This window comes from Portunus trituberculatus, chromosome 37 (genome assembly GCF_017591435.1).
Source record: "Portunus trituberculatus isolate SZX2019 chromosome 37, ASM1759143v1, whole genome shotgun sequence".
In the NCBI taxonomy this organism is placed as follows: Eukaryota; Metazoa; Arthropoda; class Malacostraca; order Decapoda; family Portunidae; genus Portunus; species Portunus trituberculatus.
Window position 1 is genome coordinate 85,345 of NC_059291.1, and position 72,089 is coordinate 157,433.

Below are 72,089 nucleotides of genomic sequence, written 5' to 3' on the forward strand. Positions count from 1 at the left end.
CACATAAATTGTTGATCCTTCCCATTAACATATGATATAAATAAACAACATAAGGATTAAATAATAAAACATTATTTAGATTACTTTCTTGTTACCCTAAATATTGCAGGAAAAAAATATATATTACACTGAAATTTTTAAATCAATTCAATTTTAAAATTACACTAATATTTTAAAATCTTAAAAAATATAAACTACACTAAATATTGCAAGGAAATATGAGTACATAGGTTATCAAAAGCATCCCGGAAGAAACGGTCACGCCACATAAATTCTTGAAGATAAGAATTCAAGAAGTCCCGCCTGCATCCTCGCATCATCTTGATATGTGCTTTATGTTTGTTCCAGTACGATTCTATGGCATGATTGTGGACACCAGTTTGCGGATCCTTAAAATTGAGTGAATGGTTCACTGTCCTGTGTGTGAAGCCCAATCCTTGTATATTATTGTAACCCCTCCACTCATCACTGTGGATTATTGATCCCCGTCGCACTACTGCTTGTATTATAGGGAGAAGTGTGACAGCATCCCTTTTGTCTACAATTTCCATGTATCCTGTAGCTGGTGAGGTGCTGGTATCGACCATTCCAAATACCCACATAGGAATGTGAGGTCCTCTGCCCCGATGATGCTTTGGTTTGTGAGAAAAAACACGATTCATCGATATGCACAACTGTTCCTGAACCACCAAGTTGTACTGGGTTAGCCTGAAGATATCTACTGCACACTTCCCGGATTCGGATTCGGAACCCAAAAAAAGGTTCGCGCGCCCACCTCTGATTATAGTAGTAGTAGTAGTAGTAGTAGTAGTAGTAGTAGTTCATCATATAAAGATCCTTCCCCCAAGTAGATTTGGGGGGGGAGGATCTTCATATGATCCATTCATTCGTATTGTATTTGGAACACAGTTATTTCCATCCTTATATTCGTACTGTGTGTGTGTGTGTGTGTGTGTGTGTGTGTGTGTGTGTGTGTGTGGTTGAGCGGGTGGATGGGTGGGTCAGTGGGATAGGTATCTATAATACCACCGTGACACGTGACCCACTTTGTCTCGTAGGCAGGCCGGGCCTTGGACAGTAATGAGTGTTGCTGCGTGAATGGAGTTAAAAATATTTTATTTTATACATGAAATACCTCATTTTTTTTTTAGATATTCATTCTTATTGAAATGCGGACACAGTTATTACACCATTTGTTTTACTAAAGACTATGGTGAACGTTGATAGAGATTGTAACGTTTTCACAGCAACACTGTTACACATGTCTGTCGGTATTTGGTATTGTGATATGGATTTTGCAAGCGTGGAACGTTAACTTTTGTTTTATTTATTTTCTTTTAATATTTAAAGATACTGGATTTTCGTTAAAGCATTGTATATGCCCCTTACTTATGTATACGGAGCTCTAATTCGATAGTTCACGTAGACTTGGCAGCGCTGGAATGCCTACTATTCCCAAAGGAGACCAGCCAGAAAACCGCGTTTAGATTTGGAGGACTATATCCATATTGCCAAATCAATCTTCTTATGTCTCTCTCTCTCTCTCTCTCTCTCTCTCTCTCTCTCTCTCTCTCTCTCTCTCTCTCTCTCTCTCATGTATGTGCTATTCAAACGTTATATATTATGTATGCTGTATATAGTAAAGGAGGCTTCATAGTATAGTGAGTGTCGATGTTTAGGATTATAACTGATTTATATAAATTTTATGACATGTGGCAGAAGTTTTTTCCAATGTTGCCACGATGTGGTGGTGGTGGTGGTCAGCGTGTCCCCTTGAGTCCCTCACTTGGTTGGAGTCAGGTCAAGTGTCACGGCTCACGCCTCACTTCCTCTCTGGCTACCAAGTAAGATGGAAATTACAACCCCGACTCTTATTTACCTCATGTCAATGGTGTGGGAAGAGTTGAAAATAAATAATAACTAAATAAAATCTGTTATATATGGTATATATATATATATATATATATATATATATATATATATATATATATATATATATATATATATATATATATATATATGAGAGAGAGAGAGAGAGAGAGAGAGAGAGAGAGAGAGAGAGAGAGGCTTGCGGAAAGGTAGGTATGGAGTCAATTTTAATTTGATAATTGGTGGTCGAAATGGCAACGCTGCACTGATGGGAATTCAGGAATCTGCTCCTCCTAGAACGGACTTCATAGATGGAACAGACTATAGAACATGAAAAAAATATAATAAAATAAAATAAACTACGTAGTACATACTATAATGACGATTCTGCAAATTTCGTATACTCCTCACCGTGCTGTATCGGCCGGTAGGAGAGGTGTGAGGCGGGTAAGGTGTGAGGAGCGCCGAGCGAGATGCAGGTGAGGGTCAAGGCCACAGGTGATATTCTATGAAAAAAAAGTAATGGCAATGGGCGAAGGTCGGGACAGGACGAGAAGTAAAGGACCACTGAAGATTTATAATTATGTTATTAGGTACGTTAGGTACGGTACATTACAATCATCAGACTGTGCAGATATTTACTGTGCGACGTGAAGTAATGCTATATCACCTTAAGATTTAAGTGAGGACTCCTTTTAACACTACTGCTGTACTGCCAACACTTTCATTCTGGAAATGGCTCTTGCTGTTAGCGATATACCGTCATGAGTCGTGGAGGTGGAGACTGATCATCCCATCTGACTATGGCGTGACTCACCGCGCAGTGTCCGGATAGCTCCACTTATAAGGATTCATGACAAGGCCAGCGATATTCTCTAGAATGTTTTCTTCCCTTACTAAAATAGAAACACAAAAACTGCGTATTATTTTTTTAGTTGCGACATACCAATTTTCTTTAATAAGAAGTTACTGTACTTTTACCAAGGTAGCGGGATGCGTAGAGGCATCTCTGGGTCACCTCTTCCCTCTTGCAGTACAACTCCTGCGACAACTCCAGCAAAGTGATGTCCAAACGCCACCATTCGTAATTATTCAAGACAAATAGCTACAATACACATGAATTCCGTACACTCAATCGCTTTTTTTAAATCCTAATTTTGACTTTTCTAAATTCATCCAAACAAATGATCTATTCATTCACTTAATCACGTAAAACAAACGTTTTAACTGCATGGCAACTCTGTACCGTCACGGCCACGAACACGACTTTAAGTAACGGGTGGGGCGCTCACACAGCAGTAACTTCGTCTCCATACCTACTAGAACATCATGGCCAAGGTGCTCTTCCTCCTGCTGTCAGCCGCTGCCCTGGCGCACGCCGCAAACATTAAGGACTGTGGTAAGTTGTCAGATTTTGTATTCCACTGAGTATTTTTTTCATAGACTAGTATAAAATAAGTAAATTGAATTACCTAATCAGGTTAATACAGTCTACAAGTAGTGCACAAGATAACGGTACTACGGTTACCCATACAAAGGTACACTACGATAATAACTCAGTAGGGTGCGCTAGTATTGTATGCGTATGGTATTGTAGATTCTAGGAAAAGTCTCTCTTCGAATAGGAGATAAAGCTTACTCTGTGATGTCCATGCGTACCAGAAATTAATTCATAATTCGATTGTTTGCGGAAGAATGGAAGTACATCGGAAGTGTGGTGGTGGTGATTGTGCATGCATGAGCTGAGAGGGGCGGATGGCATCTATAGTGTGATACCCACGCTGAAGGCTTTGAGGTTGTGTGGTCTATCAAGTAGGTGAAGGTCATACACAAACATTGCTTACCAAAATGAAAACAATAGTAAAAGAAAAGCTCTGTGATTTACTTCAGTGACTAAAGTGTTCTTTCAAAGGTTAACAGCAGATAAGGGAAGGGAAGTTATCAGTGTCAGTGGTGACAAATAACCAACACTACTGCTCTCCACTCATTGAAAACGTACAGTGCGATCTACTTCAATTACAAACAGAGACACTGTACTTAAAACCTTAACTGATTTGGAAAAGGAAGTTATTAGTAACTTCGGAGATATTTAGGAAGTGACTATTGCCCCTCCATTGTTAGACTTATATTTGCGGTTGAGGATGACCTTGAGGATATGGAGTTCCATTCGAGTACCATGACGTTTGCTCTGTAAACCCTGAGTGCTGCAACAGAGTAGATAGGCGGCACTGATTACTATTAACCTGCAGTAGTGATGATCATCTAGTCCTACAGCATACTGCATCTTAACACGGTAACTATAGGAGAGAGGCGATAGAGATAGCCACTTTTTCGCTGAAATGCGTGTTCGTCCTTCGCTTATAAATAACACTCAGAAATGCATGCTCTTTCAGTACAGTATAACAATGGTTATCACACGAGCAGCAGACTTTGCCTTATGACGCCTTCTGTGATGTGTGGTTTATGTACTGACACAAGTACAGTGACACGTAAATATAGCAGGGGCAATGTGAGCGTCACGTAGTGTTTGTTTTGGCAGGGGGTGGCTGGGGGCTAGAAAAGTTGTGGTGAGCGAAGTCAGCAGTGTGGGATGAACAGTGAATGATTTCCTGCTTTCACCGAACCGTTCGTTGCAGCTGACGGAGGTAATACACTGGCTGGCCACAACCATTCATCACTATTAATGTGTATTGCTACACACAGATGCATACGAGCAGCTACCTGTTGTAAGCTGCCAGCGCTGTGATGAGGTATACTGCCCGTCTGGACCACCATGGCGCTATTCAATATTTTGCATAATGCATGGGTGCAATATATATATATATATATATATATATATATATATATATATATATATATATATATATATATATATATATATATATATATATATATATATATATATATATATATATATATATATATATATATATATATATATATATATATATATATATATATATATATATATATATATATATATATATATATATATATATATATATATATATATATATATATATATATATATATATATATATATATATATATATATATATATATATATATATATATATATATATATATATATATATATATATATATATATATATATATATATATATATATATATATATATATATATATATATATATATATATATATATATATATATATATATATATATATATACATTGTCGTACGTTAAGATTCACACGTCAACACTTGCCATTCTCACAAAATTACTAAATTGAGTTTCCGTAATGTTCGTAAGTGGCCGAGAAAAATTGGGTTGAGAAATGAGAACATTATACTATTTTTTATTATTTTTTTCCTAGTTCTCATTTTCAACCCCTGTTCCTGTTGTCACCTTCCCACACTTCTTATCCAGTGTTTGAACACGACACACACAACACTTGGCGTGGACATAGCAGATTGGAAAGCAGGCACTAACAAATCTAGGGCGAGTCTTTCTTAACCATCTGCATGGCTGGCCTCACTCACTTGTCAGTCACGATGCCGGGCGGGGCGCGTGGATGCAGATGGGTAGGACGGGAAGTGTGTGGAGGTGAAGCAAAGTAGTATTGGGACAGGTTTCCGGGTGAACAGGGTGGATCCAGCATGCACCGCACACGGAATCTCTTGCTCCGTCATGGTGCGTAATTGGCCAGCAGCGACAAGTGGAGGTGTGTCCTAATGGGTTGTGTGGCTGGTGTAGTGATGGGCGGCGGAGTGACGTGTGAGACCTCCATGAAAATATTATCCGGATGTTTGAAGTTTTTGTGGTTGTTTTTATAAAATCTCGAATAAAGCGAAAGATTTTTTTCTATCATTGTGGTTTTGTTTACTACATTAAGCAATAATGTTATGAACGACACTAAAATTTCATTGTTGTTATCGTTTTACTTGAAATTTAGATCTGTTATGAAATTGAATCACAAACTAAATCATTTGCTCTGGTTATCTTGTTTGTGATGAACACCATAGAAAACGAATATCTTAAAATTTTTTTACTATTATTTTTTGTTTGTTTAGTTAAGAGAAGTCATGCAAAAAACAAATATTGTGTGAGTGTTGCCCTTGAGAGCGTCAGCGAGGCGAGGCGTGTGAATGTGGGGAGTTGCGACACTCCTATTGCCTAAATGTGAGCCTTGCTCTCACCAGGAACAAAGCCGGTAATTGAAAATCGTGTTTCCATCCGTGTTCCTGTGACAACATTACGTAAAGTTCCATATCTTGGAAAATTACGAAACAAACCTTGATGTAGATAAAAATGCATTAACTGTATAGGCAAGGAAGAAAAGTAAAGGAAAAATATAGAGTTCCCAGCCCTGCCGCATGACGCCAGAGAGAATAGGACGCTATGTGCTGCTTGCTGGCTTGTCAGTTTCCATGATAATTTGGACATGACCACACGATGAATGAAAATGGAGTATTATATGATACTCATTCTACTTCATTCATTTGTTATCCATCCTGTTTTACTGGCCTTTATTTTATGATTTTTTTTTTTATTTCACGGTGTTTTATTCTGTTTGTTTATTTTGCTTCCCACTTCTCTCGTTCACCTTGCCCCAGTCTGCTCTCCACATGCCTACCTCAGCCTGCAGTGTTGTGATTCACCGTCCAGAAAACATCAGGCGTGCGTGGAATGAACAAAAAAGGGACGTTTCTCATAATCAGTGATATGCAAGATTGCAGTGTGCTTTCTTGTGCAAACTTGACTTGCCTGCGACTTTACTGTAGTCAAATCGTATACTTGAAATAGCTTAATTGTAATAATGGCCCTTATGAAAACGATGACAGTTGTTGAAAATGAAAGGGTGAAAAGGTACAAGAAGAGGCGGGATGCGAGGGAACATAGGTGAGGTCTTGCAGTGGTGAAGAATGATGGTGATAGGTGAGGTACTATATAAGTCGGTATAAACTAAGAATGTTGTGTCACAGTTCAACTAAGAAAGAAGTTTCGTGTTACTACTTTCTAATAGTTCATATATTTGAATCCTTTTGCTAGCATAATTCTTTTACTAATATTCACGTCATTTGAAAGTTATTTGTATGGAGAGAGAAACAAAGGAAGATTTTAACTTTGTTTCTTTTAGGCTACACGACTGAATAAAAAAAATAAAAAACGGTAATAGCCGGGTTTTTTTTTTATTATTGCTAATTGGTCATGAGAAAATTGTCTTCTATTGAAAGGACAAAGAGGAAATTCAGGGATGAATGTAATGGTTGAAAGAGTCGCTGTCTCTGGTGGTGGCGGTGGTGGTGGCAGTGGTGGTGATGGTCAGAAATTTCATCTTTATGGCTACGTGTGCACACCACTCAGCTCTCCAACTCATGCTAAATCTCCCCCTAAGCAAACACGTAGCGACAGGCAAAGACGACGTAGCATGATTTCTTGTTTCATCATCGTTCTGTTTGCCACACACCCCACCACTGCCCCCTTCCTCTCTCTCTCTCTCTCTCTCTCTCTCTCTCTCTCTCTCTCTCTCTCTCTCTCTCTCTCTCTGACTATCCAAGGCTATATTCATCTCAAGGGCTTTTAGTACAAGCTTCTGTGACGCCATTTCATTGCAGGCGTCAATTCTCGTGGCCAATAGTGTGAACGTTTTCCTAACTCTATTTCCTTCACGATCCACTTTGGCATTTACTCAATGTCTCCTCATGTACGTAACCACAACCTCACCACAAAAAGAATGAGGATCAGTTAAGCTCTATTTAGTTTTTTTGGCTGCAGGGTTTTTTCAATTTTTTTTTGTTTGTTTTGTTTTTGTTGAAAAGACTTGTTTAACTTAACAATTGCGGTAAGTTTTACAGAGACTCCCGATGCAACCAATGAAGAAGTTGTCAGCGAGATATGTTGTCATCCCTTCTGAATTTCTGTAAAGTTTTGTTACCAGCTGGACTGCGTAAAGCTATAGCTGAACGTCTCTTTTTTTTTTGTGATATCCTCAGGAAATGTGTATAATATGCTTTCATTCCATTAACTTAAGGCTGGTGCCGCGTGTGCATAAGATAGATCCAGGCGAGGCCCCGAGTCAATATCACATCCACGACCAGTCAGTGCGCCGTGTCTGATTTTCTAAGCACCTCTACTCATATTTTTGTTTTCATTTGGCATTGACCTGGTTGTCAGCTATAAAAGAAATACCTTCATAGTTCCAGTCACGGCCAAGAAGTAAGACAAGGTCCAGCAAGCCACTCGCCCCGACCCCTCAACCTCTTCCCTGCATGAACGCTGGTGGCGCGGGTACCGCTTTGGGTATAATGTCCGCACGGTGGCCTTGACACTTGTGCTATAAAATTAGCATTGAATTTCATGTTAAAATCCAGAAACATATCATGTGTGTGTGTGTGGGAGGGGGGGACTGCAAGACTACTGCTCCTTCATCTGCTGATTCTAGACAGTAGGCACGCCTTGATATTAGCAATGCTATGGTCATACTCATAGTAACATAACTGCACGAGATGTATCACCGACTGCTTGCTGGTCTCTTTGTCGGGTGAACGCATCAAGCGGGGCGCTTGATGTTAACTAAATCCTCTCAAATGTTTATTCATCTCACGACCTGATCTGTCCAGCATTCTCACACGTGACTCGGGGAGATGATTAGGACGCTGATAGCACCAGATTATGGTGTGATGATATCGTTTTCTGATCTTAATGTACGAAATTATGTATGTGGTCAGATGCGAACAAAGCTTAGAAGATTGTGGAGGAATTCCTAACTTCGTCTCATTCCTCCAATCTTACAAAGCTTGGGGGATTGGAAAAGAATCCGCATCTGTCTCACCCTCATAGTCTTAAGACTCACCCCTTGATAGGTTTGAGTACTGCCCGATTGACTTTTGAGTTTGTTACATTTAGGCAAGCGTTTAGTGTCGGACATCCTAAGACGCTGCGCATAATTATGTAGAGGCCATCTGCACATTGCCTTTAGCGAGTGGCTGAGCGCGCCGGCAGCTGTGATCTCAAGTTGGATCTCTGGGAAAGGAAGTAAATCCGGACGAGACTAGCTTACGCCTTGATTCAGCCTCCTTGGGCAACAGAAGTGACTCGAGGCGTGTCCGTATGCGTGACGTAATGTTACGGGAAAAATGGGGAGGGGAGATGTGTGAGAGACCTATTAAAGAGAAACTGCCTCTACTTTCTCTCTCTCTCTCTCTCTCTCTCTCTCTCTCTCTCTCTCTCTCTCTCTCTCTCTCTCTCTCTCAAAATAAATAAATAACCATTTTTCTTAGTGGTCACATTCTTAGACGTACCTTTATGTTAGATTTTATATAAATCAAGATACTTTTTTATTTATTTTTATTATTTTTTCAGTCGTGAACAAATATACGTACCGTTAATTCATGGAGAGGACATCCTGTTTTAGGGTTCTGACAAACTTTACTTTTCTTTACCTACTCAATATAATTTTCTCTCCCTCATAATTCAGGAGTAACTATTTATGACGACTGCATGTCTTCGCTTTTACATTTTTCACTGGAAAATTTAACATTTCTGAATCTAGTTTACTATTTTCCTATAACGAACATCAACACTTCAAAGACAAAAGTGACAAACTCAGTTGATACTTTTCCTCTTCTTTTTCTTTATAGTAATTCAGTCTTTTTTCTTTATAGTAGTTAAAAGTCGCGCGCGCGCCGCGTGTATGTGTATTTACCTAGTTGTAGTTTTACAGTGCCTGGGCTTTATGCTCGTGTGGTCCCGTCTCCATATCTACACTTATCCTATTTTTCTTTAAAACTATGTACACTCTTTTTGACACCACTTCCTCACTCAAACTGTTCCAAGTCTCAACACATCTTTGCGGGAAACTAAATTTTTTAACATCTCTCAGACATCGTCCCTTCCACTATGCGATCTTGTGCTTCTAAAGTCATATTCTTCTCTCAGGATCAGTTTCTCATTATCCACTTCATCCATTCCGTTAATCAATTTATAAACTTGTATCAAATCCCCTCTCTCTCTTCTCTGCTCCAAGGTTGGGTGTGTGTGTGTGTAATTCACTGTTTGATCTGCTGCAGTCTCTGACGAGACAGCCAGACGTTACCCTACGGAACGAGCTCAGAGCTCATTATTTCCGATCTTGGGATAGGTCTGAGACCAGGCACACACCACACACCGGGACAACAAGGACACAACTCCTCGATTTACATCCCGTACCTACTCACTGCTAGGTGAACAGGGACTACACGTGAAAGGAGACACACCCAAATATCTCCACCCGGCTGGGGAATCGAACCCCGGTCATCTGGTTTGTGAAGCCAGCGCTCTAACCACTGAGCTACCGGGCCGTGTGTGTGTGTGTGTGTGTGTGTGTGTGTGTGTTTGGATAAAAAGACCGGATAAAGAAAAGAAAACTTACCGTTTACAAGTAGGGACTCCCTTAAGTGTCCCTGCCAGTGCCAGTGCCACTACTACTGCTATTACTGCTACTACTACTACTAATAATAATGATAATAATAATAATAATAATAATAAATGAAACCAAAATGTAATTTACTATAAATCAAGAATATACGTAATTAATGATTTTACATTTAGAGAATTGATGAGAGATAGTAAAGAAAAACTTTAATTCTTCTACTAGATATTATTTAATAATGCAAAATTCGGTGGAGCGAGTACCGTGCATCAGTCGGCAGGCTCCTTGCATCCCCGCCCGTGCCCGCTCAAGGGCAAGGGATGAGCCGGACACATGTGCACCTTCACACAGATACATAAATCTTCACCACTTAGCTGCTAATACTGGCTGACCTAATGTTATTGCAAGGACTGCCAGTTCTCTCTCTCTCTCTCTCTCTCTCTCTCTCTCTCTCTCTCTCTCTATCATTTCGCTAGATAGCGTATCTTTCATATTATACTACAGTGAGATTATCAACCTCGGTATGCCAACGCCGGCTCTTTATGTAATGTATTTACTGGAGGTGTTCATGTGTTTCCTGCTTCCGTATTTTTTTTTTTTTTTTCTTTCGTGAAAGGCGAACGTTACGCGTGCCGTTACTTATTATTATTATCATCATCATCATCATCAGTATTATTATTGTCAATATTATAATTAGTATTATTATTACTGTTACTATGATTTTATCTTTTATTATTATTATTATTATTATTATATCAATAGTAAGTAATTATTACTACTACTACTACTACTACTACTACCATCATTACTTATCATTACTTGTTTAATTCATTATTACTCTCCATACAAGCCGTCATCACCGAAAAAGAAGCACGGAGTTGATAAGCTTTCGATGATTTTAGTATTTGGCTCTGGAAGCAGGAGGTAAACTTTTAAGCCACGTTCTGTCTTCAGTGCGGTAAACCTTTCTGGCTTTACAGGGGAGAAGACTCGTGCACAGGATTCGATAGGAGGGTCGAGGGGATACTAGCGGGTCAGAGGCAAAAACAAACACGTTATTAAACACGAGTGGCCATACTGGATTTGGGTAGCAGGTTTCCTCTATGCTTACCTGTTACCTGCATCCAGTATGTCACTCATAGTAGATAACAAGTGTATATTCTTGCCTTTGACTCGCTAAGCATCCCCCTACCTTCTACCCTCTTAGCAAATCGCGTGCAGTGTATCTGTACCTTTCCAAAGTACACCTTATGTATTTTGTAGTGAGCTGTGTATTGGCATTAACAATGATAGATGTGTTTATGCCAGAAATACCAAATCATGGTTGTGTATTAATGATAGAAACAAAGAATGAAAGTCCATTGGCTTCCTTGGCAATAGATCAGCTGTGAACTAGCCTTCATTTATTGCCACTAAAATGAGTCAAGGTCTAACAAACACCATAGTGTCCAAGTTTTGAGAAGGACAAACAATAATCTTTCTGTGGCTTGGGCTGAAGTCATGACCCATACAAACAGAAAGAAACACACTTACACTCCTAATGAAGAGAGAACAATTTGAATGTAGGCAAGCTGTGTTGGAAATGGCATCAGTAAGAGAGTAGAATATGAAAGTCTATGGTGCAGAGAGAGAGAGAGAGAGAGAGAGAGAGAGAGAGAGAGAGAGTAGTGCTATGAATATTAAAAAAAGAATGATAATAACGATGAATGAAATAATTATGAGTTAATTTCATTACAGGAAGTAAAGATGCCACAGTGGATTTTGCTAATCTTGTTGTGACCGGATGCACCAGTTCTTCAGTGCCTTGTATTTTTGAGAAAGGAAAAGAGGCCAGCATCTCACTGCCTTTCACACCTAGTAAGTAATTGACAACTCTTTTGAATAGTGTGTGTGTGTGTGTGTGTGTGTGTGTGTGTGTGTGTGTGTGTGTGTGTGTGTGTGTGTATGCTTGTTATGCAAGTAATTTATTAATGAAAATATGAACATCAAATATAGATTTAACGCTTTTTGACCAATGAACTTCTTTTAGAATTCCAGGTGAGGCGTGTAAGAGCTCAGGTGCACGGAGTTATCCATGGCGTGGCAATTCCTTTCAAACTAAATAATGCGAATGGTTGTGTAGGGTCAGGCTTGCAGTGTCCCCTGAATGCTGGTCAGGAGTATACCTACACAGCTCGCCTGCCAGTTCGTTCCATATACCCATCGGTAAGTCTACAGAGAGAGAGAGAGAGAGAGAGAGAGAGAGAGAGAGAATGGGGGGGCACAGGCAAATAGCTTTTCAGTTTCATATTTTTTCTAAAAGTCTTTTCAACTTGTTTACAGATTTCATTGGATGTGAAGTGGGAGCTTTTAGATGAAAGGAGCAAACCACTGGTTTGCATCTTGATTCCAGTACAGCTGAAGGAGAACACAGCTTAAGGTGTTTTACACTAAGCAAGTATTCTATGACCTTATTTTTCTAATGAGTACTTGATTGATGATATCTTAGCTAGAATATCATATTCTATAAGTAGTTCATCCTGTGTATCTTATGTTTTGTTATGGACTCAGTACTGTAATGGATTTATTACCACAATGTTCAAACTATTATTTGAGAATATGTATTCTTAGTAATGAAATGAGCATTGTTAAACTAATTTATACTGTTTTTGAAGAAAAATGTAGGTGGACCCAAGTATGTAAATCCATTGCCTTGTTACTCTTATTGAAAAATTAAGTATCATGTAGGGATGCATTTTATAGATTATTAGACTTAACTTACTATTTATACATTTAGCTAATTGATGATACCAAATAATATCAATTTAGGTAAATACATGTATCCATTTTATCCAACTGACCATTTCATTTCATGCCCATGACCTAGGTTATGTCACTGTTGTGGTGTGACATCACCTTGAAACAAAACCCAGGTTTTATTGTCAGAAAAAAAAAAAAAATAAATAAAAAAATAAATAAAATAAATAAATAAATAAAAAAAAATAAAGAAAAAGTAAAGCAAGTTTGTTATGATACATTTTCCTTGGCATGCTAGTGAGAGAAAGCTTGTCAGTGTGGCAGTGACAGTGATATGTGGTGGCACAAATCTTTGCTCCCACATGCACATACTACTTGATGCCATCATAGGTATGCTGATTATGATATATTCTTTTCATTAATATGTACTCAACTTTTAATAATAGGATTGAATGTATGTACAATACTGATAATTTTTGTGCAATCAAGTGACTAGATTACCTCATGCTGCCATCAATTGTGTCCACCTGAAGAGTGCAACAATGTGATTGATTCTCCAGTACTCTGAGAAGCATGCCTATACAGTAATGACTGGCAAGCTGTGTACTATGACTATCACCAAAGCATGCTGTCTAAATTTCCTAGATAGGTATGCTTTTTTAAACTTATGCCTTTTAGTAGGCCTACAACCAGGGTTGATGTACCACGTGCGTCCAAAATGTATTTTTGATGCACCAGTAGGTAAGAAAGTTTGAGAACCACTGCTATCGACATGTATGCTAGGCATAAATGGATGAAGTACACTGAATTAATTTTATACAAAAATACACCATCCTAAAAGGTTGAAACATAGATGTACTCACATATAGTTAGATACACAGATTGCTTTATTTAAATGACACAGATTATTGGTTATACGTCAACTAATGGTCTTGTATCTTTTTTGGTCAAGACAAAATTACAAAAGAATTATGTAATTTGTCTAACACTGATTGAATATATTCCATATATGCTTCGCAAATATGTCTATAGCAATGGTTCTCAAACTCTTTTGTCTACTAGTAAGATATAAGAAATGGGACACAATTGGGGCACAGCCCTCATTTCCTGCTCTGTTGTATCGTTCCCACAACACTCCTTCAAACATTTTGTCTTATAAATTACCATAGTCCATAATTTGTCAAGATGAAAATACAAGTCAGTACATAAAGATGAAAGTCCAGTTCACATCTAGTATACATTTTCATGTATGTATTGCCTATTTGTATAGTGCAGATGAGTGGGGGAAGAAGATGGAGGAGCAAGGACGGTGGAGAAAATGTTTGCAATGTTAGCACATGTCACTGAACAGTAAAGAAAGTGGGAACTGTGGCATCTTCTGGCCCTGCATATATATTATACTATTGCTATCTCAGTTCTGTGTCACCTTGAGTGAACCTGGAACTTAGTCTATGTAGTAGTTCCTTCCACTTTGAATATATATATATATATATATATATATATATATATATATATATATATATATATATATATATATATATATATATATATATATATATATTCAAAGTGGAAGGAACTACTACATAGACTAAGTTCCAGGTTCACTCAAGGTGACACAGAACTGAGATAGCAATAGTATAAAAGACTTTATTCATTGCAGCAAATCTATGATAAAGATTAGATTAGAATCTTTTAGACCTCTTCATTTTGTAAGAATAGCAACATGTTCCCTAATTTTACAAATCAACCATTAGCAAATGGCAAATATCCACTACTTGTAAAATTTCTCCACTTCGAAGGAACCCCCCTTCCCCCCCCCAAATAAAATAAATAAAATAAATAAATAAATAATCTCAATTTGCTTCCCAGCTGTTCTGAAGCAGTCAGCTACTGTCTTTATAAAACCTTATCTTAGCCACTTTGTCAGGGATTGATGATGTTTGGGTACTGGTTACTGGTTCATGGATACATCATCATATGAGGCTCAATTGCATTACTGTTTTATGAAAGGTAAAGAAAAATGGTATCATCTAATACTAAAACTATAAATACATACATATGTGATATTCAACAAATACTGTATTTGAACGATGATAGTATGATACGTGACAATGAACAATATTTGTTCCAGTGTGGCATTCATTATAGCAAATGTACAGTATGGTGACTGAAGAACCTATGGGAAACAATTAATTGGTTCCAAATTAGAAACCAAAAAAAATGAAAAATCTATTATTTTAAAAATACATCAAAATGAGCACTTCTGCACTACTACATTCTGGGATAACACAACAAATACTTACAATACTCTACCAATCCTGAATTCTTATTATCCCAAGTTTTGCACTGCTTTGACAAGTTAAAGTTATGTATACATAGAGTAAACCCCTCATAAGTCAGAAATGCCCCCCCCCCTTCTCTCTCTCTCTCTCTCTGAACAATCCTAAAAATGCTAATCACAATGAGGCTGACTGAGAATAAAAATAGAATTGCATATGTAAGTGAGGGAGAATGAAAAGGAAGAAGTGAAAAGACATACAATAAGAGAGAGAGAGAGAGAGAGAGAGAGATTCTCTTGTCCCTATCTGGCAAGTGAGAAGAGCTGGAGTGGAGGTGATGGAGAGAAGTTTGAGATAAGACAAAAGAAGAGAAGGGAAAGGAAAATGGAAGAGGAACACGTAACAGATAAATGAGAAGTGGCTCACAGAGCTGGTATGTTAGTGCTGCAAGTTTTGCTTTGTTACTTTAATCAAATTTTCATAAAAATTTCAGTGCTTGCATGAATGGCAAGTTCATCTTGCCAATTATTGGCCAGTTATTCTGATTAAATTTTTATTAAAAATCCAAGGATTGCATGAGTGGTGAGTTCGTTATGGTAATTTTGGTTCATTAATCTCATTAAATATTTATTAAAATTTTAGTGCATTATTGCAGCGTACATTATAATGAGTGTGTATTGTCACATACCGTACTGTATGAAGACAGACAATTATTACCACAAAAATATCAATATAGGTAAATACTACCAGGCGGATGTCTCTCTTCAGTTGGGTACCTCAGGTAAGTCTTGCCTCACTGCAAAAATATAAATCCTACATAGAAGGCCATCATCAATTCTCTCAGTCTATCCCTTTTAGTGATCTTTTAAAAAACATCTAAAAAATTGAGTGGTAGAGTTCCACCAACCTGGCAGTGAAATGCACAGTGAATGCTTTATGGATTTACTACAATATGTAAAAATTAATAGTAATTACAAAAATAGTGAATGTGTTCCTGTATCTTTCAAGGCAGTGATTATCATATGGGCACATTTGAACACTTGTGTTCTGTAATCATTTCTACTTTGGTCAGACTTCATCAGTAATTAAATAGTATACAACTTTCAAAGACCAATATGAAGTGCAAACACAGCAAGTTTAATTTCTCTTTAATGCAGATCACTACCAACAAAAAATATGCAGTATAAACATTATCATGATAGCATACTTAAAGAACTGGGGGTATTTATCCTACTCTCCTTTCCCCTAACTTTAATAATCTTATGCACATAAATTTCCTTTTATAATTAACAAGCAATTTTTACATGTCATTTTGTAACTTTCCCTTGAAACCATGAAATGTAAGAAATAGGGGTGTAATTCATCCTTCACAACATGAAGTGATGTAATGTCCTTGGATAACTGCAGCAGAATCCAACAAATTTATCTAGACATGAACCAGGTCCTGATAAATATAAAAGTAACAGACTTGCTAATATTATGGAGGCATTGGACTGTAAGAGACTGGATAAGTGACAATGAATAAATGCATTTCTCTAATAGTGTTAAGAAAAAATGCTATTGCAAACTAGAAAAAAACATTAAAGAACTGTTGATCTGGATATGATTAAGGTATGTTTGATGGAGAAATTTGTATTTGGTTCAAGAACATGCAATGTACAAATGATGTCACCATTATCAGATTTATCTCTTTCAAATCACCCAAATTCATGTATCTCATAGAACACACTAATTCCCACCACATAAAAATACAATAATAGAAATAAATCCCTAAATAATAATAATAACAATCATAACAATAATAATAATAATAATAATAATAATAATAATAATAATAATAATAATAATAATAACAACAACAACAATAAAGAAAAAACTGTGCAAAAACCAAGTATCAAATCTTGGTCAGTGTGTCATCCAATAGAAGAAGTTTTACCACACAACTCCCTCCACTACGCCTCTGAAGCGTGTAGAAAAATTTTGATCCTGCGAACCAGATAACATACCACACTGTAAGTACTTTGTTACCCTCTCCTATGTGTTCTTGAATAACTTGAGATTACTTATGTAAGTACTTTGTTTTTATCGACCACATGCATTTTCCATAAAATCAATCTCAAATGCCTGTGTTCTCTTTGTGCTCTGTTCTACACTAACATTTGAAATATGTATTGCCATACACTGCCAAAAGAAAAGCTCTACAGCAAACACCAAGAAGCTCCCAAAGCAAAAGGAATGAAGTGAGCCTAACCCCTGAGAAAATGACTAATGGATACTGGTTCACTTTCTTTCAGGGTGTGTTTCCATGTCATGTGGATAAAGAGAGCTTTAGATGAAAATACAGTATTATAGAAAGGAGTGTTAAAAGGGAATACAAATGGATACAACAATAATAATGATGCAGGGAGAGCAAGTAAACGACAAATGTGAAACCGAGTGAGTAAACAATAGAGTAGAAGTTAATTCAGCATTTTGGCCTTGCAAGGGAGAGATGAAGGTGTGATGGTGGTGGTGTGAAGGTAGTAATGAGGATAATGGGAGACAAACAAAGAGATTCAAAAGCAGAAAGGACAAAAATGGCTATAGCAAATCATATATAATAGGATAAGGGAAATGAGAAAATATTTTCAGGAAATGAATGGCTACATAAGAAGCTGTCAATTTAATGTGTAATGCAGAGAGATGCACCACTTTTAGACTGAGTATTACATATGACTGTTTTTTAATCTGTGATGCTGTTGGGAAGTGGCAAACAAATTTGTATACATCTTTGTTCCAAGTCTGGACTAAAGTACACTCACAACTTCCATGGTTGTTCATTATCTATAAAATAATGTGTCAGTTACTAAACCTTTCCCATTTCCCTCCAACCGTCCTTACAATCATAGTGTCACTTGCTAATTAGAATAATAAACAACACTGGCACGAGATCACAGTTATTCATAGCACAGATTTATTTGAAGAGATCATACTGGTTAATGAACTATCATAATAGAATGATTTATGATTATTGAGTCATGCAATGAGATTAGTTTGGCACCAAGCCACACAGAAGTATTTGGCTTCTGCCAGTCAACAAGTTAATACACCACTGGTGTTGTAGTACTTCTGTCATTCAATCATAAATCTTTTTCAAATGGAAAGGCAGCACATGTCATACATCCCTAAATAAATATGTCATGATTCAACTAAATAGATAACCACTGAAATTTAGTATAGTGGCGGTGAAATACAACTTTTGAGGTAATACTTTTCTGTTAGCTCAGCTGATCTTTGGTCCATGACTGGGATATCACTGTATGGTCTCTTTCTATGTTCCATGTATCATAATTATTTTCAATTAAATACATAAATATTAAAATTACAAATAATAGCTATCAAATATTTTTTTTTCAGGCAATACTTTTCTGATAATCAAATAATATAAATTTCTGGCAGATCTGAATTCAAGAGATGTGTCAAAATAGAAATTATGATGAAAGCATCAGTTGTACTACATTTATAATGTTAGTGGACATTTACTCAAGTGCAAAATATGAAACTATTCAATCTAATTCATAAGATTTTAAAATTTGAAACCTACCAAAGAAACTATTTTAACCTTAACAGACAATGTTAATAATACTAAATTTATATTAAAGGTGAAACTTAAAATTCATCATGAATGCCCTCAAATTCAGAATCATCTTCATAATCGTCATAATCATCCCCAGGCCAGGGACCCCAATCATCTGAGGAGCAGGCACCGAAGGTTTTCTGACCTCTGTATACAAACATTGTGGAAAAATAAAATAAAAATGAGCAGTCAAATAAAGATAAGATAATAAAGTTAAATGAAACACTTAATTTTTTTTTTAAATAACTCTTTCAACATGAATTCCAAGGCATGCAATAAACAAAGCAGAGTAGTCTCATCACCTGCACATATGATCCTCTAAGGAGCCACCACTCGCCCACAGGTTGTAAAGAGTCTTCTCATCTAATGCTTCACCCAAAAGTTCATCACACAAGTCTTGGAGTCTTTTGGGAGAGATAATTCATAAAATAATTCACAATGCTGTCTGGTTAAAATCATTGTTAACTCAAAATAATAATAATACCTGAAGATGAGCCAAAAGTACATACATATGCTGGTTTCTAACCTCAAATAATTTCATATAAAACTTTCCTCACATTTCATCAGATGCCTGCAGTTTTTAATGTTATGCTGAAGAGAAAATGCAACAATTTCTTACTTTAACATATAACTCTGTCATTACGCAAACAAAATCAATCTCCCCACAAAGAGTGATAGCTAAGACAGGACACATGCATGTATACACTCAACCACAAACAAAAGTCCCCTCACATCTCAACTTCAAGGATTGTGTAGGATGGAGAGAAATGAAGCTAGACAATCACACTGTACAAGTCACTTCCACAACAATGCACCAATACATTGCAGTCACACAAATATCTCAATCTCTCTCTATTCTGAGAGATTCTAAACATGCTTGCACATGTCAGTCCTCCATGTCATATGATATTTGTACCTTTTTCCATATGTTGATTTAACAAGCCCCTTATAAGGCTTACCATCAACATTTCATACATCTCAGTCTTTTCATCAAATATTTATCCTTTCACATTTAAAATACACAATTTCATGAAAATAAAGATAATTCAAAGTGGGAAATAGGTAGGTATATGAGTTCAATTAATTGATATGAATGGTAATGAGATATAAAGTGACATCATATAACTTTTGAATAAATTTAAGAAATAAAGATAGTAAAATGAAAAGGAAATTGAAAATCCAACAGCCTCTGAATATCATCTACAATCCATGCAACATTTCACATCATGACAGCAAAAGATACAGGATGCAAATTATGAAGATAATGTACACCAAATACTCAGATAATGAGATCCACCCATACCTGCGAGCCCAGACAGATTCCTCTTCATGTGAGACACCACTCAGTGCTGTGACTGTTTCTCGGTCATCCACAACTGTCACACCAAATCTGCAAAAATATTCACTTTCGTAGATCAATTATAAAATGATCCTTACGCATATCTTACAGAAATAATCCACCATTCTCCTTATCTGACAGCATCATCTGCTAACACACCCACATATGTGTGTTTCACTGTTTGATCTGCTGCAGTCTCTGACGAGACAGCCAGACGTTACCCTATGGAACGAGCTCAGAGCTCATTATTTCCGATCTTCAGATAGGCCTGAGACTAGGCACACACCACACACCGGGACAACAAGGTCACAACTCCTCGATTTACACCCCGTACCTACTCACTGCTAGGTGAACAGGGCTACGTGAGGAGACACACCCAAATATCTCCACCCGGCCGGGGAATCGAACCCCGGTCCTCTTGCTTGTGAAGCCAGCGCTCTAACCACTGAGCTACCAGGCGTGTGTGTGTATGTGTGTGTGTGTGTGTGTGTGTGTGTGTGTGTGTGTGTGTGTCAGGGCCGGCCCGACGCATAAGCGAAGTAAGCGGTGGCTTAGGGCCTCGAGGCCACAAGGGGGCCCCCAAGAGCAATAAAAAATATATTGTAGCCTATCTGTTCTTTTTTGCCCATGTATAAATAGTTATTTCTATATGATCAAAGATATGGAGACAATATGGAGTTGTAAAAATATATTATAAGTAATGTTATGTGGTTCTTTGTACTTAAATCACCCATAGATTGTGCTAAATCACCCTTAAATCCAATAAGTAGTATTTATATGGAATCATAAATGCTCTTTGGGCGGCCATTTTTTTCCTGGGTATTGCAGATCGGGCACCACCCTCTAACATTCTTCCATGGGACCCAAACAACCAGTGTGCAAAGTTTGTTGCTTTAATCTAGCATGTCACGTTTTTTTCGCTAAGCCACCGGACTATAAGGCTTTGCTGCACCGGCGCTTCCTGCCCAGAAAAACAACAACAAACACGTGCAACTGACGGTTCCTGACATGCAGTGTATCCTGCGCATCCTTAACATAGGTTGTTAGGCTAATGATGTCACAAAAAAAGGACATATCCCTCAGGGGCAGAGAAAAGAAAAGGAAGAAAGAGGAAGAGGAGAAAAAATGTCGAGGTTAAGGTATGTTTGTTTTATTATTTGCTTTGGTAGGCTAACGTTTATCAAGAGATTTGTGTAGCCTAGCCACTAAAAGCAAATTAGCTAGCTAGGTAAAAAAGAGATAATTTATTCGCTAATAGCAACTAGCTAGCTAGTTAAAAATGAGAGAATTTATCTTTTAACAGTAACCTAAATAATGCTATCATGCTTATATTTATTCATTATTTTATTCTATTCTTTATGTCTTTGAATTTATAATTATTTTTGTGAGCTAATAAAGTTGAAATTTGGAAGTGTTATTTGTTTTTATTGATCTTGCATTACAGTTTATTGTTCCACATTGCCGTTGTACTTTTTTTTTTAAACCAAAAATAATTAAACATGACACATTTACAGTAAGAACATTGTCTACCTGTTTATTTACTTAGGGGGCCCCCAAATACAATTTCGCTTAGGGCCCCATGGAGGATTGGGCTGGCCCTGGTATGTATATTTACTATTACATGTATTTCACTCCTGCCAAATACAAAATTCTTTCATTTATTTCTATACCTATTATGTGTTCCAATAACAAAGGCTACTGCATAAAGGGAGACATTATCTTGAGCTGCAAAAGATTTAGACACTTTTTACTTTAAAATATTCTAGATTCCAAACATTTTTACTGACCATGAAGGAAAGCACAGAGAAATAATAGCAGATGAAGGAAGCTTATACATAGAGATGTAATGGTATGAAAATTTCACATTACGATTATTGTGACCAAAATTATCATGGTTATCATTATTATCACGGCATTGTTGAAATGTGCTCGTAAGTTAACGAAATTAAGTTAACACTTCAATTTACTTTACTGACAAACTAACATTACAGTATAGGAAAGTTTAACAGACAAACTAGACATTTTCCACTATTCCCAATCCATTCTAAGTCTCCACATTATGTATTCAGCTAAAAGTTAACTTACCTTAAACTCGCTGTATTGTCATGGGTGATGGTCAAGGAGATGGGTTATCAAATTTGAAGTGTTTCCACACTTTACAGAGACTTTTTTTCAGCATTTTCTGCATACAGGGTTACTATCCTCAACTAATTTCCCCTTAGCATCATTAAAAAATCCCAAATACACCCAGATTTCAGACTTTGTCTTTTAAGATGGCGATAAATATGTGAAGCGCTCTCCTCCGCACTAATGCCTTCCGCCATGTTAATAACTACAGACTGCATACTGCACATGCGTGTCTGTGTCTGAAGGACAGCACAGCTGCTGCTTTTCTGAACAATGAGCAGCATCACTGTGTGGTAATCAAACATGGTTTTAATGATAATTAAATTTGAAATGGTAATACTAACCGTTGGACATTTTTACCACGATTTATCATTACTACTAGTAATTGTTACATCCCTACTTACACATTCCATTATCACAACACTACAGGTTGTCACCAAACAAGATCAAAGACTTCAAAATTTATTGCACACAATGAAATTTATTCCTATGTCATAATCATTGGTCATTAGCAACCATTATGACCTTTTATATGTGTGCTCCCTCCAGTAATGTAAAGGGCAAGTGCCAGTTTGGACAGTGTCAACCACATTAAGGCCTCCCATAAATGTTTAAAAAATTGACATACTACAATAATGAAATAAACTCTGTTACATTCCTAAAACTGTAAAGAAACATGCAACAAGGTCAAACTTACCCATTCCAAGTATCATCACACACACTCTCTGCAGCATTAATAATATCATCGTCATGGGGTGTTTGTTTGGCAGTTGTCATTTCCTCTTGAAGCTCGAAAAAAGCTTCACCGCTATCATATAACTATATATATATATATATATATATATATATATATATATATATATATATATATATATATATATATATATATATATATATATATATATATATATATATATATATATATACACACACACACACACACACACACACACACACACACACACACACACACACACACACTGTGCAAAGTTATAAAGCAAAAGGAGGATTGTGAAATACTGCAAGAAGACCTAAATAAGATCTGGGAATGGAGTAAGAAGTGGGAAATGGAATTCAATGTGAACAAAAGCCATGTCATGGAAATGGGAAAGAGTGAAAGACGACCTGTGGGAATCTATAAGATGGGAGATGGAGTAGAACTGGAGAAAGTCAAAAAGGAAAAGGACTTAGGAGTGACGATGGAAGAAAACAATCAACCAGTAAGCCATATTGATAGAATTTTTAGAGAAACATATAATTTGCTAAGGAATATTGGAGTAGCATTTCACTACATGGACAAAGAAATGATGAAGAAATTGATAAATACTATAATAAGACCCAGATTGGAATATGCAGGAGTAGTGTGGACCCCTCATAAAAGAAACACATAAGAAAATTGGAGAGGCTACAAAAATGGCTACAAGAATGGTCCCAGAACTTGAAGGGATGACATATGAGGAGAGACTAAAGGCTATGGATCTACCAACCTTGGAACAAAGAAGGAGAGAGGAGACCTGATACAAGTCTATAAATTGATCAACGGAATGGACCAAGTGGATAATGAGAAACTGATCCTGAGAGAAGAATATGACATCCAAGCACAAGATCGCATAGTAAAAAGCTGAGAAAGGAAGATGTCTGAGAGATATTAAAAATATAGTTTCCCGCAGAGATGTATTGAGACGTGGAACAGTTTAGATGAAGAAGTAGTGTCTGCAATGAGTGTGCACACTTTTAAAGTAAGATTGGATAAGTGTAGATATGGAGACGGGGCCACACGAGCATAAAGCCCAGGCCCTGTAAAACTACAACTAGGTAAATACAACTAGGTAAATACACACACACACACTGTCGCCTTCGCTGAGAGAGGACAGCTCGTCTCCGGCTGCGGACGGGAAGAAGTGAAAATACCTATGGTGTTACAGGGCCCGGGTACCTCTGAGTTAGTGTCCTGTTGATGTCCTACTGTCGCATAGTGTTGAAAGTGAGGGATATGGAGAGTGGTCCCTGAGAGGAGAGTGTGGGCGGTGATTGTTTTGGCCGTAATCAGCTGACGATAGCAAACATGGCGGCTACCCTTAGGCAACCCAAGGATTTTGAAGGTTTTGTAACTACTCCAAGAGGACTGGAGAAATTAGATATGGATGCAAAAATCCAGGCACTGGAAAGTAAGTTCCTAAACATTTTGTCCATAGAAGAAAAACTGGATAGAGTTATAGCCGAGAATGATTCGTTCAAAAAAGAGATCTATTTGTTAACGATAGCGAATAAAGAGCTATTGAAGGAAAAAGTAGAGATGGAGAAAGAAAACCAACAACTAAGGAAACAATGTGAAGAGATGAAGGCTAAACTCCTAGAAATGGAGATGAAAATATCCGAAGGGGACTTGAGGAAGGAGGAATGCCTTAATCTAATTGATGCCAGGATGAAAGAAGTGAACCATGAACATCAGGAGGTACAAAGGTCCTTTAGGAGATAGTGAAAAAGCAGGAAGAGGAAAATAAAGTGATTACGCAGAGTGAAATGGTAAAGGCACTAAAGGAAAATGAGTATGTGGTGAGAGATATTGCTGAAAAGAAAAATGTGTGATCATAACAGGATTGAGGAGGAAACTAACAGGAACTGGCAGGATAGGAGGATAAGGAAAATGACAGGATTAAGTCTTTACTGAATAAGATCTCTGTGGAGGAAGAGGACCTATATGCTGAGGTAGAAGAAAGTGTGAGATTGGGAGCTTTTGAGGAAGGCAAGAATAGACCATTAAAATTGAAATTAAAGTCTCAGGTGGCAGCTGAGGCCTTGTTGAGGAGGGCTTGGAAACTTAAGGACTCTGAGGAAACCAAAACAATTTACATAAGAAGAAATATGTCACAGGATGAGCGAATGAAAATGAAAGAGCTTGTAACTGAAGTGAAAGAGAGGAATGACGAAAGAACAGAGGAGGAAAAGACCAAGTTTTTTTGGAGGATGAGAAATGGGAGGCTAAAGAAGTGGTGGATAAAACAGACGGAATAGACATTACATGGAAGAAAGAGACTAGGAATGGAATACAAGTGACTTACATGAATATAGATGGATTTCTGTCTAAGAGGCTAGAATGTATGGATTACCTAAGAAATAATGAACCGGACATAATGTGTGTAGTGGAAACAAAGCTAAGGCCGAAATAAAGCTAGACTGGTTTGTTGTAAAACACTACAAAGTATGGAGAAATGATAGAAAAATAAAGGAGGTGGTGGTATAATGGTTCTTACTAAGGAAGATCTGATAGTGAAGGAGGTGAACTATAGTAAGAGAAATGAGGAAGTGATAAGTATGCTTATAACAGATGGCAAGAGGGACATTAATATTATAACAGTATACATACCACCCAGAACCAGTGCTTGGGAATATGAACAGTACCAAATGGTGATGAGAAATACTCTAGACAGAATGAAGCAAGAACTCATCAGAAAGGATAGAGTGATGATAGTTGGAGACTTTAATTGTAAAGAAATAGTGTGGGAAGACTACGAAGTGGTGAACGGTGGTGAGTGGGCAGAGGAATTGTTAAAGGTAGCAACAAATAACTTGATGACACAGTGGGTGAGATCACCAACAAGGTGCAGGGGACAAGATGTTGCAGCAAGGTTGGATTTGGTATTTACCAGGGGCATCTCTAAAAGAGGAAATTGAACATAAATGTCCCTTGGGGAAAAGCGATCATGATGTCCTAAGCTTTGAGCTGGATACGGAATTAAGCACGAATAAGATTGTGGAACGCAGGGAGGAAAAATTAAATTATATTAGGGCAAATTATAACCATATAAGGGAGTTCTTTAATGAAATTGACTGGTCCGTGGTATACCAGGAAAGGGATATGCAATTGAAATACGATAAATTTATGGATTTGTATAACTCTGCTGTGAAAAAGTTTGTGCCATATTACAGAAAGAGGACTTTAAATAATAAACAGTGGTTTAATAGAAATTGTGAAGAAGCAAAAAAGAACAAAGAAAAGGCATGGAAGAAACTTAAGAAAAACAGTGATGTATTATCAAGAGAAGTTTACAAAACAGCAAGGAATAGATATGTTGAAGTAAGGAGAACAGCACAGAAGGAATATGAACAGAGGGTGGTGGAAAACTGTGATAGTGACCCAAAATGTTTTACAAATTCATAAATGGAAAACTAAATATAAGGGAGGCAATAGAAAAGGTAAAAATGGGAAGAAGTATATGAGGATGCTGGAGATATAGCTGAAATTTTGAACGACAACTTTTGCAAAGTGTTTACAAAGGAGGAGCATTTTATGGGAGGAAGACCTACGGAAATAAAGCAAATGCAGGACATCATGGTTACCAAGGAAGATGTAAGGAAAATTATAAGCAATCTGGATATTAATAAATCAATGGGGTCTGATGGCATATCTGGGAGGTTGCTAAATGAATGTAAGGATCAATTGTTGAACCTATATTTGATATTGTGGAAACTTCCATACGAACAGGATTAGTCCCGAAAGAGTGGAAAAGAGCTGACATTGTGCCTATATATAAGAATGGTAGTAGAATGGAATGCTAAATTATAGACCAGTATCGTTGACTAGTATATTGTGCAAGGTATGTGAAGAAGTAATTAAAGCTAAGTGGAGTGAGTATCTAGAAAGTGAAAACATTCTGAGTGAAAGACAGTTTGGTTTCAGAAAAGGAAGATCGTGTATCCAATTTATTATGTTTTTATTCAAGAGTGACTGACATACTACAACATAGAGAGGGATGGGTGGATGCTATCTACCTGGACTTGAGAAAGGCCTTTGATAAAGTACCACACAATAGACTGATGTGGAAACTAAAGAAGATTGGAGGAGTAAATGATAAACTAGCAAAATGGATGGAAAATTACTTAATGGGAAGAGAAATGAGAACAGTGGTGAGAGGAAGGAAGTCCGAGTGGAAGAAGGTAACCAGTGGAGTTCCACAAGGGTCAGTGCTTGGTCCCATCATGTTTTTGATTTATGTTAATGATATGCCAGTAGGAATTGACAGTTACATGAACATGTTTGCGGACGATACTAAAATTATGAGGAGAGTAAAGAATGTGGAAGATTGTAACAAGTTACAGGAAGATCTTGATAAAATATATGAGTGGAGTAAGGAGTGGCAGATGGAATTTAATATAGACAAGACCCATGTTATGAAAATGGGAAGAAGTAGATACAGACCAAACTGGGATTACAGGCTGGGTGATGAGAAAATTAAAGAGACCAATGAGGAGAAAGACTTAGGAGTAACGTGCAAAACACTTTGTCACCGGAGAAACACATTAACAAGATTTTTGGAAAACATATAACATGCTTCAAAATATTGGCCTTGCATTCCACTACCTAGATGAAGGAATGATGAAGAAGATATTATGTACCTTAATAAGACCCCAGTTAGAATATGCAGCTTGTGTCTGGTCACCGCATATGAAGAAAAATGTGAAGAAGGTAGAAAGGGTACAGAGGCTGGCAACAAGGATGGTACCAGGACTCAGGGAGTTAGACTATGAGGAAAGACTGAGGAAGCTGGGGCTGACCACATTAGAAGAGAGAAGAACAAGAGGAGACATGATAACTATGTATAAATTGGTGAACAAGATTGACATACTGGACAGAGAGTTGATAAAGGTGACCACAAGTAATCAGCTCCGAGGACATGGAAAAAGCTAATAAAAGACATCTGTCTAAATGACGTGAGAAAATACAGTTTCCCGCATCATAGCATTGATAAGTGAAATAAACTGAGCAGTGATGTCGTTGACGCGGTGTGTGTCAATCAGATGAAAGAGAGATATGACAGGAATGGACAAGGAGACAGGACACAGAGAGCTTAGCTCGGGCCCTGTAATACACAAATAGGTAAATACACACACACACACACACACACACATACACACTTTATTCTAGTAAGTGTTAATACTATGCAAAATCATGAAAGCTGGATTAAGATGAAGATTATGTCAGTTTCCCAGCATTTACTTTAGTTCTGGTAACTCCAAGCATGTTTAACATACAGTGGAACTTTGCATTATGAGTTTAATTCATACCATGAACAAGCTCCAATTATGATTTGTTAATTTTGCAAATAATTTTCCCCATTGAAATTAATTGAAATGCAACCAATCCATTTCAAGTCCCCAAAAAACACACACAAAAAAAAATTTTCATATGTTCTAAAACAGAAAATATGTAGTCAAAAGTGTAATGACAATTATAGAAACCTAACATACTCAAAGAAAAGTAAAATAAATATTAAAAAACTGTTTTTATTGATTTAATTAACTTAAAGATGGGATAATTTAAGCATGAGGATGATGATGCAGCAGTGAAGGAAGGGAAGGAAGAGGAATTGTTTGGACGGAGAATCTTAAGACCGATGGTAACACAAAACCAGTAATTATTACAAAATAACAGAAAAAAGAAAAAAAAAATGCACTAAACTAAAAGGAAAACATAATAGAGATGCTTCCACAATGAGATATCAATGTGAATTATGTAAGCGGTGGTCAAGTTTTAAGGAGAGTGTATACGAGCCTGGTGGTTACTATGTAAACCTTGCTTGTGATGCTGATTTCCATTTGAAAAACAAGACAAAAATTAGCTTTAGTCTCAGCTCGTTTTATAAATTACTTGTTACCTGGTGAACTAATTACGTGGGGCTCCACTGAACTATACTAAATATAAAGCCTTCTAAAAAAAATTCACCTTGATTTTGATTAAATGATTTCAACATGAATATACATACAAAGAAAGCAATGAACACATAGCACATGGATGCCCTCCACAGCTGTCACATGTGCTTCATTGCTACATATCACTGCTGTCACTGTCTCTATAACACATGCCACTCACTTACAAATGCAAACTTCCCCAGCTGGTGTCTTGTTAACTCACAGATGTCCTGTTGCTATGCTGTCACCAACCAGCTGCCATCTTTACACATGTTCTTCATCTTCACAGCTACTGAGCTCACACAATCTTTAAGGAAGAAAAACATATTCTTCTTGCACTATCACAATACTTGACTCGAATATTTCTTTCCATCATGTAGTACTTGATACACTGCTGGTCACATGAGCTAAGGCAGTTGAGGCTATGAAATTACAGCATAGAAGCTCTTGAACAAAGCCAGGAAGCAATAGAAGCATCTCAATTAAGAGAAAAAAGCTTGAAAAACAATGCAGGGCACAGAGTACATATGAAAGCATCACATGATCAGCAGTAGTATTATGTACAGACACACACATCAGTAAAAAAATAATAAATAAATAATAATAATAATAATAATAACAATAACAACAATAAAAAAAAAAATAATAATAAATAAAATAGAATAAAAATAAAATAAATAAGAGTCATGTTGCAGAAAGTGTGAGCTCAGCAACTATTTAGTTTTTCCATCTTAAATTATCACTCTGATGTGTATCCACATACAGATTTCAATTTTCATAATTTGCTGTGACTAAATCACTCCAACATGGTAGTGAACAGATTGGCATGTTTGCTTCACAAATGACAAATTCCAGAATTTAGTTCCTCGATGGAGACAATTTGGGTTTTTATCCTTTCACAATGCAGTCCTTGTTCATCTTCCAAAAGTAGGTACAGGTCAAAAGCAGTGGAATTGTAACCTTGTAATCCTGCCCTCTACCATTTGTGTGGTTTTCTTGGATAGAAAAAGTCTCCTTTGTGTGTATGTATGCATGCAGACCAAGAGATTGCATATAAAGATTTATAATGGTCTACATTACATAAAAGGTTTACCATTCAGGCTCTTACTTCATTCTCAGTCAAGGAAATAGGGCACATGTTCATGACTAATTGTTTGTTCAATGAGGTTGTGACATTTTAACATATTATGTAACATGATGGTACCTTCTGCCAGTGACGCACAATTGCCATAGCTACTTTCTCCTAATTAAAAGAAGGCACATGCTTATGGAGAAAGATGAAGTCTAACAATGGCTGTGGCATAGGAATGACCACATCACTAGTATCAGCTAAAGAAGCTGGCATCTTGAAAAAATGCTTTCAGGATAAACAACAGCCTGGTTTTCTAGCTTATCATCAAAGTATTTTACTTGATTCAACCAGGGGGAAAAAAAAAAGAAAAAAAAAAAAAAAGCGACAAGGCTACAAGACATGTGAACTGGTATAATATATAGAAGGTTTAAGTGATTCAAACAAGTCCTCAAGCTTGTAGGTCACTAAGAAAAAGGTGAAAAGAAAAAAAATGCCTTTGACAATATTTACAGGACATAAATAATTATAGAACATAAGAAAAAAGAAAAGCACACAATGGTTGGAGATAATGTAATGTTGGTTGACTAGTGCAGTGCAAGCATTCTTTTCACATTCATGTTGCCACATACTTTTGTATCAGTGTGCAAAAAACAAACAAGCTTAAATAAAAATAATGCAGGCAGTACACAACAAACAAATACAGTATATGCACAATGGCCAGCTCACCTTCTGTGTGACAACCCTGCAAGCATCACACTTGAGGGCTGCCTCATTATCTCTCGCTGGTTCAGTATCCACAAAGTCCAGATCCTCCTTTGCCATTATACACACAAAAAGTGTTGCAGAGAACAAAATGTTGCATGGAACCTTCATTTTGAACCTTCACCCTGAAATCCACAAATAGTGTATTACAAGAAGAAAGAAAGTGAATAAATTAGAAGAGACTTACTTCTAATAACTTTATAACTTCTTACTCCAGCTCTAGCAACTACAAGCTTTTTTTTTCCCCCACAAGGCAAGTACGTAATTTTACAGCGCAGATGAGAAATTGTTATACCTACAGCAGCTAGATTTTTATGTGACAAATTGAAGTGTCTGGCCTGCAGTGTAACAATCTCTTGGCTGCCATGTAAAACTATGACTGTCAAGGGATTGTTACACTGCAGATTATTAGGAACTGCTTTTGAACTTCCTCACTCACAAACTCCACATTCCCATCAATCCTGAGTTTGTTGCAAGGCATGGAAACGTCCAAGAAAACATGGATTTCCTGTAAAAATAAACCTCAAAATAGTCTGAAACATATAAGATATTCAAGAAGTGTTATTCAAAGTGTGTTGCATATATAAGATGTATAAAAAAAAAAAAAGCAATGGTTGAGCATAAGTTCAGTACTTAACTTTTAGCCATTTTCATCCAGGCCTTCACAACAACCATTGTATATAAACAATATGATAGTAAAAGATGGCAGAAAAAATGTCACCGATCCTTCTACATTATATGCGAGTTTCGTGCTTGTAACTGATTCAGCTGGATTAGAAAGCTTTACCATAATTTGAAACAATACAATAATACAATGAATTGCTTAAGATAGTCCCCAGCAGACCCCAAACGTAAACAATCCCTAGCTGAAGTACTTTTGTATCCAGCCTAAGCTGCAGGAATTCAATAACAATGGTTAAGAGATACCCACAATTACTACAATGAAGATTTAATTCCCTATCATGAAATTCTTCGTAATAATGTGTGAATGAAACATGGACAAGGATAAGTTAGCCACAGGTGTAGCTGACATACACACACACACACACACACGCACAATAGCAAAAACCAGCACGGATAGCTGGTCAGTGTTCATAAAAGCGTGGGCAAGCCTAGAGAAACATGTGCGTTGTTTTATAGTAGATACACATTTTCAGTATTAGTATATACAGTCAATATACAACTTAAACCTCCTTACACTCTGAAAAGCCTCCGGAATGTGTACCTCCCCCGCACAGCCTTCACACCACAACACAGACCACCTCCGTTGTTTACATGGGAGTGATGGAAAGGTATTGCCAGATTCAAACTAATTCCTCTAGATAATGCCACATCAAATTGAACAGTTTTTCATTCTTACCGACATTTATTTATTTGTACGTAATTGGGTGGTATCATTGATATGTATTATGTACCAAAAGAAGAAAAATATATAACAAATTAATGTACTAACTTGCAACTCTCTCTCTCTCTCTCTCTCTCTCTCTCTCTCTCTCTCTCTCTCAAAACTACTATTAATTAAATCAATCTTGCATCATGGAATACCTATTAAGATGAAACAACAGGAAAAGATATATATCATCCCTCTCAATGACATCACGATCATGTTATGGCGCCACAATTGTTCCTTATCACGACGAGTCCATCTAGCTAAACCGTGGTCAAACCTATTATGTTCCCTCTTTAGCATTACCCCACGACGATGTTACTGCTCCCTCAGCATCACACAGTGTTTTGTTGTTTTACACCTCTCGGGTTTCACAATCTCACGATATATCCTCCCAGCCTCGCCCTATCACACATCAGCACGACATTGCAGCGTGGAGATGTCTCAGTTGAGTCAAATATCGTTGTTTATCAAGATTGACCTATTTATCTGTAAGTTTAACTAAGCTACTGATATTAATGAGTTATTCTCTTCTTTCATTTGTTTCTTCGGTATAGCTGTGTCCATTTTGTGAAATAGGTGCCTTGCTCATGGCACACCTATTCCCCCTCCTCTCTCTCTCTCTCTCTCTCTCTCTCTCTCTCTCTCTCTCTCTTTGTGTGTATATCTTGTGAAACACTTGTGGCCTCACCTCGATTACTTTCATAAGGCTCAAGTAAATCTAGTTGAAATGATGCACGGTCTTTTAAGAGTGTTACTATTATCTAGTGACAGATAAAGGTTTCTACTGTATTAACATGAGAAACACACCTGAGAACCCAGCTTATCATCTCTGTGGCCTGTGGCAATCATCTTGATGCGAGAGTAGATTTTCTGGATACGGGTGTGTCTTGAGAGGAGGGAATGACATTTGGAAAACTCATTGTGCTATCTCTAGACATCAGGGATTCACAAGCTGTACGTGTGACGTGGCTGTCACCAAAGTGCTGCCACCAAAATGTGCTGTTCTTCCTTTTTCAACAAGTATTTTCAATCTCTCATCCCCTTTGCCGGTAGGATGTTCTGCTTCTGTACTTTCTCCTGCCTCCTGCCCACGACTGAATATCTTTCAAGAGGGAAGGTTCGAGACATTTCTTCAGGTAATTTTAGACCTGCCTTTCACTGCCTCCTTCAGGGTCTGCTATCTTCTTTGTATATGTGTGTATTCACGGTCGCCTGCTAGTCATCCAGCCAACCTTCCCCATTATGGAAAGAGCTCATAGCTCATAGACCGATCTTCGGGTAGGACTGAGACCACACCACACTCTACACACCGGGAAAACAAGGCCACAACCCCTCGAATTATATCTCGTACCTACTTGTTGCTAGGTGAACAGAGGCTACATATTAGAGGTGATATAAGAGGCTTGCCCATTTGCCTTGCTGCGCCTGGGACTCGAACCAGGGTTGTGAGCCGAGCGTGCTAACCACTGCTGTGTAGGTACGTGTGTGTGTATGTGTGTGTGTTTCGCTGTATGATCTGCTGCAGTCTCTGACGAGACAGCCAGACGTTACCCTACGGAACGAGCTCAGAGCTCATTATTTCCGATCTTCGGATAGGCCTGAGACCAGGCACACATCACACACCGGGACAACAAGGTCACAATTCCTCGATTTACATCCCGTACCTACTCACTGCTAGGTGAACAGGGGCTACACGTGAAAGGAGACACACCCAAATATCTCCATCCGGCCGGGGAATCGAACACCGGTCCTCTGGCTTGTGAAGCCAACGCTCTAACCACTGAACTACCGGGCGTGTGTGTGTGTGTGTGTGTGTGTGTGTGTGTGTGTGTGTGTGTGTATTTACTATTTTTTGTTACCCTTGGCTGGAACTCTTAAAAGAAGAATAATAAGAGAAATGTATTGCCGGCATCACATACTTGCGGCCTGGTCCCAGTAATCGCGGGTCATCTATTTTTCAGAGGCAACATTAGCTGTATCACACATCTGTATCCCGGAATTGACACTAGTAAACATTTCCAAACCCATGAAATTAAACTTTTGAACTTTATTGAAAAAACCGTGACCCAAGTCTAAAAAATTCTTTCACAAAGGCGCACTGTCTAGAGAGGAACAACAAATCGAGAGATTACAAGACGTTTAATTCTTAATGTAACAACTTGATATGCGAAAGCAAACTATGTACATGACAACGATGATTGTGGAACAGAGACCGTCCAAGCAGTACATGTCTCAGTCAGTCAGCCAGGAGGCGCAGACCCTCACTACTCATACAGGGCGTCCTCAGGTAGCGGCCCTCCCTGCTGCACCCAAATGTATCCCAGGGCAGACATGGAGCAGTAGGCGTGGTAGTAGCGGCCCGGGCTGCGGCACCAGGACCAGTGGGGACACCGACACCGAAACTCCGACTGGAACTCCATCTTGCACGCCTCGCCCGTCCAACACGTCCGCTAGGGCACACAATACGAGACTAAATAAGGGCATTCGCTGCAAAAATGGTAGAGAGAGAGAGAGAGAGAGAGAGAGAGAGAGAGAGAGAGAGAGAGAGAGAGAGAGAAAGCACTAACAGTTGTGATAATATAGCTACAAGATCAAGATAAAAAGAAAAGAGGATGGAAATACTATAGTACACTTAAGATAAACTGTCTATAAAACATTCAGTAATCTTGCTGGGGTTTAGCTTATGCATTCTTATCATGTACTATAAAGGGTGCGCATTCTCAAATATTTCAGTGTTTCATCTCGACCTCACTGAGTAGGCTGCAGTAATAGTAAAACTTCCAGGGATGCTTTCATGTTTGCAGTGATGGCTTTATAAGTGCTCTACATAATCTAAAGGAATAATTAGGAATGAGCACGTGGGTAATCATCTCTGTGAGCTTTGAAAATAGACATAATGAAAGAATAGAGCTGTTCAGAATAGCAACCCGGCGACGACTTGTATAGTGTCCTTCATTTCATCCTTTGCCTACTATGGACTATGGATTCTCCTCAGCTTTACAGAATTGATCCCTAAAAGCTTTGATTATTACTTCGTAAGCCATCGCTTACAGCAAAAGGAGTGACCAAGTGATTCAAATCAATTAATATCTATTGTTTTATTTTATTTTCTGTTACATTGCGCGGCTTTACTAAAATCAGAGGTGTTATAGTGTTGTTCGCAGTCAGCGATATAACAAGCTCTTCCTCTGGTAAGTTGATCTGATTTTTAACCTCGTGATACCGAAGGGCGTTTCTTGTCAATATAATCATTACTTTCCTGACTTCCAAGCAGACGCAGTGTATACTACAGTTGTGTTGAAAAAGAAACTGAGCAAAGTAAAACATATCGTTTAAAAAAAAAAGAAAAGAAAAACTGGGCAATGTAAAACATATCGTCTGAAAAAAAAAAAAAAAAATACAAAGTAAAATATATCGTCTACCCTTAATTGAAAAGTCTACGGATCCGCGAACACGCTTTTCAGTTAACTGTCACGAGGATCATAGAACAATAGAGGTAATAATGGTAAACACAGTGGAGGTGAGTGTTACTAGTTGTGTAGAATATACAGAGTTAAGCCTCGTTCACACGAAGCAACTTTGGAAGCGCGACTCTGGAAGCGCGACTGCGGCTGACTGTTCACAGACGGCGACACCAGTCGCGCGTCCACCTTTGCCTACCCCCTCCCACCCCCAACTTCTGTCAGTCTGGTAGTGATGGACGTAGAAGCAGCAGCGTATGCCTGGATAATATATCGTCGCTGGCAAAGGCGGAAAAAGAAACCCAAACAACATTGGGTTCACCCTATTTCACATGACAGACTTATCCATGGTATTTTCTGCACCCTTTACCTAAAATTAAGAGAATATGAACCAAAGTTCTTTAACTACCTGAGAAGTTCCATCAAAACATTCGACGAGCTGCTGGCAGAAATCAGAAATGAGGCGTAAATATTCACGAAAACGCGGAAAGCTGTCGCCTCGAGTGAACGGCCTCATAGAAACACATGTTAACCGAATCGCTAAAAAGACGCACTTCACCGAGGGATATCTCGAGTCGCGCTTCCAGCCCAGCGACAAGCGACCACGTATGAACACTCCAATGGAGTTCTATTGACTTTGCAGTCGCGCTTCCAAAGTCGCTTCGTGTGAACAGGCCTTTTAAGGTTAATATTAAAGAGATGCTCTTCTGGTACGCCGACCTACACTTCTGTCAGTACATAGACACTTTGCTTTGTTTGTACCGTGTTTCAATTGGATCGTAAGGTCTGGAAATACTGGAAGGTTATTAATCTATTATAAGATATTAAAAATTGGGGTTAGAAATGCCTTACATCACAGGTATCATGAAAACAACGTCTTTTCTTAAGGATGCTGCAGATTCCTCGTTAAACTATGACAGGTATCATGAAAGTAGCATCTTTTCTTTAATAATGGCCTGGGTTCTTCCTTAAACTATCAAGAAAATAATGAAAACACTATTTTTCTCTCGTGACGCCGCAGATTCTTCGTTAAACTATCAAAGGTATCATGAAAACACTACCTTCTCGTTAAACTACCTTAAGCATCATGAAAACACCCTTGAAACTCCGAATAACTTCCACTAGAGCATGTTAGCAGCAATCGGTATAAGACGCAGAAGCGTTTGAGAATGCGGTCATGAGGGTAATGAAGTCCTAGATTCCTACCAGACAGCGTGACGTCACCAGTGCCAGGCTCAGTGTTCAATATGTCCGCCTGACTCATGACGTCACACTGTCCTGAATCGGTGACGTCATAACCCCCCCATTGTCAGTTTCCAAAGCGTCTTCTTGGTATTGTTGGGTCCTCACTCACCTAACTTATTCTCTTGTTGTTATGGCTCTTGCATAACCTCCATATTTCATTAAAAGAGAAGGAGTGAAGAAAAAAAAAGAAAGGAAAGAAAGAAGGAAAAAAATGTGTGTGTGTGTGTGTGTGTGTGTGTGTGTGTGTGTGTGTGTGTGTGTGTGTGTGTGTGTGTGTGTGTGTGTGTGTGTGTGTGTGTGTGTGTGTGTGTGTGTGTGTGTGTGTGTGTGTGTGTGTGTGTGTGTGTCCTACATTCTGAAACACCTCTCTCACACTTCATCACGTTCAAAAGGTTCCACTTTTTTTTTAAGTTTTTACTTTTCTGGCGACAAACAAGATTCTTACATTACCAACTGAAGGGAAAGTATCTATGAGAATATAGACCTATGCATCGCAAGAGGTACCTCGTTGTCGAAGTCCTTGATGGAGGAGTCGAAATGCGGACCCTTGGTAGGCTTGGCGTCCACCACCATCACCGCCAGCATCCCACTTGCCGCCGCCACCACAACCACCGCCAACACTCGCAGCATCGCCCTCACAAATCAATACCTACAACACACATGTATCGTCACCAAAAGTAAATATATTGTAATGCACACACTTAAGAAACTAAAATATCAAACGACCTAATTTTTCGGAGCTCATCCTTCATAGCCTTGTTGTTTCCTTCTCAGCATGAATCCTCTTGTCCCTGTAACACCATCAACCTGCACCGCCAGCCTGCACGTGCATCTGCTGAGCCGTGAGGGTCTCAATGCATGTGCACCTACCACACAACCACGTGACTATTTTTATCCTGTGTTCCAAATTTAAGAACTCTGATTAAAGGGGACAGTGACACACACACACACACACACACACACGCACATACACACACACACACACACACACACATATATATATATATATATATATATATATATATATATATATATATATATATATATATATATATATATATATAGAAGAGAGAGAGAGAGAGAGAGAGAGAGAGAGAGAGAGAGAGAGAGAGAGAGAGAAAGCATTGATCTGTAGACAGGTAATTTTAGAGCAGTGTGGAGCAAAACACAGTTACCTCGTCTCTCAGCTTTAAAACTGAGCCCCGCACCACCACTCTCCCTCTCTCCTCTCCCGCTCTTCTCCCTTCCTCGTTACTTCCTTCCTCATTCCAGATATAGTTTCCTGCTGGAAGATTTATTTTGTTAGTCCCTAGCAGGAGTTGAGTTAATCTCTTCTGTGAATAATAAGTTTACAGGGGTCTTCTTAAATATGGCCAACCACGTGTTCATGAGAAGAGGAAACGTTATCACGGTGGCTTGTAGAGCGTCTGAAGGAGCATATGTGTGGTGGATGAGGGGTGTCATGGACGAGTAGAATGTATGGTGAGTCTGGGCACGATGGAAGATCGTGGCTGGATGTGGCGAGCCAGGTCAAGATTTTACAGCGTGCTTGAAATGGCAAATGAACGAAGTTAGCGGCGGTTGTGTGTGGTGTGCAGATCGCTCTGTGGATTCTCTATCAGCGGCGGTGAACTCTTGCGTGGTGGCCATGGCATGGAATAAAGAAATCAGAATCAGACATAATCATGTAAACTGAAGGAGATGATCCAGTGAGCTTCATGTCTTGCAGTGTGTGGCTGTTAATGCTCCTGACAGGCGTCTATCTTCTTTTAGAGACACAAGTGGCCACTAACTTTGGCAGTTTACCTTGCCCAAGTTTCGCAGGTATACGTAATGTCAAGCAACACACAAAGATGATCAACCTGGAAGGATGTGTGTTGATCCTACACCGGAAAACGCCACTATTCACAAAGGATCTGTTGTATTACTTGCCAGACAAATCTGACTGACATATCTTGACATGGTTAAACAAAATGTGAAATGCAGTTCATACTGACTTACAAGTCAACCATAGATCAAAAGGTTCCTCTCAGGCTAAGAAGTAATATACGATAAATAACACCTGGCCGCGGCGTACTGGGATATATAGACGTTTCACTTACCACGTAGGCGTGGCACTGTACAGAGATAAGCCACTTCTCACACTCACGACGGTGGCACTGGCGGGAATATTACATAGCAAGACCGCTCTCATGCCACCACTGCCAGACGTCTGATGCCTTTTTCCCCTTCTGCATTACGAAACTCCTAAGGGACGCGGCTGTAGCACACCTGTACTCCTGCACAGACCAGATGTCGCTGGTCTGCTGCTGTCCTCCCAGTGCAGGGCTGTTTTTCTTGTCCACATGAATTAATGTCCCGCCAGCCTGGCCAGGAGGCTGAGGGTGCCAGTGGAGTTGTGACGCACATCCGCCATGATGGTAAATAGGCGAGGGAAGGGGAGGCCTAGTTTCACCACTTCTTCATCATGTCTGTGGCAGCAGGACGGCAAGTAATGGCTATCAAGACTCAAAATAAAAGCACTGTCATGGCCTGAACATGTGATCATCCTGTTCCTCAGTGGGTGGGGCATCACAGTGTGTCAGGGTCGCCAGCGCCAACACGGACATGTGCGATGTATTCGACCGAAAATAATTGGGGAAGTTATGATCATTGAGTCGTGGAAGCCACACCGGACGGCGGCAGCCATGGGCGCATCTTTCCTTCTTTCTTTCTTTCTCTTGTTTAAAGAGGGGGGCAGAGGTATTATAATTGCATTTTGCAATAGCCTTACTGAAAAATTCAGGCCCCCCTAAAAAAGAGAGCTAAGAAATGCGTTAAGCATCAAGATACAGGGATCTGGAGTCCTATTGTCGGGCACACCAGAGTGTCATACACTACGTGTTAGTGTTACCTGTCGAGCCAAGGGGAACACCATATAGATGCTAATCAAACCAACCACCACAGGCGACATACCTCCCAGCGAGGGTCAGGGTTCTCTACGAAACACTCAGAGGTGAGGGTAAGTCAGGTGGCGTTGAGCTACAGATCGCACTCGTCTCGGTGTACTTATGGTAATAGTAGGATCTCAAGAGTGTTAGGTCTTTCATGCCGCTATAAATTACAATATAGCGGAGCGAAAAGAATGACCGAAATTCTTTGCATTACGTTAAGGTGTAACAACTAATACGATGATTGCGTAGAGTACATGTTGTACATTTCTTATCTGCTGACCTAACGGAACATATTTTCACTTGAAACTCCAAGCAGGTGGTAGCTCATGGAACGCGTTACTGCCTACTGGATGGATCTGCCTGAGACATCCGCTTACTCGAGTCTCTACTCCATCTCTTTCCTCCCTTTGGCATCTAACTTTCTATCATCGTCCTATTTCGTCGTCCTTTCTTTGGCCTATTGTGCTGTTCACTGTGTGTGTGTGTGTCCTCATGTTACATCACAACACACATTCGCACACGTCAGTCTGTAATCCTTCTCGGCCTTTACCTCCGACAATAGCGGATGCAACCAATACGTGAGTGTTACATACCTTTTCATAAGGATATCATATTAATGATATTAGAGATAACATTATCTGACACCTTTTCTAAGGAAAAGAGAGTGCCGTGTTGGGTCGAGTTCTAGATAAAAGATTATTAATCTATTAATTCTAAATGTTAGTAAATATTCACAAACCTTTGTGGCAAAAACCAATTAATGTGGCATCACGCAGCGTAGCATCGAAGCTATGGTGTGAAACCACCTCTGCTGGAGAGTATGATGGCTAGAACACTTTAAAGAGGGGTAGGGAAGAACGGGCGTGCTGAGGAGCGGTAAAGGATCGAAACAGATTTGGAAGTGAAGAAAGAAATAAGTGGGGACAGGAAATATGAGAGAGAGAGAGAGAGAGAGAGAGAGAGAGAGAGAGAGAGAGAGAGAGAGAGTATATATGACAATAATATGGGACAGGTGCAGCCTGTCAAATCATATAGTATATATATATATATATATATATATATATATATATATATATATATATATATATATATATATATATATATATATATATATATATATATATTAATAGCAGTAGCAATATTCAGCAGCAGCAGCAGCAGCAGTAGTAATAGTAGTAGTAATAGTAGTAGCAACAGTAGTGTTAGCAGCAATAATGCAATATATTTTATAGGTGTAAGTATATAGTCTACTATGTAGAGGCAGTACATGACAAGTATATTATTTTTACCTTATGTTGTATTTCTATCAGCCACCTTAACGATTCAAGGTTTGGTCTGTTTGCCGCTATTTTCTTTAGAGCTGTCTTTTGGTCTTTGGGCAGGTTTTGAAAGGGGATTCCATGGAAACAGTCCACGACTGGAAACTCTGCCTCATGTAGCATCAACCATCAAATTCAAGAACAAGATCAGCGTGCGTGTTGCATCCAATCCTCACACTCTGACTTGCCTGGCTGGTGTCTTCTTCCTGGCGTGCCTTTGATGGGAGACGACAAAAGCACGCTAGGAAGACACCAGCCAGGCAAGTGAGAGTGTGAGGATTGGATGCATGAATGTGAGAGGATGGGGTGTGGGTAGGGTTGCCACCTCCACCTCCTAAAAATACGGAACGCATTAGCTGAGGTTGGAACAGTGATGGCGGGTAGAAAGTCAATCATATCGACAAGGCTTGAAGATAAGCTCTTCCATAAGTACCCTGTATTAGGAGGAATTCAAGGATATCTTGACTAAATGTGAGGATATATTGCAAAATACGTTCATCAGTCAAGTTATCAGTAATATATTTTTGAAACTACATGTGTCTGTATAAATTCTAAAGAATGACACACTGAAAAATATATTTCCCTTAATTAAAGAAAAAAAAACTCATTTGGAGAAAACAGTAGCTACCTGTGAATATGAATGGATCATAAATTACTTATACATTTTCCAAGTGTACAGATCCTGCAGACGTAGCCATGTTCAGTACAGGTACCTAACAGGGATGAGACATAGGCATGGCACAGCACAGCAGTAGAGTTCTCTGCCCCTCTCATTTCTAAACTGACAGCCGTTGGTAACTTGGTGATGGACCGTGGAGGCGTAGCGAGATATTACGTGTACTGTTCACGTAACGCACGGGCGGCACGACAAATCCCCAACAAACTCATATATTTTTGTTTCAATATTTGGTCACGATGACTTATTAATTTATTTCATTTGCTTGACTATTCATACAGGCAAATACGGAACAAATGGCGTTTCGTATTAGTTCAATACGGAACGCAGCATTTCACGCTTCAGTACGGAATGGTTCCGTATTTTAAGGGACAGGTGGCAACCCTATGTAACAGTATGGTATGGATGTGATTGCATGGAATGAGAGTGAACTAGAAAAACTAGAAATAGGGCAGAATAGAGTTGCAAGAATGGCACCTAGATATGCAGTAGTAGAGGCTCTTAGGGGAGACATGGGTTGGAGCACTTTTAGAGAAAGGCTAGCTTAGAGCGAATGAATGATGCTAGAATAGTGAGAAAAGTGTTTCTGTGGAATGTTAGGAGTAGCAAGTGGGGGAAAAAGTGTGTCAGGATGGTGGTGAAGAGTGGTCTAATAGCTAGTTGGGCTTTTCAGCAGGTAGAAGGAAGGCACTTAGAGAATGATTGGAGTATGATTGTTAGAAATGGAGAGGGTAGAGAATAGGGTATAAGGAAGTGGAGGAGTGAGATAGACAGAGTAGTGAAAGGTGTGGGACTGAGTGACTGGAAGAATGGGATTGAGCAAAAGAGTACCTTGGTATGGTATAGAGAGAAAGAGGGCCCAATGTATGAAAAGTGGTATGATGGAAGCCTGGGTGGGGACCTTCTCTTCCGAGCTAGGGCACAGTGCATGGATGTGAATGCAAGGAATTATAGATGGTCGAGTCCCGCAGCAAAGTGTGCCAGATGTGTGACATGGGGGAGGATGAGACAGTGGAGCATATGGTGCTGGCTGGAGTGTGTGAAGTATGCCAGAGACAGGTATGAGATGATGCAAGTGGTGCTGAGGCAGCTGGGGCATGACAGAGTGGAGATGACAGGAAGGGAATGGATGGTGGTGCTGCTGGGACTCTGTGGGGAGACGAATGGAAGGATGATTGAGGCTGTAAAAGAGTTCCTGGAGAGAATGTAGCGTGCTAGATGCAGGAACTAGTGGTGTGAAAAATGGTGATTGCCCTCTTTTTTTTTTTTTTTTTTTTCCTACAGGCGCTGCCGATACAAAGGCCTGACTCAGAAGAAATTCTGCGTCACCTGTAGCATCAAGATCAAGATCAAGATCGGCCGCCGGTGAAGTGTGTACTGTGTTCATATAGTGTTGTATTCCTTGCTCGTCATATATCTGAAGCAGGTACAGTAAATGTTTCAAAACATATACTATATGTTATTCTTTATTAAGGTGCATGTCCTAGTAGTAATTATATCCTGCCTCAATTTGAAGCAAGTGAATGAATGTTATTGGTGACGTAAATACTGCAGCCAGGGTGTCTTTACTGGTAGGGGTAATACTTGAACCAGCATGACTCTACTGTGAAACGTCAGGCAGAGCTCCCTATCGCAGCCGCGTCAGACATGAAAACGAAACTCACATGTGATTTAGGTAGAAGGTGACCTTACGTAAACTGTCAGGTACCAGTGTATGGCTATGAGGATGCACACTTTCGTCACCAATCCGGTTCGTCACCAATCCTGTTCCTCACCTATCCTGTTCCTCACCAAAGGCCATTTCGTCACTAAGAATACTCCACTGTTAAGTCTATGTCGCCACCATTAACCCTGCTTTCCTGGAACTACATTAATGCACCTTCAACTCTCTCTCTCTCTCTCTCTCTCTCGTGTTGTATTTCGATATTTACTAGGTACCTAGGTAGTTAGGGTGTCCACCACAGTATTTTCATCGGTTTAGCGTTCCTTTGAAAAAGAGCCCTAATTACTTTTTTTTTCTTTTAATGACAACATAGCCGTCCCTTGGCTGAGATGATTGCATTTGGAAGGAATTTTTGGGAGCAGGAATTGAAGTACACCACACTTTCAAATTGCTTCAGCCGTTGGTCACACTGGTCACTTTGGCCTCCCTCCCTAGTCACTCCGGCCTCCTTGTATACTCATGGAACTATGGTAAGCACTGTCTAAACAACATTGAGGGAAAGTATATCTTTCACCGGAATGACTGTGGCAGTAAAGTGGTGATATGTGATCTTTCATATAGGATTATGCACTTTTTATTCTTCTGCTACAAATACTATACAAGATAAAAAAGAATAAATAGATAAAAAAAAATCAGGTTTCTACAAATGGCTAATATGTGATCACCAAAGGATATTATACATTATATTTTTTCCCCTCAAATTCTGTGTGAAATTAAGGTACCAAAATGTATTGCATTATGTTCTTTAGCAGTGCTCTGATTCACCTGGTTATTCACCTGGTTAGCCACCCTAGCTCCCAGACCAGAAAAATACAATGAAGAGTAGGAAAAAAGTAGCTAGGAAAATGGGTATGCCAGTCAACTTTAGATGTAGATTACTGGATGATTGTAACAAACTGTGAGTGGACTGGAATGTGTACCCATTGAAACTGTTCAGAAATGCAGGATATATTATTATGCAGCAAACAGCAGCACGTGTGTATGCATATTACTCCACAAAGTCGTACAGAATGTCGCCTAAATGACTGTGAAGGGCTGATTTGAAGGATGGCAGCGAGTTCAGAGCAACAACATGGTCAGGCAAAGAATTCCATAAACGGACACACCGGAATGAGAAAAATTGAGATCTAAGATCCACTGAACTGTACTGGTGAGCTATTTTAAAACGGTGTCCACGAGTATGTGCATGTGGTGTTGTGATGAATAAATCCTTGGGAGAGATAGAACACTCAGAGTGGAAGATCTTCCAGTACTTTATTATGTCAGCACGAGTAAGGCATCCACGTACAGAGTAGAGGTCAAGAGCTAACAAACGCTCTTTGTAGGACAGTCCAGTCATTCCGTCTATGTGTCGAGTCCACGACCTCTGAACACTTTCTAGCATCTTTAGGTCTCCAAGATAACATGTGTTCCATAGGCATGAACAGTATTCTAGTAGTGGTCTTACATGTGTAATAAACAGATTTAGCATAAAATTCTGTGATCTACAAATAGTTGCTTTTAGTAAATTTGCTGCCAGACCTGCAGCCTTGTTAACTGTGGTTTTATGTGCATGTGGAAGCGTAAAGAAGTGTCAACCAGTACACCAAGATCCTTGTGGGCATTAACCTTTTGTATATCTGTACTATTGAGTGAGTAGGTGTTATATGGGCCTATGTCTTGCTCTGGAAAAGTGCCTCTGTTGAATCTCAGTGTGAGACACTTATCTATATTTAAAGAAAGCCCCCAGGAGTTTGATATTCTATATATAGAGTTGATATCACGTTGGCAGTTAGATATGTCAACAATTGTGTGGGTGTGCGGTAAGTTACGAATGGGCAGATAAATCTTTAGATCGTCAGCAAATATTTTGCAATCACTCTTTATGTAAGACGGTAAGTGATTTACATAGATAATAAAAAGTAAAGGACCGAGAACTGAAACCTGGGGTTTAACCTGTGACTGCTTGGGACGCCTGTAACTGAAACAGACATTGTTCGCTGAGTGAGGAAGTCTTTGATCCACTGTAGGAAGACACCAGAGATGCCAAGACAGGAAAGTTTTTGTAGGAGAATAGTGTGGTTGACAACATCAAATGCTTTAGTAAAATCAAACAGAATTAAGTCTACTGTATATCCACTGTCTAGCCATGATGTGATAGAGTTGTAAGTAAGCAGTAGTTGGTCCTCAGTTGATCTCCCACTCCTGAAGCCAAACTGGTCTGTAGATAAAATGCCATTACTATTAAGATATTCTGTAAGACCGTCAACCACTATGCGTTCAAGAGTCTTGCAACACACTGATGTTAGGCTTATTGGTCTATAGTTTAACGGCTGATGGCGGGAGCCTTTTTTGAAAATAGGGGTAATTTGAGATACTTTCCACTTCCTAGGAAGTATGCCTGTTGACATTGACTTCTTAAAAATAAGAAAGAGTGGAAAAGTTAGATTTGGGCAAGACTTTAACAGTTGAGGGTGAATACCATCCGGGCCCATACTGGAGTTAGGGTCTAGTAGAGAGAGTTTCTGACGAATGTCTTCCTGTTGTATGTCAATATGTGCTATTTGGGAGTCGCTATGTTGGTGAGGAGCAGGATACAAGTTTTTGTTCTCAAAAACAGAGGCAAAACTGTCAGCAAATAACTCAGCCATCTGATAACAGTCAGTAGTTAATGATCCATCTGTTAACTTTAAAGGACCTACTGTCGGGCACAAACTTTTTCTTTGCACATACTGGTGCAGAGCTTTAGGGTTATGACACAAGTTTTTACAAGAGCCTCTTCATGTTCTTTTGGGAAATAATGTGGAAGTTTCTGAATTGAGAATTAACATGATTGAAATTATTTAAAGCAATTTGAGCTTGAGGGAGCGACGACCATGTGTAGCCCTTTGTAATTTGTATGATGACCATAATCTGTTTCGCTCTCTTTTTAACTGGTGGGGAGGCTTGAAGGTTTTAAAAGTGGGTTTGGAAGGCTTTAGTGGTACATAGAAATCTATAAGAGGTGTGACAATGTCAAGAAACTTTTCATACATTAGATCAGATGAAAGATAAGCAAGTTCAAAATCCCAGTCAACATTGGAAAGGTAAGTGTTGATTTTATTATATTTTGCTTTGTTCCATGCTCTCTTAGTGGGAACTGTAGCAGAGTCAGAGTTAGTAGAAAAGAAATAGTCAAGTAATATAGGAACATGACCACATCCAGGCATAGGGCAGAGTGAGGTAATAGTTCCCACTCTATCAAGCTCAGATGTAAATACTAAATCTAGTGTGTTACCCGATGGGTAAAAAGTTGAGAAATTAACCCATTGCTTAAGGCCAAGAGATATGAAACAATTCATAAAATGTTGAGTAGAAATGTTATAATCCTTGTACATTGCTTCCTTCAAAGTCCAGTCAACGGCTAGTAGATTGAAATCCCCCAAGATAACCACATCTTTGTTCAAACAATACTCCATAAGAAAGTTAACCAGGAGGTCATTTTCTAAGTGTGAATAAGAAGGTGGTCTGTAGACAACTATGACGTGTAATTTAAGGAATATGAGGTAAATAACGTGAACATTTGAACAGACAACTGGTATGGAGACAAACTCAAGAGTGTTCCTTACATAGAATGCTACACCATGTTTATGTATTGTACCTGTAGTGTCTGTGCGAACCATGTTGTAGTCTTGAACAGAAAGTGTGGCATTTGTAATTGAAGGAAGTAACCAGGTCTCTGTAACAGCAAATATGTCTACATTGTGGTTAGTCAGTATGTTAGTTATGTAATTAAGTTTGTTTGGTAGATTGTTAACATTACATAAACAAATAATTAGTGATTTATAGCAGACATGAACTGGACTTGAAGCTGGACTGAGAAACCCTAGTTTAAATTAGCAGCTGCAGTGGTGTTGGCTGAGGCTGCTTGGGCTCTACGTTCTGCTAATTCTTTGCGTTGCACGTATGTCAAGTCTCTGTTTATGTAAACGTGACTGTACCTTGAATTTTTGAGGTCTTTAGCATTCTGTAATAGAATCCTTTGTGCTGTATTGTCGTCAATCTTAATACGGAATAGTTTCTTCTCTCTGTTTATACAGTCAACACTTGATAAGGTTAGTGATCTGCCAATAAGGTGGTTAACTATGGGGTCAAAGGCTGCCCCAAAGTCATCATCAGTGGTGGCATCTATGCCTCTAACAATAATTGATGTTACTCTTTTTTCTCTCTCCCTCATTTTTCTGATCTCCTGTCTTATTATCTGTCTGTTTGTTTGTTCTGTTGATTGTGTGGATTAGGATGTACAAGTGTGTTGTTGCATGGATGATACTTGGGAGGAAAGTGTTTGTACTGTTTCACATAGTTTCTTAACTGTTTGTAGGAGTTGACTAAAGGCAGTGGTCTTGGCCACCAGCACCATTACTGCGACTGGATGAACGACAGTCAGTACAAATATAAGCGATAGAATCACCGCCATACTGTTTAATACTGTCTACAAGAGGCTCAGGAATACTGAGACACATGGAGGTAGAACAAAACCAATTGTTACAATTCCTATCACAGCCAATACAAGAATCATCAAGTGTACTCTGACAGGTAGAACAGCACATAACATCACCTGGGGTACCGCCAGGGAGCGCAGTGGTTTGGGGCTTAGTTGACGAAGTAGAACCGCTATCACATAATTGGTTATTAACACCAACCGCGTCACCAGAAGCACCAACCCGACCTACAGCACCAGTAGGTGGGTTTACAACAGTGGAAGGCGGTGGCTGAGAACCACCACCACGACCTCTGCCACGTCCATGAGCCATGAGGAAGCTAAGGGGCGCACCAGGGAAGATGGAGCACAACAAGACATGTCCGCCTCCACCGACTGTTATTTTAATTATTGTAATTTCTATTTCAGGTAACTGAATGAGACATGAACTTCTTATCGTTGCTCTGCCGAGGAGCACCAGCCATCAGTAGGATTATTCCTTCAGTGGAGCAAGCTGGCCATGCTATTAAACCTCTCTCATCTTTAGTAGCACAGCATACCTTTCAGCCAGCTGGCCATGTCTTCAGATCACTCTCATTTCTGACAGGAAAAAATACCTTGTTGCAGGTATGTGTGTATGTATGTATGTATGTATGTATAATTCACTATCAGTGTCTGTTAGTCATCCAGTCAGTTTTTCTACAGAATGTGCATAGAGATCATAGTAAATAATCTGTAGGTATGATTGTGTTATGAGTTGTACTTGTAGTTTGATAAAGAAGGAGAGAGAGAGAGAGAGAGAGAGAGAGAGAGAGAGAGAGAGAGAGAGAGAGAGAGAGAGAGAGAGAGAGAGAGAGAGAGAGCACCTGAAAGTGGCTTGCCTGCTAAAATTCTAGAAATAATATTGTCTCCTTTTTCTATAAGTTAGTATGGGCTGTGATTAGGCAGGCAGGGTGTGTTTGTATGTAAGCATGTAGGTATTTATGCATGTACCTATGTAAGTATATTTAGAGAATGGTCAGGTGGGGAGGGGAGATCCTAGTGTGGCTGTGGCCTGATATCAGAGTTGCCGGAATGTCATTATTTCCACCATGCCACGACATACAGGCCGCACCTTATATATGTATATATATATATATATATATATATATATATATATATATATATATATATATATATATATATATATATATATATATATATATATATATATATATATATATATATATATATATATATATATATATATATATATATATATATATATATATATATATATATATATATATATATATATATATATATATATATATATATATATATATATATATATATATATATATATATATATATATATATATATATATATATATATATATATATATATATATATATATATATATATATATATATATATATATATATATATATATATATATATATATATATATATATATATATATATATATATATATATATATATATATATATATATATATATATATATATATATATATATATATATATATATATATATATATATATATATATATATATATATATATATATATATATATATATATATATATATATATATATATATATATATATATATATATATATATATATATATATATATATATATATATATATATATATATATATATATGAGAGATGAAGATGGGTACCCAGGGAGGTGTAGGCCCACCAACCATATTGCCATTCACACAACCAAAACCTGCTGCCATATCATCATATGATTTTATTTTTTCTCTTCTATTTCCACCTCTTTACTTATATTTTTCACTTGTTACACTGAAACATTTCAATATAACACTATTTACCAATCAGATTTCTAATGTGGTTGTGAATAATTCCTTCATTCCCTCTCATAGCAACATTCTAAAGAAAATTTGTCATGTTTCTGCTTCTTCTATTACAATATCACTTCAATTAGGTTACTATTCAAAACATATTGTAGCTTATTCATGATATGATTGATTTTTTGTGAATAATACATGTTTTCTGTTTAACAACACACTTGCCACAAGAGTAGCTTACGGTTTTCCTCAAGATTTGACAACCACGCATTCCATTCCTTTGGGACACGATTCAGACCGAAACACAGGAGCCATTTTAGAATAGATGAACTATAGTGAGTTACTAGTCAGATGTGAGGGAAACAAGATGTGCCATGTTGAGTTAAGGAAGGACAGGGAAGGGTGGAAGTGGCGTGTGATATCCGGTTAGTGTGGTCAATTAATGTAACTATTATATTTCCTTGTTATATGTAGTGGTAAGCCTGTGATTTTTCATATACTAGGTGTCTTCCTCAGAGCAAGATGGAGATAATTTTGTATTAGCAGTAATATAAGAAGTTGTAACTCACCAATGAGAAGCTGGGTATTGTTGGCAAAAGGGCTGTGATTTTCCACCATTTTGTGTTGCGGGCTGAGTGAATGTTTGCCTGTCTTTGTGTGCTTGTGTTGTTAAATGCTACTAGCTCCACTGAGTTGTATAGACTTTGGGGTCAGAGGATAATATCTATTCTCAGGTGTGTAGTGGTTTGTACTTCTCTCCACAAAGGTGGTTTGTCCATTATTTCTTATAAGAGTGATAGTTAATTGAATATTACAGTCCTCATAATTGTGCATCTTGTATTGGTGCTATTTTCTCCTAGAATATGGCTGGCAGTTCTTTTGAGCAAGTTGTTTTTTTTTTTTTTTATTTCCTTCCCTGTTGGTGGGTTAGACAGGGTGACAACCTCATTTTGGTGTACATTTGTTTATGCCCTCCACTGAGTTCCAGAGGAGATAGCTGTGAAGGAGGGCAGATCTTTGGTTACCACCTATTGGTTAATTGCTGCAGGAGGCTAGAGTGCCCCTGTAAGCTTGTATTTTGATCTCTACACCAGGCTATTGAGCTGATAGTCTGGAGATAGCTGGTTCAGTTGTGCAGCTATTTAAGAGGGAAGTCTGTGGTCATAACTTGTATCACTCGCATGCCACACACCAGGACAGTGAGGTCACAACTCTCAGCTTACATCTTATACTGCTACATGAAGAGGGACTACACATTAAGAGGCTTGCTCATTTGCATTGCTGTATCCAAGACTCAAACTTGGGCCTTCTCAGTTGTGAACTGAACATACAGTATTGATCCTCACACTATGTAGTGTGTATTTGTGTATTTGCATTTTATAACAGAGTTTAATCCCTTGAATATTTTCTGTTTTTTAATAATGCAGTAGCAGAGCTATTTTCTTTATTTACTGTGCAGTAACAATAATTATTCCTCTACTTTGGAAGTGTTAAGCTATTTTGGTTTCTGTGAATGTCGATTTGTCAGGGAAGATCTTGCTTGTCGGGTATCTTTGTACCACTTTTGAAATTGTTACAGTAATAATTGTTGCAGACAGATTTGGTAAGTGTATAGGAGTTGATATACTACTACTTTTATTATGGTGGTGGGGTTTGAGGAGTTGAACATCAGAATGGATGTTTTCTTTTCTTTTGGCTTGACTTACATTATAGTGTTTTTGTCAGTGAGGATGTTTCTTTCTTGAAGAGATATTCTTTGTTCTTTGAGCAAGCCCTGTTTAATTCATATCGAAACTGCTCCTAGTCTTGCTGGGAGACAAAAGACAAAGCTGTACTCAGTTTCAGCATGCTTGCTACATAGTCACTGTGCTCATAAATTCCACAGGTTTGGTTCTCACAACACAATGCTTATTAGCAATTGACTTGCTTGGATCTCAGTGATGTGGTAATTTATTATGTGTTAATGTCACTTTACTCTGAATTATTGGCTTCTGATTATGTGCTAGTGCCTTTTTTTCTCTCTGTCTCTCTCTCTCTCTCTCTCTCTCTCTCTCTCTCTCTCTCTCTCTCTCTCTCTCTCTCTCTCTCTCTCTCTCTCTCTCTCTCTCTCTCTCTCCTAGTACAGTTGGTCACACTCTTGTGAGGTCCTCTTGGCATTGTCAATGCTGGCTGAGATAGTCAAAACAGTAGTAGTGAGCTTTACTTGACCCATTCATTGCTACCACCTTCCCCTTATTGTTTTAAACAAAAATACTTGCTTAACAATATTATTTTGGGAATGCCTGAGTGAATATGTCAAATTTTTAGTTTTTATGAAATGATCTGCCAAAGTTTGCAACCACACTTATACCATCTCCATGTTAAGGATCAAAATCATCTAAGAAGTTACATGATAATAAGTGACAGTAAGCTGTGGATGAATAATTTCCTGAAAAGTTGAGATTCATCCTTTCCAGAAGTTCTTTCTGTACTGAAAAGGAGTGGTTGTTATCCAGGCAAAAGTATATTACAGTGTAGGAAATGAAGTATTATTATTATCATTATTATTTTTTTATTTATTTATTTTTTCAAAATTACTGTACTGTCCTGCAAAGCTTGAGAAGCTAGAAGATGGCTTATTGTATCAAAGGAACATTTTCTCATGCCAGGCAGCAGCTTTCTCTTTAATTCTGCCTTACATTGACTGGTATGTGTATGACATTTTGGAATGATCACTACATTTAAGTCATCTTAATTAAGCTACTAATGTTATATGAATGACTTAGATATTTGTTTTTCTTGCCAGCCAACAACACCATCTCTGGTACAAGTCTGTGGCATAAAGCAGAAGAATGCTCTAAGAAGACGTTGCAAAGACTGTATGTTTGTATCGGTTCGTGGTCGGTTACATGTGCTGTGTAAGACTAAGCCCCGTCACAACCAGAGGGCCATACAGAAAAAAGAAAAGAATACTTGGATATTAAGTCATGCCACACAGTCATTAAAACGACCATGGTAGTACTTAATGCCATTGGTATTAAGTATTGTAAATAATTTCAGGGGGAAGAAATTCCCTGTTGTTGTGAAAACAAGGTTAGATCAAGTTCAGTGTTAATTTAAAATTTAGTAAGAACTTTGTTATACAACTTATGCTAAGGGGTTATTTTATTATTGTTATTTTTTTTTTTCAAAGATATTCTAAGATGGCATCTCACATATCTCCATATCCTGCTATTTATGCCATTATTAGCCCAAGTCCAAGTACAGTCAATAAATGTTAATTTATTCACTGAATTATCAAAGATTTGGCAGTGCTGACAACAGTAGGTGTGGAAATTCTCATTGGTATTTATACTCTGCCAGATGACAGATGGCAAGGTGTGAACACATTACTGACTTTCCATGTCACAGTATAGCCCAAATGGCTGAACCCAATAGTTACAATCACGTCAGATCCAAGTGATGGGGTTCAAGATGTAACAAGATCTAGGAAACCAATGTTTTGTATAAACATATCCAACTGTTGGAAAAAATTAGTTGGAGGTTGTTTGGATGGAAGTTAAGGCTATAACAAGGAAAACTATCACTTAGGATAGGTTGCAAGCTGTACAACATATAAATTATATTGATTAAAATGAGCAGACTTCAATAACTACCTATATGTCTATCCATCAGCCTTCTGTTTTTTTTTTTTTTTTTCCTTTTAACATTAAAGTAGAATGAAAAGTGGAAGTGACCCATGTTTCTATTTTATCTATTCAAACTGTCAACAATGTGGTAACTGATCCTGTACTTGCTGCAAATGTAGTAAACTCAGGATGTTTTTGCAGAATGGAATGTCTGTTCTTTATATATCACAGTCCCTGGAGACAGGTTCCAGGTCTTCTCAAATACTTTGACACTTCATCAGGGGTGGGAGTCTTCCTGCTGAAGATTGATAGTTTTGGGTCACTCCCAGATTTTATTTATCTGACTATTCACAAAATTTTCATCTGGCTGTTCACAAGGTTTATAGGTGAACTACCAAACCATTTATACACTGTAGCAGGTAAGTAAGTGGAATGACCAGCTGTTACTAATTACTGTATTTATATTGGGGAAAAAAATTACATTATTTGAAATAATAACATCCTAATAATACAAGTTTACCAACTTTCACCACCATTAATCTAAAATTATGTTTCAGCTTTTCATTTTCTTTCAAGCACCACATATCACCTCAGTTTTACAGCATTCGATATATTTTTTAATGAGACAAATAAATAAATTCAAGAACAATATCTTAATTGTAAACTCTTGTTAACATTCATAACACCTGAACTTGTATTGGACAAGATTTGCATTACTGCATTATTACATGACTGCATGTAAGCTAAGCCATGATGATCATGGGAGAAATATTGCTCAAAGACAGCTATGTATGCACTACAAACAGTGGTTTCCTTTTATAGTTGATATCAACCAGTAGCCTCCAAGTGATGCATAAAAGGAAGTAAATATTTTTCAAATGTCATTTTATATATCAAGGTAAAGAGATGCTCTGATTAGTGAAGTAAATATTAAATCATCCTTAGATTCACCAGAGAAAGACATCCATCACTTGCAGTGTGTAAAGACCACTGCCTCGAGGGTATTGGTTAATGCATAAATATTAATGGCTAACAGTTATTAACTAAAGCCCTCTTAAAAATTGTACGTGATAACTGTCAAGTAACTAAACAAATTCTTTATATAATAATTAGCAATAAAAAGTGTGTGTGTGTGTGTGTGTGTGTACCGTATATATATATATATATATATATATATATATATATATATATATATATATATATATATATATATATATATATATATATATATATATATATGTTTGTTTTGCATATAATTTACAGTTCCCACATATTATAATTTTTGAACTAGTGAAAAAAAAAAAAAAAAAAAAAAATCAGTATATGGAAACTTCAATTCATATTACATTGCATTTGTGCAGCTCAAATTGTGGAATGCATAGGTTGGAAGTATTACTTATGTGCATGACACTCATCCTTAATTAACACTTTGCCATACATGAATCAGTCTGATCTACATTTGCACACATGTGCCACTTCTGCCTGCCAGTTTTTGTCATATTTCAAGGAAGTATTTACCAGTATTTTTGAGGCCATGTTTGAACTTGTTATAATGTATACTGGATGCACCTTGGAAGAGATGAATTATTAAGAAATGGAAGCTGAATAAAGCCAATCTGCCCAGTCAGCACAGCTATTTGAGTTGGCTAAGGTACCAATTCAATTAGCAGCTGAGGAATAAGAAAATTATGTTGGGAATGGGAACATGGAACACTTATTAACACCATGAAAGATCCTTTTTGTAACGATGAAATTAGTAGTGGTTTTTAATAAGGACAAGCTAGGTATGAAGTGGTAAGGAAGGAATAGTAAGTGAGATTCTTGTTAAAGTGGGTAAATTAAAGAATTCTGTTTTAACAACATGATGTCCTGTTAAAATCAAAATTATATATTAGACCTTATAGTAGATGGACAGTGGATTCTCTCTATTAATAGTAATTCTTCTTGTGTTGATATCTAGCAAAATGATATTGAGAAATACAGAGTAGTGTAAGAGTGGCTGATATAAAGTTTGAATGAACACTTATGAAAATGAAAGATTGGGTGACAATATAATCCACCACATAGACAAAATGTTTCACTACCATACACAAGTTAGATATCATATAAAAATGAACTATATTGTGCTTTTATAAAATTGCTATGCAGTATAGTTAGTCTTAGAAACAATGTTCTGTTGTTAGGAACAGAATAACTACTGTACACCCAAGCATTACGCCAACCTTTACTATGCTTCCAACCAAATTATTAAACTTTGTGCAACACTTGACAATACAATACTGGGTCTTGAGAGGGATGGGGCAATACAAATTTAACAGTATCCTATATCACAGAATTTGTCGGCATAAAGGTATATGGATTGTATACCAATCCTAAAACTGATTGAGGATTTAAACCTTTATATTCTTACCAATACTGCTATATATGTACTGGGATTCTTCCCAACAAGTAATCAACAATATACAGGTATATTATCTATGACATCACATACTACAGTATCACTATTAGTTAAAGTTTCTTAATGAACAAACGTTTTAACAAAATGAATACAGTATATACTTAATATATTATGTTCAGTACAAAGCAACAAGTAATCCCTGAACTAGGACATGAGACATGGCAGCAAATACTGATGTAGGACATTTTCAAAGTGATTAACAAAACATGCTTCAGTTATAACACAGTCAGAATTGTCAACAATAATATACAGTTAAATATAAATAAATATGTATTCTCTTAATCTCTTAGTATTGATAGTTATTAAAAGAACCAGATATTTAGATGACTGAGGATCAATAGCTCAATAAGAGTCGCAATAATAAAATTTAATTTACACTTTATGAGATCAAATGTAATCCTAGTCCATGAGAGAGGCATGCTGTTTCATAATTTATTTGTGACAACTCTAATGTTTGGCTTCATAGCCACTTAAATCTGTTCTTCCATAGGATTTATACCATGTCAAATGCAGATACATGCTTAAGAGAAGCAGAACAGTGGAGAATGTAATAGAGTTGCAAGGCATTCACTATCACAGTCAGACTTAGGAAAAGGATGACAAATCTTGAGATAAAACAATTATATCTTAAATTTAAGATTTAGTTTTTGTCTTTGAATATGAAAATAACTTGAAACATTTTACCATTATATCAACTTTCCAGCATGATATAAAAGACTGAAATACTCAACAAGTAACAGCATGTCATGTTATTGTTTAGTTAATGATCTATGGAGGATCATCAGCTGTAATGAGAGGACAGTCAAGGCTAATTAAAATCTGATCATCTTTACTGAGTAATAACATGTTTGAACTCACATTTGCCCTGAGTGGTCATATCAGATGCAGTCCTTGACTACAGTGCATCTCATGGCAACTTATTCTTGTTTCAGATAAATTTCCTGATGTTTTGTGATACTGTGAAGCAGTGCATGACACTTCGCCCTTTATGGGATCCTCAACATTGCATACCAATGTCTTGCTCAGTTTTGAAGCATCACTAAAGCACAAAGAGATTCACTTGAAGATTTAATGCATTAACACAAGAGGCACAACCACCGGGGATTGAATCTGAGAAGGCCAAATGTGATAACTTGAGTTCCATCACATTACCAATTTGGTTGCCCTTGACTTTGCCATAACAGTACTGCATAAAATGAAGATCTTTGATTTCTAAACTTAAGAGTTGTATTCATCAAATACTCATTAAATTATAAATGTATATAAAGCAGAATGGTGAAAACTTTGGTATTAGAAGACGGATGGTAATGATCCGAGACAATGACTACCATTCAAATATATATATATATATATATATATATATATATATATATATATATATATATATATATATATATATATATATATATAGTGGCATTTGTCCAGATGTGTCACAAATGATTTGACCTGTGACATGAGTGGTATTAGGTTTGCTTGTAGTGGTAATGGAAATTCAGATGTTTGCACCATGCCAAACACTCAACTGGCATTTTATGTTTGATTGGGATAAACTATAAAATAAACTTTTCACTACTTAATTGATCTATAGAACATTGCAATTAAATTTAAGTTAGTTACCCACATACCCACAGTTTTGGATTCTTCTCACAACAAGTGACCATGACAAACACTGCTTCCTGCACTCAGCATTTTGTTGTTAAGACTAAATTAACGAGGTGGGTGCTAAAAAGTTCGAATGGCAAATCAATAGCCTTGAATGTCATTTAACTAGTGTTGTCATGTTCATGTGGTGTAAAAAGCAAATTTTTTTTTTGTCATATCTGTGATTCAAACAATAGTATTAAATCTTGAACTGATTACTTAATGCTATTAAAGAGGTTACTCAACTCTTATATAAATTTTGGCTATAAAAATTTTGTTGCAACCTTTTCTAGTGGTATAAAGGTCAGATTGCTTAGTAGTGAAGTTAACCTTTCCTAAATTGATGAGCAGCTGCCTAGTTCTTGTTAATTTAAACAATTAATTGACATGATGGCTTATTTATCGTCACCTGAAGAACCAAAAGTTTGTAAGATTTAATGTTTGGCAGATAGTCATTAAATTAAGCTTTAACAGTTGTTGAAAAGAACATTCTAACAAACATAATGAGTTTGTGTGTATTTTACATATAATATAATATACTTCAATGCAATGATTTTCAAAATAATTGAACATGCACTCTCAGGACTCAAGTGACATAAGTAGTATAAAGTACACTGAACCTTCAATATTTCATTATACTTTTTGACCTTACTGAAATGTGAGTTTTCTTAAATTATAGTTAATTGGTTAAGCAATTTACCCGTTTCAGTACAGTATTTGAACGCAGCATTGTTGTACAATGATATTGCATAGAATATATTCAAACCCCATCTTCTCTGCTTAATTACAATATGCAGTACAAGAACATTGCATAGAAAGCCTGTCTATTCGTTATGGTGGAAATTCAATTGAAAATCAAATGTAATGCCGAATACTATCTTATATAACAGTTCTGTCAACTTTGTGCCTACATAATTGAAATTTTATGCAGTCTCACATGCCATATAGCCACTGCACCATTGTTGAGAATGAATGGCTTGTAATCTTCTGGCAACTGAGGACTGGTCATAGGTATAGTGAAATAAGATTGCATAATTGCACACAATTTGCTGTTTGTTGCTATGTAGACCTAAGACTAAAGTATGGCTTATATTTTGTATGATTTCATGCTTTAAAGGAATAATAGATGCAAATAGGAAAATTTGTAGGTTAATGAATTGTTTAGATATGGAATAGAGTTAAGCCTCTTTCACACTGATGTAATTAAGTATAAAATTTGCTAATGACTAAGGAGTCATGACCTGGTTGGCACGATAGCCACCAACATGTACCAATAGAGTCGGATGTGGTCATTGGAACTGTTATGCCAGAAAGAAATTGAAAACTGATTCTCACTGATACAGATCCACAACATCCACATCTTTTAATGTGGATATGAAGATCCTGTCATCTTAAAATGTGGTTGTGGAGACAGAGAGAGGTTTTTATTGTTTACAAGTAGTTGTGGATAGTAATGAAGATATTTGTATTACTATGGAGTCTCTGCAGTGGCAGATATCTGGTAAGTCACTAATGTGTATACTCACAGGTGTTGGTGACTGAATTTCAAGATGCTACACAGAAAGGATTGGGTTACATCACTTTCATTCACTAGTTTAGTTGAAATAAAAGTTGAGCTTCTTTTTTCATGCACGAGACTTCAGAAAATTAATAATCGTGGAAATAATATTAGGCCCATCATTTTGATTAAAAAAGTTTACCCAAGATTTTTCTAACATTAACATCAAAGAGACTTTCACTTAAAGGGAATTAGAGGAAAAGAAAAAAAAGGGTGACTGCCACATAAAAATATTTGGCATTACACATGAATTATTAAGGGTTCAGTGTTTAATTTGTGTTTGACTATGTACATGAAGAATAGTAACTATAGATTTTGATTATTTGTTCTAACACTTGTGTCCAAACACCACAAAATACTGTAATACTTGCCTGAAATACTGAATTGTAAATCATATCTTATAGAAAGGCATTAGCTACCTGCTTATAGGGACATATTCACAAAGTAAAAAATAAAACAAAGCACCATTGCTGGCAGAGAAATTTTTGTGAAGACATACACAGGCAGTTGACTGTCAGTGGTTGACCATTCACTCCCTGAAGCATGACCACGCACACCGGGTTGTTTCTGGTGTAGATGGGTGAAACAACTTTTTATGTTAAAGGATTTGGTTTATTCTTGGGAGACAAGGGTGTAATTGGTTCATCCTCCTCCTCAATGACAGAAACACTATGCATGGCTCGCTTCACAGACAACTCTTCCAGCACCTGTAATACACACAGATTGTAGCATAACACTTATTTGTGCTCTAGTATTAGATTATGGCTACAAATGTGAAGTGATATACTATATCTAAATGACAGGATGACCATTTGGAAAACTGAAGTATAAATGATGCAGTACGTGTGTTACAAGAGGTGTCAGTAGATCACCAAATGCTTGTACAAGCAAGAAGGGACTTTCTGGATAGGCAGAGCTGAAAGTGATTTTGCCTTGAGAATCTTTACTTGAAATTTCAAAATCCTAGAATCTCCAAAATATTGTGGTTACAATTATCTCAAGTATGTTTCCCAACTGTCCTTTTATGGGAAGTTAGCAACTATTTAATATAACTCCATTGGGTACTGAGATGAGGTGTAAAGAAATTTCATCTACAAGGACCATGTCTATCTTTATTAGCTTGTTATGAAGCAGAGGTTATACTGCAATACAAGTGTTTTCTGAGAAGTGATGCACACCAATGATAGCTAAGTTGGGGCTAGGGAATCACAAAAAAATTTTTGGTTCGTCTAGAAATATTGAATTTGTAAAAAAAAGTGAAATTTTTTGTAAGGAGATCTATGATATAATTCAAATACAATTTTTGATGGCATGGGAGTAGAACATGGTGCACTGTGGGTTATATAGCACTCCACTCAGCAAGGAGCTGAGTTCCTTCTGTATAACAGAACAGTGCCACCTGCCTAATTTCATGTGGGTAGGTCAACATCATCTTTGTCCCCAAATTACATAACTCTTGGATCATCACTAGTGCACAGTAAAATATTAGAACCAAGAGGATTATGCAGTTGAAAAATAATGTACCATTTCTATAGACTATGATGATTCTTGGAGACAATAAAAAATGAATAGTATCTATCAAATAGTATTACCTTTGTTTTAATGTACTGTATACATTTGAATATAATCTAATTTTCTCAATAAGGCACACCAATGAAGACCATATACCTGCACTCACCTCATCAGTGGCCAATACTATTCTTCCTTCTAGTTTTGGTGCTAATTTGCAAGCCAAGTCCTCCAGTTCGTGGAAGCTTTCCTGCCGTGATAAACTCCATCGTGACCTCTTACTGCAACTGAAGCATAGGAATTCTTAGGTTTAAGAAAAACTGCCCATCTGTCTGAAAGTTGTTAAATCTCCCTAAAAGTTGTTATATCTCTCAATTCCGTATGCACAATTGAATGGGTGATGAGATGTATACTTGATACTTGTCCCTGTGGTATATAATCTACCCGAGATCCTTAAACACCATTAAGGAGTAATGTGATGTTTTGCCTGTGGTAAATAGTATTTAATGTAAACAGACACTGTTAGATAAGCATTGAAGTATTCCTCTATTCCTCCAACAATTGTGTGGACTGGCAAGTAGAAGAACTAATGTAACCAATCTCAATTCCTTTTTGATAAATCTCAAAAAGAACATATCCTGGAAATTCTCACCTTGTTTGAATAACAGGCTCTAAAAAAAAAAAAAAAAAAAAAAAAAAAAAAAAAATGAAATAGAGTATGTAAGTAAATAAATAAATAGAAGACATGAGAAAAATACCAATTTAGTACAGGAAAGAGGTGGGTATTTATTTTACTCTTTGAAAGAGCAAACATTTTAGTGGGATCAGCAACCCTGGCCCAGCTTTTTCAATGAATTTTACTGCTACTATATTGATATCTATAACCTTATACAAAGAGAACGTAAGCTCCCATCTGAAGGTTACACCTTCCCATTCTTTGTTACTCACGCTGAAGATATTGAGCCTGAGGAGGCAGTGGAGAGTGCAGAGTCTGTGGACGTAGACCGGCCAAGACGGGCGTGTCCTGAGCCCCGGGCCGAAGGAGGGACATCATCATCGTGACGTATGAGACTGTGTCTGTATGAGGTTGGTAGGGCATGTCTGGTTATTAACAGCAAAGCTCACTCCTTAGTATTCCAGGGTAAAAATAGAAATCATAAACACAACCTTAATTTATTAGTCGATATAATGCTCAAGCTTAAGCTTTCATGCACAATATTGTTACCTGCGTAAATCATGAGATTGGTCTTTCATAAATGGAAAGCAGTAAAATCAGTGATTATTAGTAAGACACAACATATATATGTTAACTTAAAAGATCAAGCTCAAGATATATCAGAGGATAAGTTCAAATTGTAGGTAAATAAAAAGTAAGGATTAATTCACTCCAATAAAAACAAAACCCATTTCAAATAAGACATTACCTTCTTGAAAGAAGAACAAGTGACTGTCTGTGTATTGAATTTCGACGAGACTTGCCCAAATGACTCTGGATGGCAGTGAAGTGGTTCTGCACTGCAGTGGAAAGCATGGGACATTGTTCTTCATCTTGCTGAAAACAAAAATAAGAGTACATATCTTTTTCTTATAATGAATTGAGTTGACAACTTTATACCATACAATTCTTACTTAAATATCACTAACATCTTCAAAGTAGTGTTCCTTCCATGATGCTCAATCCTTAACTAAGATTCCCACAAGACCATCATTAGTGACGTGTCTTGACTTGCTCATGTCAAATAGTTAATCTTTTCATTGTTTAATCCCTCTAACAGCTCTCAAAAGAAGTGAAATGAGGGACACCATAACATGGTTTCAAGACATTTGTCCCCATCCTTTGGCTAATTCTATCAGCTCTGTAAGGAGACTGGCAAAGATATTTTTGTTGCCCTTGGCTAGTTCTCTCTTACTTAAAAAAGGTAGAGGATGTAACAACTAACAAATCAAAAGTGACTCTACCTCTGAAAAACCTGTAATTGAAAGACCTCCAAACTGTGCAGCCTATCCTATCACCATCCAGGTACAGGAGCCTCAATGTTGGTTAGGAGATACAACTTACAATGAAAATAAACAAATACCTAACTAATGAATTACACTTAACCTTAAAAAAATAATAATAAAAAAATAAAGTAAATTAAGAGTGGGAACCAAGTAAAGTGGATATAATTTTTGGTACTACACAGCAAATGGGAAACAATGTTCATATGAATGAACTGACTCAAGTTAATTTCAGTCTGTGATGTCTGAGCACATGCCCCCTTCCCCTTTTTTATGGAACAATTTTCAGATAATTTTTCTTGTTAGCACCAGCACTGGAAAACATGATTAATAACTTTGCAACTATAAATAATTTTCCCTCAATTCAATACTTCCTGAGGCAGGTCTTGTGGCTATCCTTTCAACTGATGAGATTTTTTCTTTTGGTAGAAATTTATGACAAAACTCTAAGTTTGCAAAATTAGAGACTTAGTAATAACAATTTCTTTTTACAAAGAAGAGAATGACGCATAATAAAATAAATCAATAATTAACTGCAATAACAGGTCTTTTGAATAAGAACAGTGACTGAACAATCTTCTAGTTCCTAAACTAAATACAAAGAGGAAACTCCACATTGAGAGGTAAAAACAGTCCCTGGCCAGTATTGGTGCCTTACCAAGATGGGGCAGTCCACGAGCATGTTGTATCCATCACGTCCATCTTTCATGTAAGCCTTAGTCACCAAGCGGTATGTAGAAGTGAGGTCCAAGTACTCATCTCCAATCTTCACCGAGTCCATGACCACCCGTGACCCAGGTTCGCCATTGGCGTCAAATGCAAACTGCACACCAGCCACCTGGGGAAAACGGCCTTCCAGCTTTGGGTACTGAGACACTCCATTTTCCAGGGCTGCTAAAAGCTTCTCTCCTGTTGAATATTTATTAATTAACCATTTTAAGGTCTCGTTAAATTGAGAAAATAAACTTTTTGCTAATAATTTGTGCATCTCAATTTAGTGATGTGAATGTGAGTGAAATACCAGTGGATGAAAGTAACATCAGAACTTGTCTTTCTTTACAATTAAATTGACAGTGGAATATTAAGATGATATAATTTTGTAGCTGGTCTTGAAGAAAACTAGCATTTGTAATAAAGAGAGTACTCACAGTAGAAGTGATATAGTGGGTGGTGTGTTTAGTACATTTAAATAACAGAATGCAAGTAGGTCTTACATGAGTGTTGTTACAAAGGCAGTGAACACATGGGAAAACTAAAGGGTGATATGGAGAGATCACTCATGTACTGTTTTATACTAAACTCATATGGTTCAAAATAATCTACCTTACTCTTATATTCCATTTTAATACTGAACTATTTTTAGAATTAAGACACCATGCCTTGCCTTACTAAAATGCCAAATCTGCAAGTTTAGACAACTCTCCAAGTTTAATGTGTCCCAGACAGATTAGAACATTTCAGATATATGAATGAAAACAATTTCACATCACATTTCATTTGCAAGTTAGATAGGCAATGTTGCTTCTTTAAAGCCACTAAGGAATGGCTTCAATACAAAGTAATCTACCTGTGATTTCTAAGACCAGAAGAGGGTCCAGCATGGGTAAAATGGTCATCAAATCCCTCATCTTGAATTCTCCTTTAGGATGAATTCTGTCAGATCTCAGTGTTCCGGAATTCAGCAGAGCCACATCGCCATTGCAGGATGCCAGCATGATGTCACACACAAAGTTGCCCAGGTTGGTTTCAGAAGTTCTTATAGATGAGAACCTTCCATCCAAATCAACACTGAAGCATCCCAAATCCTCTTCCATCTTCTTACCAACAATTTCTACAAGAATTTGAAACCACTTAAACTCTATGAGATAATTTAAAAGGGCAGGTCACCTTTCTAATGTTTATAAGAAAGAGACTAACATAACACAATATTCAACTATCCATGACCTCATGATATTAAAATCTATGTGTACCAACTTGTATCAATATAAAAGAGATGTAGACTTACCCTCATACTCAAACAAAGCTTCCTTCAGCTCAGCATCAGGTTCAAATAAAGAATCCACAACCACCTTCTTGATATCTACATTAACACCTTTACTCTGCTGTGTGAGAGTAAGTGCAGAAAACTCTCGGAAGTCAGTCCCACTTTTCAAGATAATTTTACCATTCACCTGCAAATAAATGACATGTAAATACAAAATTTCTCTTGGGTAAAATCACATATTTCCTGTGATCTTTTTCCCCTTAGGGCTGCCTCCACGGTTTGGGAAGACTAAGCTGCAAGGGCTCATTACTAATGCCATGTAGTAACTAACACATCTTGTTTGGCAGTGATGGTGTTTCAGAGATGAGAGATGAGTTATATAATTGTTCTTCAGATACTCATATGTAACAGTTTTTCATCTTGGTATCCAATTTTGGAACTAAGTACTCAAGAGAGAGAGAGAGAGAGAAACTATATGACAATTGAATGTGATACAATGACTAGTTTTCTTAATGCAGTCTTGGAATATCTTAGTGACAGGGACCCAGCACAGCCATATACTAATATCTCAAAGAATACTGCAACCGCACTACTATTATAGAATCCTATCTTCTTTTTTGTTCCTACCATGAAACGATGCTTAATGTATAAACTCAGCTCTCCCCTTTAAAATGACAATCTTGGCCAGGTAGAAAGATTGATAACCAAAAGAAAAATGAAAGTTGTAATACAAGGACTTGGGTAAAACTAATATAATCTTTTAAGGAAACAATTTTTACTGTCATTGATCAAGTCACTTCATCCTCAATTATTTTCTTTCTACGTCTTCAATATGTAATGTAAAGGAATATAAAAATGAAAAAAAAGTGTAATGTTTAGAAAATAATGCTCACCTTCAATTCTTCATAGACATGATCATGGCCTCCTAAAATGAGATCAATTTCCTCAACATTTTCAGCAAGTCTGATGTCGTTGGGCGTCCGCATGTGTGTCAGTGCAATCACGTAGTCACAGCCCTGAAATAAAACCATGGAACAGCATTACAACAATTAAGCACACAGCTTAATCTGGATAATGTATTATTAATTTTATATTACTATAATTACCAATGTTATTCTGTATGTGCAATAAAGTGTTATTATAAATCAAGGTTTACATGAACCTGAAATACAGATAATGTTAGGAAAATGTAAGAAGAAAGAGGGACTTCTGGAACAGGGAAGGACAGATGTAACTGGTAGGGTACTGACAACAATTATGGAGGAGGTTGTAGACATCTGCTGAAATGATAATTACTCCCAGTGAGGTCCAATGGCACTGGTTCAGGTGGTGCTGTGAACTTATCATTAAGTCACCTCTGACCTCACTGAACATTTCCCTTTCTGTCTCAATACAAGGGGGCAGTCACAGCCTGCCCTCTAAAGACAACTCTCTTCCTTCACACAACACTACATGCATCTAATTACACATACATTCTTCATGTATAATACAAAAAAGAAAATTAATGACTATATCATCCTTAGAATCCCCTTCTGACTAAATGTCTTGTTTGGGGACTGGCACCTCAGTGGGCCTTTTTTTTTTTTTTTTTTTCAATCAGTTTTTTGTTGCCCTTGGCTGGTTATCCTTTTTACATAAAAAAAAAGAAAAAAAAGTGGGATGCATACTTGACAGCCTTTGCATAAAGTTCTGATGAACTGACCAGATTAGATTTGTGGTGTAACAGTGTCAACCATTCTGGGTTGAAGCTCTGATGTGAGGAACTGTTAGTACAAGTATGCTTGCATGACTGATTCATGTGCAAGGATGGTTAGTCTGTTTTCTTTCCCTGTAAAGGCCGAGAGACTAAAATGGATTCAATGTAGCCCTTGGCAATGTTAGCGGGTTGGTGTGTATTTACCTAGTTGTTACATAATAGAAAGGAACTGTGCTCATACTGTAACCCTGTTACACAAATTTTCCTTCTTAATAATAAATATTTGGTCATTTCACTACTGAAAATGATTCACTTGTGTCTTTCCACAGATCCTTTCACTGGTGACTATCTCCCTTTCTCTGTTTCTTCAATCATCCTACAAATTAGACTGTCCCTGTAGGAGTGCATCAGGACTTTAGAAAGGAAACTGTATTGTACATTTCAAGCTCTTCTCTTATTAGAGTAAATTCTATATTCATCAACTTTTGGCAAGGCTTACCCAAGATAATACAGCTGAATTCAGTACTAATGTTCATGTTGAATTACTTCATGCTGTAATTTTCTGCTTGTTTGGACTCACCTCTTTCTTTAGTGATGATGCAAGTTCTCTGCCTCTATCCACATAGTCTGTGAATGTCACCTCGTCTGCATTTATTGTTGCTAATGTTTCTAGCCACTCCTTCTCTACCAGACCAACCTGTGGAAAGTAACAATGCAACAGTTCCTGACACACATCATCAAATAATTATAAGTTATTCTTGTATTTATCTGGAATTGTATTGGTCATAACTGGAACATCTATTTTTACTTTCCCTCTACTAACTTCTTCACTGAATCATCTCATTCCTACTCCCACTGATGACTGACTCTTATATTTAAACATCCTTATGGAATTCTCAAGTAAATGAGACATTCTGCTTAAAAATATAATGTTCCTGAGTAAAATTTTTTTTTTTTTTTTTTTTTTACACAACTTCTTCACACAAGTGAAAAAGTCACACAAAATAATATATATTAACTGCCAAGTTTCAGGTGCTCTTTGCTGCATGATGAATTATGTGAATAAGAGTGAATACTGAAGTAACTAAAGGTACTAACACAAGACTGCTGATGATTTTTCACAATATCCTTTCTTTTCTATTACAATTTTGTATATTATAATTCTGAACCTGTCCTGCTGCATAATTAAGTTTTTCCAGAAGTCAAGCATTATCTTAATATCTTTATTTTTGCCAATTTCAATAACTTGCATCTGAAAAAAGTTTTTCTAAGAATCACATTTCATCATATAAGCTTCAACCAAATATTTGTGCTTCACCCACCAGTCCAATCTTCCAGCCATGCCAGTTCATGGTGTGGGTGAGGATGCCACCAGCAAGAGGCTGGCCTGTTTCATTATCCTCCACATTACTCATCAACCAGGGGAAGTGGGTTCTCTCTGCAACATCTACAAGTCTCTCCAGCCCAAAATCTGAAACAAGAGGAGTCTTGAATTCTTAATATACTAAAGCAGCAGTTCCGTAACTTCTCCACTTGTAGGTCCTGTACAGTGCCCACATACCACCTGGTTCCAGAAAAACTATTTCAAGAAATATCAATTAATTCACAAGTAGTACGTACAAATGAACTAACAACAAGGAACACAACTCAATCTAATATGAGGAATAAATCTGTTTCTTGTCCACCAGCAGATTGATGCTGATTATCTTGTGTAAGGCAATAATAATTTTTCTGAGAAATGAATTACTAATTAAATTCAACAAAAAATTGCATAAGATCCCAAAAGTGCTCATGTACCACCTGGAAGGTCTTTGTGTACCACTAGTAATACACATATCACAGGTTGGGAACCACTGTACGAAAGAGTATCAGATTATAACTTATGGTGTTGCTTTCATCACTGACTAACAAGTAATCCTCAAAACAACCTTTAACATAACTATCATCTCCTTGGACCACATGAAGATAAACCACCTCAACATCTTCTGGAATGAGTCATAATTAGGTAAGACTATATTACTTTTGGTTAGTTTGTGGAAGATAAACTTAGATTACATTGGATTATCTAATTGAACTCAACCTAACCTTAGTGGAAATAGGTCATACTGACTATTAAAATCCATCTCTTTTTTGGTGCCATGTTATAAATTTTTGGTACACTAGAAATTCTCAGTTTCTCTTATTTTGGGTAACTTGATTAGAAATTGTATTATCTTATCAAGTCATCCACAACATAAAATCATTTTACATCATTCTTCAAATAAATTATTCTTTCTATCTGAGTTGTCATCATGCAAAGCAGGCTTTCCTGCTTTGGGCGAGCATAAGATTGCATATGGAATATGGAATGAGTGAAAAGTATGTATATTGTCTCAAGTTTTCTCCCTACCCTGACATTTTCATTTCATTTTCTGATGTTTTTCTACACTTATTCCTATTTAATGGACAATGTTTTTCAAAGCTTGCTATTGCTTGCAGAGATAATGCTCTCTTGAGGTTATTTCATAACTAGTTTGCTTTCACTATTTGCAAAATTCAACATTAATGTTCAAATTTATCTTTAAAATGATTAAATTCTGGAAAATACAATTCCCTTAATTTTCAAATTTATCATTTAAGCTCCATATATATATAAGGATTATCTTAAACTTAATTTATCAAATTTTGAAGTCTCTACTAAACAGTATTCTTTTTCCATTGTGCTATGTATTTATACAATCTTATAACCTTTTAAAAATCTATGAAGAGGTGAAATGTGTGATACAAGTAACTGTGAAGTACAGTACAATTTTAACATCGGGAGTGTGTGCCTAGGAAGACAAGGTAAAGATGTATTCCACAGCAGGCATCTATTAGCAGGAAGTGTGTGTAGGTGTCATACAATGCAAATAATTGGAACAACTTAACACAAATGAAATTAGCAATAATTATTTACCATAGTAAGAGTTAAAAATTCACTCACCAAAGTCATGGTTGCCAAATACAGCACAGTGAATTCCAAACTGGTTCATGACAGGCACCATTTGTTCCCCCTTGGTGAAGCTACTCACTGCAAGCAACACAAAATTAGTATGTGCTATTTCTATATTTACAAACTAAAATAAATAAATAAATACATAAACAGACCAAAGATTAGAACAAAAAGAATGTTAAAGTACCACAATATTCCATTAAAAGATGACAAGAATATTAAAAGGATCATTGTCAATTTACTTCCAGATCTTGGTACTTCCATTGTGAAGGATCCAAAATCAAAGGAAGGTGAAGAGCCAGGACTGTGTTCTACAAATTACTGATGATACATAGAATCAAGATACTGATTCCAATCTCTTGCTTTCTTTGTATGAGTGATTTACAGAATACAGATGAAACCCATACACTCACATTGAGATGCATACTAATTTCCGAGCTCATATGAATGATAAACTACTTGTGTGCTTGCAATACAAACCCAAGAGGCTATCAACAACTACCCACATACTCTGGGAAAGTAAGAAACCATTATAAGATAATGCCAAATTGCTGACTATCAATAAATCAATCAATTCAATAAAGGATCAATCCTCTACTGTGTTTTCATATTAAGTGAGGGCGTGACGCTGCCACTCATGTCTTTTGTCTTACAGTAGAAGACAAATAAAAAAAGGACACCACCCAGCAGAAATGTTGCATTGTTGCTCTGCTTTCCCATTACAGCAATGTCTACAGGTGTAGTGCATTAGTAACTTTAAAGCCAAAGGTACAGTGTTATTTACTTGGCATAATACTTATAGCTAATCAACATACTGGACCTACTGTTTTGATCATCCCTCATTACAGCAAGAAGAACATATTTGTTATGATCTCCCTTCTCATTCCCTCTCTAACTTCAGTAGCTGCCTTGCACACTGGTGGACTGGCCAAACCTTTTCAGAGCAGAGAGGTGACATGTATGAGCAGCTCCAACAACATATCATGCTGCTGTCAGTAACAGAGACCAGAGTATAATGGAACAACTTGGCACACCACAACACCCATTCCTGCATAAATGTTTGAAGGAAAATTTTACACCATTTCTGCAGTACATGAGAAAAAACCCACTTACTAATGGATGGAGCAAGGATGTCCCCACTGAAGAGGATGAGTGGATCCTTATCAGCCAGGCTCCTGAGGGCTGTCTTGAACCTTGCAGCTCCTGCCTTGGGCTCAGTAGCCTGCTCCTCCACATTGTACACATCATTGAAGTGTAGGATTGTGATGGATGGGGTGCGGAAGCCATTCTGGACTGGAGAGGCAGATCCATTGGATGTTGTTTCTGGACTGGATTCTGCAGACACCATGATTGGCGATGATGAGAGTTTGCTGCTGGTGATGAGAGTTGGAATTTCCTGTAAGGTAGAGATGTAGTTTTACACATTTGACATATGCAATTAAAGGTAAGTAAATGGTAAATTACACAGTACATTGTCAATTGATACAAATAATATACTAATATTGTATAGTCTGATGTGCAAAACCAAATCACAGCTCACAATTAGATGGAATGTTCAATACATATTTCATACAATTATACTTTTTTTTTCTTTTTTAATCTTTCCAGAAATTTTCTGCAAGTGCAAAAGCAAATTAATTCAGAACATAGACATAATTATTTTTGTATTCTTAACACAAACCCAATGTGATGTAATGCTACAAGCATAGTAATACTACAAGAATATGACTTTTGATACAGAAGCTTTCTCACACAAGCAGGACACAGTCTTTTCTTCACGAAAATAAGCCCGATTGACAATAACTGGGACATTTCACAGTACTTGGAATAATACCATGTGATTTAAAAAAATGTTAATGCTGCATTAAAAAGTGTTATACCTCCAAAATAAGTGAACGAACACATTCACAATCTGACATGGTAAGAGAGTGATCGAGAAATGCACCATGGCGGGCAATCAGCCTTCGCTTACAGAGAGAAAGCCATGTGATTGGAAAGCCATTTGATTGGCTGATATTTAGTTTATCCCTAATTTTTCATTGGGTGTGAAGAACTTACCACACACGCGCACTTCCACTCAAAGTTCGAGAATCACACTCGAACAAACCGTTTTTCGAACATCTGACACTCGAAAAAATTCGGAATAACAATGACGACCAGTTGGCAAGTTGTTAGAATACCTACCAAAGATTTGTCCTAAGTATTAGGACACTAAAATCACGTAGTTTTATGTACTTTTTTATTTAGCTGTTGAAAAACCTGGAATACACAAATTGTGTAGAAAAAACGTGTATGGGTAACAGTATTATTCTCATAATGTGTCAAACGTAAGGTGAAAAGATTTTCCAAAGAGCACCGATGCGTAGGCCTACTGTCATGTGAGTAGCATGAACTGCCCTGAGCGAGACCTGCAAAGGGAGGTGGGTGTGGCACTGTTGTGGCGTCAGTGGCTGCCATGCGGGGCGGAATTCTGTCAGGCTGTTTTTATTTCGGAGCTTTGTGCCAGTCCTCCACGGTCACGCTCCACCAAACCCCCTCCTCCCTATCCACCGTCCACAGCAACACAAGTTTCTCATAATTTAACAGGCTAATCAAACAGTATATTGTATGTTATTATTCCCACTTATCCAAATTCAAAACTTCCTTTGTCTTCTTCCAAATGCAAAACGAAAAAAAAAAAAAAAAAAAAAAAAGACACTATGAAATATTTCCAGGATGTGTAGCAGCGTGAAATAACTACCAGCTGAGGACACCCGCCGTTCTGCAGGACGCTAAAAGGTACTCAACGGACAGCAT

The 72,089-nt window shown here is 37.4% G+C and overlaps 4 protein-coding genes and 2 long non-coding RNA genes across 14 annotated transcripts in view; 2 read left to right on the top strand and 4 right to left on the bottom strand.

Annotated features, from left to right (window-relative positions):
- Window positions 1-1,779: 1,779 nt before the first annotated feature.
- LOC123514066 lies at window positions 1,780-5,438 on the bottom strand. The gene is made up of 3 exons (XR_006677509.1): window positions 5,374-5,438; window positions 2,281-2,375; window positions 1,780-1,837 (listed from the first exon to the last, which is right to left on the bottom strand). It is a non-coding gene; the product is annotated as an uncharacterized LOC123514066 (long non-coding RNA).
- On the top strand, window positions 3,116-13,241 carry LOC123514064 (NPC intracellular cholesterol transporter 2 homolog a-like). Its single transcript, XM_045271662.1, has 4 exons — window positions 3,116-3,268; window positions 11,982-12,101; window positions 12,274-12,449; window positions 12,567-13,241. The coding sequence occupies exons 1-4, from the start codon at window positions 3,199-3,201 to the stop codon at window positions 12,660-12,662; spliced, it is 462 nt and encodes a 153-aa protein (XP_045127597.1). The 5' UTR covers window positions 3,116-3,198; the 3' UTR covers window positions 12,663-13,241.
- A 3,154-nt stretch (window positions 13,242-16,395) lies between these two features.
- On the bottom strand, window positions 16,396-32,181 carry LOC123514019 (marginal zone B- and B1-cell-specific protein-like). 2 transcript variants are annotated; one of them, XM_045271576.1, is made up of 7 exons: window positions 32,064-32,181; window positions 30,830-30,990; window positions 26,597-26,598; window positions 23,039-23,149; window positions 20,179-20,265; window positions 19,178-19,279; window positions 16,396-19,022 (listed from the first exon to the last, which is right to left on the bottom strand). In XM_045271576.1, the coding sequence occupies exons 2-7, from the start codon at window positions 30,974-30,976 to the stop codon at window positions 18,908-18,910; spliced, it is 564 nt and encodes a 187-aa protein (XP_045127511.1). In that variant the 5' UTR covers window positions 30,977-30,990; window positions 32,064-32,181; the 3' UTR covers window positions 16,396-18,907. The 2 variants fall into 2 exon arrangements, with proteins under 2 accessions (XP_045127511.1, XP_045127512.1); XM_045271577.1 differs by lacking the exon at window positions 32,064-32,181 and adding an exon at window positions 29,217-29,338 and having other exon boundaries at window positions 30,830-30,967.
- Window positions 32,182-34,375: 2,194 nt separating this feature from the next.
- On the bottom strand, window positions 34,376-39,347 carry LOC123514335. 2 transcript variants are annotated; one of them, XM_045272173.1, is made up of 3 exons: window positions 39,233-39,347; window positions 37,466-37,610; window positions 34,376-34,705 (listed from the first exon to the last, which is right to left on the bottom strand). In XM_045272173.1, the coding sequence occupies exons 2-3, from the start codon at window positions 37,589-37,591 to the stop codon at window positions 34,520-34,522; spliced, it is 312 nt and encodes a 103-aa protein (XP_045128108.1). In that variant the 5' UTR covers window positions 37,592-37,610; window positions 39,233-39,347; the 3' UTR covers window positions 34,376-34,519. The 2 variants fall into 2 exon arrangements, with proteins under 2 accessions (XP_045128108.1, XP_045128107.1); XM_045272172.1 differs by lacking the exon at window positions 39,233-39,347 and adding an exon at window positions 39,064-39,214.
- Window positions 39,348-48,543: 9,196 nt separating this feature from the next.
- On the top strand, window positions 48,544-65,771 carry LOC123513885. The gene is made up of 3 exons (XR_006677470.1): window positions 48,544-48,677; window positions 64,288-64,381; window positions 65,585-65,771. It is a non-coding gene; the product is annotated as an uncharacterized LOC123513885 (long non-coding RNA).
- The window catches only part of LOC123513884 (5'-nucleotidase-like), a 55,749-nt gene continuing 38,890 nt past the window's right edge, over window positions 55,231-72,089 (bottom strand). For 2 of the 7 annotated variants that reach the window (XM_045271339.1, XM_045271336.1), the window contains exons 2-13: window positions 70,407-70,689; window positions 69,285-69,371; window positions 67,645-67,793; window positions 66,903-67,019; window positions 65,520-65,642; window positions 64,648-64,813; window positions 64,210-64,473; window positions 63,301-63,551; window positions 62,069-62,196; window positions 61,593-61,721; window positions 60,814-60,931; window positions 59,431-59,702 (exon numbers count right to left, since the gene is read on the bottom strand). In XM_045271339.1, the coding sequence (XP_045127274.1) occupies window positions 59,559-59,702; window positions 60,814-60,931; window positions 61,593-61,721; window positions 62,069-62,196; window positions 63,301-63,551; window positions 64,210-64,473; window positions 64,648-64,813; window positions 65,520-65,642; window positions 66,903-67,019; window positions 67,645-67,793; window positions 69,285-69,371; window positions 70,407-70,641 (1,911 nt within the window). In that variant the 5' untranslated portion in view covers window positions 70,642-70,689 and the 3' untranslated portion in view covers window positions 59,431-59,558. Of the gene's footprint in view, window positions 59,843-60,813; window positions 60,932-61,592; window positions 61,722-62,068; window positions 62,197-63,300; window positions 63,552-64,209; window positions 64,474-64,647; window positions 64,814-65,519; window positions 65,643-66,902; window positions 67,020-67,644; window positions 67,794-69,284; window positions 69,372-70,117; window positions 70,228-70,406; window positions 70,690-71,351; window positions 71,382-72,089 lie in introns of those variants that run through there. The other 5 variants (XM_045271340.1, XM_045271343.1, XM_045271338.1 and 2 more) reach the window with 5 other exon arrangements.

What these genes read in the sequence shown, in the direction of transcription:
- LOC123514019 (XM_045271576.1), bottom strand. Translation starts at nt 30,976, where the DNA reads ATGAAGGTTCCATGCAACATTTTGTTCTCTGCAACACTTTTTGTGTGT. An exon ending in GAATCTGTCTGGGCTCGCAG is followed by an intron (nt 19,280 to 20,178) that starts GTATGGGTGGAT and finishes CTCTCCCAAAAG; the next exon opens with ACTCCAAGACTTGTGTGATG. An exon ending in TTAGAGGATCATATGTGCAG is followed by an intron (nt 19,023 to 19,177) that starts GTGATGAGACTA and finishes GTTTGTATACAG; the next exon opens with AGGTCAGAAAACCTTCGGTG.
- LOC123514335 (XM_045272173.1), bottom strand. Translation starts at nt 37,591, where the DNA reads ATGCTGCGAGTGTTGGCGGTGGTTGTGGTGGCGGCGGCAAGTGGGATG. An exon ending in TCAAGGACTTCGACAACGAG is followed by an intron (nt 34,706 to 37,465) that starts GTACCTCTTGCG and finishes TGTGTGCCCTAG; the next exon opens with CGGACGTGTTGGACGGGCGA.
- LOC123514064 (XM_045271662.1), top strand. Translation starts at nt 3,199, where the DNA reads ATGGCCAAGGTGCTCTTCCTCCTGCTGTCAGCCGCTGCCCTGGCGCAC. An exon ending in CTCACTGCCTTTCACACCTA is followed by an intron (nt 12,102 to 12,273) that starts GTAAGTAATTGA and finishes AACTTCTTTTAG; the next exon opens with AATTCCAGGTGAGGCGTGTA. An exon ending in TTCGTTCCATATACCCATCG is followed by an intron (nt 12,450 to 12,566) that starts GTAAGTCTACAG and finishes ACTTGTTTACAG; the next exon opens with ATTTCATTGGATGTGAAGTG.